This window comes from Dipodomys merriami, unplaced genomic scaffold (assembly GCF_024711535.1).
Source record: "Dipodomys merriami isolate MVZ:Mamm:240054 unplaced genomic scaffold, mDipMer1.0.p SCAF_12, whole genome shotgun sequence".
NCBI classification, from domain to species: Eukaryota; Metazoa; Chordata; class Mammalia; order Rodentia; family Heteromyidae; genus Dipodomys; species Dipodomys merriami.
The window spans coordinates 26730601-26802689 of NW_027202493.1; positions in this window are offsets into that span (position 1 = coordinate 26730601).

The following is a 72089-nucleotide window of genomic DNA, read 5'->3' on the forward strand; positions in this document are numbered from 1 at the left end:
AATTTTCAGGTATTTGTAATATGTTTACGAGACAATGATGACAGAATTTGCAGCATTGTTGGTGACAGTATAAGAGAGACAGCATCAAGAATGATTCTTTGATTTCAGATTTTCATTGCTGCACATGTGGAACTAAGATTCCAAGAGAAGCAATGTCCTGCACTTGGATATTGCTTTTAAATACCCTGAATGATTTGACTTCCTTGCTAGTCTTCACTATCTCAATAGTGGTGGTCAGACTCCATAGCTAATAATATGATTTCTAGCCCTAAAAAAAGAAAAAGAAAAAGAGAAGCAATGTCAGGAAATAATTTAATTTACTGAGTGAAGTAGAGAATCATGCTTTCAATTTTGAACAAATTAAGTTAGAGGTTGTTCACACTTTAGTACAAATTGTTACATAGATATTTGGCTATTTGAGTTTAGAATTTGAAGTGGCTGTAGGCTATTCATGTATATATGTCATTTGAAAACATCAGTAAATGAGCAGACATGACTAAAATGATTATTTAATAAAATAGAATAAAATAGTCCTTCATATGTAATATGTAATGGCTGGATAAAAGAAATAGTCAAAGATAAGGGAATGAAATAGAACAAGTGGAAGAGACATAATAGCAAGAAATATGGGACTGTCCAACATGGTTGAATACTACTAGATCAAGAAAAATGGGGGATAAAAATTCCAATGGACTTGAGAGCATGGAAAATTATAATGATGTTATGAAGAACTATACTTAATGAATATCAACAAAACATTTTTTTCTAAGGATTTATGAGACATTTAAAACATTTTGAACCACTTACTTATTAGTATTTATCTACTGATTATAGTCGTAAGTACCTATGTTAAATAAATATGCATATGTATTTTTATTGACTAATGAAGTCATTTATAATTTCATACTCTTATAGATTGGGTAAAATGACTGCAGGAAAAAAATGAGTCTTTTCTGGAGATAAGACAATCATTACAATAAAATACTACTTAAATATGAATTAAACTGAGATACTATTGAAATATGAATTAAATATGAATTAAACTGAGATACTATTGAACACTAAAAGAGTAAAAGATTTATCCAAAAAACAAAGTAACAACATTGAGAGTGAGATTCAAGTGGAAGAACATTTATTTAGCAAGCATGAGGCTCTGAGTTTAGTTATCCATGCTATAAACTAATATAAAGAAAGGCACAAATAATAATATAAAGATATAGAAATGTCAGAACTACTACAGTGAAATCACTATGAGACAATGAGCCAGATGGCATTGTGAGAGACAGGGGACTTGATTCTTTTTCACTGTCAATGAGCTAAGTGGCTCAAAAAGAGTATTTAACCTGTCTCGTGCTGTAATGCTGGTTGCTCAGGAGCTGATATGTGAGGATCAAAGCTTCAAAGCTTGAAGCTTGCATGGACAGAAAAGTCCAAGAGTCCCAAATAACCAGCAAAATGGGAGGCTGGAGGCATAACTTCAGTGATGCAGATTCAGTCCAAGAGCAAACAAGCTGAAGCAAACAGGAATAATTGAACACAGAATCTTTTAAAAAGCAAAATTTTAGTGATTATGATTTGTTTACAAATCTATGTAAAACGAATATGAAGTTATACACTAACAGTTGACATAATGACAATGACTCAGTTGAGATTCTCTTACAATGCTTCTTTCTCCAACAAGAAAGTTTGTCTGTAGGAGTAACAATGATCAACAAGAAATGTATTCAGTGCCTTACTCAAGTAACTGTAACCCCCTCTGTACAGCATCTTTAAAAGAAAAGAAAAGAAAAGAAAAAGGAAAAAGAAAATTTTCTAATAAACTGTGTGTTTCCATATCTAGTTGTTATTAATTTACTTTGGAATTATTTTCTATCCTGTCAGAGAGCTACAAAAGACCATTGCAAGATTGAGAGATGCTTTTCAGTAATAATCTAAAAAAACTATAGAACTAGAAGAACTACATAGATAGATAGATAGATAGATAGATAGATAGATAGATAGATAGATAGATAGAGTTATATATACCTCTATCTCTATATAGATAGATAGATAGAGATATATATAACTATAAAGAACTATAAATGTACACCTCTCAGCTTTTCCTCACACTACCTCATATAGAGAATAATTTTCTGAGATATATGGCACTACATGGTAAAAATTAATAATACATGTTGTGTTTCAAAATTATTATGAGTTTATTTAAAATATTTCATTATTAAAAATAATAAATGAAGTGATTTAGATGGCAATTAGCTTGATTTAAACATTGTAAATTTTCTAAATGTACAAAAGCATCAAATATAACTCTAAATAAAATGAACATTTTTAATTAAAATGTTTAAAATATTAAAGAAAGGTAAATATTAAAAGTGCACAGATAAAGAAAATGATATATGTAAAAGCAATAAGCTATCAATACATGGCCTATATGCTGACATAAAATGATGTTCATGAATGATTATTATATGTAATTAAGTAATTCTCGTATTCAAATGGGCTTGAAAATATTGGTTTAAATACTTATACTTCACTTGGCTATAAAAATAACATCAGAATTTCAAATATAGGTGAATATTAGTTTATTAACTTATATATTTAAATCAGTTGAATATAGTTTATTAACTTATATATTTAAATGTCTACACTAAAAATTAGTTGATTTTAATCAATAATTACTATATATGCCTGGTTTTTAGTGATTATGTTCATAAATGCATAGGTTACTGATTGCTGTTTGCATGCATTCACTAACATAACCTTGAGCATTGATTATCCACTTCTTGTTGGATATAAATTTTACTCTTACTATCTAGAAAATACTCAAGAGGAGAATCATCTATTTACATTGTCTATGCTATTTAAGAGATGATAAATTCTGATGAAATAAAAACACATACCAAACAACCGGTACACTTTGAGAGTTCAGAATTGAAATGCAAACACAAATAAAGACATGTTTGTCCTCTTTCAAAGGTTTTATATACATGTTTTAGTAAAATGGAAGCACTAACTCCCGTTGCTTGCATAGCATCAAGTGATGTTTTCCTAAAAATGTGCAAATTGCTCAGTGTTCTAAGCAATTTGAAAAAATCCCAAATGGCAAAAAAGTTCATCATTCTATCACCAATTAACTAATAAAATACTACACTACAGGTATAGTTCACCTGGTACTACGTCAGTTATTACCAAAACATCAAGTGAGAGTTTGAGACCATGAGTTTCATGCCCTAATTTTGACACATCAATAAGAAAGTAAACAAATAAGGTAATATGTAAAAGGAAGGAAGGAAAGAAGGGAGGAAGGAAAGAAGAAAGGAAAGAAGGAAGACAAAAGGCAAGTTTTAACAAATGAAAGAAAATTAAAACATCTTCTTGTATGTTGTAAGAATGCAATGATATAAAATTAGATATCAGTAATCAGAGAAACCACAGAATATATTATAGCACAGATACACTATCAGTAGCTCACTGAGGAGCAAAAAGAGGAAATTTTTTTAATCCATAGAAGATAATGAAAATAAAAGTAAATTGAGACAAAAATTGAAAATCAACAAAACAAAAATAAATGTTCTTTGAAAAAATAAACAAGCCTGACAAACCTTTAGTCAAGGTAACAAAAAAAAAGAGGAAGAGAATCAGAATTAATAGAATTAAAGATGAGAAAAGGGTACTCCGCAGAAGGTATCAAAGTCATCTCATGATCATTAGTCAGTAACTTGAAAATATATATTCTAATAAACTGGAAAACCTAAAAAACAAGAATTTCCTCATTAAATAAAATCTTAGGACTACACTTTTGATTTTTACAAGATGTTTAAAGAAGCACAGCAAGATCAGTAGAAGACCCACAGATTGGGAGAGCTTCACTAGCTGTAGAACAGACAAGTGCCTCATATCTAAAATACACTTTGAATTCAAAAAGTTAAATCTCCCAAAAACAAATCATCAAGGAAACAACTACTCCATCAATAAATGGGCTAAAGACTTAAAGAGAGACTTCTCTGAAGAGGAAATAAGAATGGCCAATAGAAACATGAAGAAATATTCAGCATGTCTGGCCATAAAAGAAATGTGGTGTACTCTGATAACCCTATGCAGCAGGTTTACCAGACATGCTTTAATCTACCTTGAGCATTATACTCTAGGTGATTCTGGGGCTGCTCTGTAGCTTGTATATGTGGACATGGTGTTCAGGTTTGTTGTTTGGCCATGTTTCTTGTGTTTCTGTGGTTAGTTCTACCTATTTGAAGACAAGAACCACACTGGTACAATAACATGGTGCTGTGTAGATGTGTAGATCTTGGGGTTTCAGAGTTATAGGTAGTTGTTTTCCTATTTAGCTCTCTTTTTCTTTGCTTGGAGAGGGATATTGTGGTTTCAGGGTGGAGAGTATGTATAGTTGTAATTTTTGAGACAATCTGGGTTTGGCTGATAAGTAGTCTGCTCCTTAGAGTTAACATGATGGACCCCTTATACTCAAAATAGTCAAATGGAACCAATTTTGTAGTCAAATATAAAACCAAATGTATTGAGTTAAGTAAGCCTGGCCCAAAGAAAGATAGGTCCCATGGTTTCCCTTGTTTACAATTACTAGTACATGTCTAGGACAAGCAGAGCAGGTCAAAGGCTTTGTACATATGACCACATGAGATGATGTTAAGCAAAGTGTACCCTAAGATATGGACACAAGTGTTTTTTTTTCTTTCTTGCTAGTGTTTTTAATGTAATTACAATGCACTATGGGATTCTTTTGTTTCTTTTGTATGTTCTTCCCCCATGGTATCACCCTTGTTTTCACTGGATTTGATGCCTGTATTCTGCATCTTGTATATACATTTTTGTAATTTGGGGAGGGGAAGGGATATTGGGGAATGCTTAAATGGGGATGCAGGCTGACCCACTGTGAAGATGAGATATACTGAACACTATGTGGAAAACGAACTTTACAATGTCGGGTTGGGAGGAATTGGGGAGGTGGGGAGGAAGTGATGGCAGGAGGAAAACAAAGGAAGAGGTAACTAAGAAATATACTCATTACCCTACTGATATAACTGTAACCCCTCTGTATAACATTTTTACTATATATATATATATATATATAAAGAAATGTGGTATACACACACACACACACACACACACATATACATTCTATGCCTCCAACAGAGAGAATGATAGTTCCCCATTTGTTAGGAGATGGAAAGACTTGGAAAAATTATATCAAGTAAAGTAAGCCAGACAAAAAAAACATAGATCCCGTGGTTTCCCTTATCTGAAATAACTAGTATATGCCTAGGACAAACAGAAGTCAAAAGCTAGGTATATATGACCATATAACCTGATGTTAAGTGAAATGAACCCTAAGATAGAGACACAAGAGATTTTATCTTTCTTGTTGTTCTTTTTAATGGACTTATAATCTCCTATGTGATTTTTTTTGTTTCTTTTGTATATTCTTCCTCCATGGTACAACCCTTGCTGTCATTGTATTTGATTCTGGTGCCCTGCATCTTGTATATACATTTTTCTAATTTGAGGAGGCTTCAGAAGGGAAATAACAAAATGCTGAACTAAGGATACAGGATGTCCCTTTGTAACAATGAGATGTGCAAGACAGTATGTTGAAAGCAATCTTTACAACATTGCTGGGGGGGGAATTGGGGAGGTGGGAGGAAAGGGATGGTAGAGGAAATATAAAGGAGGGTGTAACAATGCTTCATAGGACATGGATTCATTACCTTGCTCATGTAACTGTAACCCCTGTGAACAGTATCTTTACAATAAAAAAAATTTTTAAAAAAGAAATGCAAATTTAAACAACATAGAGATTCCACCTCACCCCATTAGAATGGCTATAATCAAGAACTCTAATAACAACAGGTGCTGGAGGAGATGTGGCCAAAGGGAATGTTACTACACTGTTGGTGGGAATGTAAATTTTTTCATCCACTGTGAAAAGTGGTATGGAGGTTTCTCAAAAGACTACACATAGTGCTCCCCTATGTGTGCATTTGTGAACATTTATCCCAATGACCACAAACAAGGCCAAAGTAAAATTACCAGCACAACTATGTTTAGTACAGCATTCATTACATAGCTAAGATATGGAACCAACCCAGATGCCCCTCTGCAGATGAATGGATCAAGAAAATGTGACACACACACACAAACACACACACACACACACACACACACACACACAAAATGGAATTCTATGCTTCCATCTGAAAGAATAACACTACACCACTTGTAAAGAAATGGAAGGACTTGGAAAAAATCCTATTATGTGAAGTAAGCCAGACAAAAAGAAACATAGGTCCCATGCTGTCCCTTATTTGTAACAATTAATATACATCTAGGATAATCTTAGCAGATGAGCAGAACAGCTAGCTCAATAGCTATGTACATATGACCATATAAGATGATGCTAAGCAAAATGAACTCCAAACATGGACACAAGAGGCTTTTCTTTGTTGTTTCTGTCCTCACTGTAGTACATGATTTCTTTTTTATTTTGTGTTTTTCCTCTATGTTTTATCCCCTTGTGGTCACTGCATTCAATTTTGGTACCGTGGGTTTTGTATATACATTTATCTGAACTAGGGAAGGGAAAGGGAACAACCAAATATCAAGACAAAGGACAATAGGAGAACCAATGCAACAGTGATACTCACAAGACAATATGTTGGAAATGGTCTGTAAAACTTGCTGGGGGTGGGGGGGAGTGGCGAGGGGAGGGAAAAAGGGAAAAAATGAGGGAAGGTGTAACAAGTTAGACAAGAAATATGATCACTACCTTACTTATGTAACTGTCAACCCTCTGTACAACACCTTGACAATATTTTTTAAGAAGCACAGCAGAGCTTTCTGTTCTATGAAATAGAAAATTTTAAAAAATACTATAAAACTGATTCTTTGAACCACCCTGATCTCAATAAAATAAATACATAAATAAATAAGAACACATCAAAATAAAAAGAAAAAATGGGCAGGTGGCTCAGTAGTAGAGTGCTTGCTTCACATGCATGAGACCCTGGGTTTGATTCCTCAGCACCACATTAACAGAAAAAGCCGGAAGTGGTCCTGTTGCTCAAGTGGTAGCTCTTGAGCTGAAGAGCTGAGGGACAGCGCCTAGGCCCTACAACCGACAAAAAATAAATAAATAAGTAGAAGAAGAAAAAAAATAAAGGGAATTTAAACAAACTTTCCTCAGACTAATCTTAACAATACATTAAGAAAAAGCACACATAATACTTAGGCTGATTTTATTTTAAGGACGCAATGATGTTTCCACATACAAATCAATTAATGTAACATAGCAAACAAAGAGAAAAGGGCAAAAATCAGAATACATGTCAAAGATCTTTGACAGAATTCAACATCCATTCGTAAGAGAAATCTAAGAATAGCAAACTAAGATAGTAAAAGTTATATGTGAAAATCTATAGCCAATAACACCCTAAATGGTGAAAACCTGAAAACATTTTATTTACAACCAGAAGCAAAGCAAGGACACTCACTCTTCTCGGTCTTATTCAACTCAGGGCTAGAATACTTAGCCTGAGAAACAAAACAATATAAAGAAATGAAAAAGTTATAGGAAAAGAACTGATCAAATTATTCCTATTTGTAGACAATATGACCCTATACTGAAAGCACTTGAAAGGGTCTACCACCAAACTTTCGGCTCTGATACAAAATTACATCAAAGTAGCAAAACAAAAAAATTAACATATATTTTTTAATGTTATTAAAAATCAATAGATTTGGGGCTGGGAAGGTGGCTCAGTGGTAGAGCGCTTGCCTTGCGCATGCCTGAGGCCCTGGGTTCGATTCCTCAGCACCCCATAAGCAAAAAGAAAAAAGCCGGAAGTGGCGCTGTGGCTCAAGTGGTAGAGTGCTAGCCTTGAGCTGAAGAGCTGAGGGACAGCGCCCAGGCCCAGAGTTCAGGCCCCACGACCGGACCCCCCAAAAAAAAAATCAATAGATTTTCTATATACCATTATGGACACACTGAATAAAATATCATAAAATTGTCCCATTTTCTTTAGGAAGTTAAGAAGCAAATTGAGAAATAGAAAAATAAATTAAATAAATGATTAACAAAATACCTAACTAAGAGGTAAAAAGTTCCCTAAAATAACATTTATGAAAACTTGAAGAATTAAATCAGATAATAGAAGATGGGACACCTCCTAATTCATAGATTCTCAGGAAACTAATATTGTAAAATTTGATGTGATACTAAAAGCAATCTATAGATTCAATGAAATTTCCATCACATTTATAATGTCCTTCTCCAACGTTATTAGAAAAATAAAATTTATGATCCATTTTGGGGAAAAACAAAACAGATCTAGAATATCCAAATTCATTCTGGATAAAAAGATCCCTTTTGGAGATGTTGCATAGAACCATAGGAACAAAAACAAGTGGTGTTACAAAACCATCAATGGAACAAATAGAATGGAAGTCTCAGAAATAAAACCACATGGCCGGATGCCGGTGGCTCAGGCCTGTAATCCCAGCTATGCAGGAGGCTGAGATGTAAGGATGGTGGTTCAAAGCCAGCCGGGGCAGGAAAGTCCATGAGACTCTTATCTCCAACTAGCTTGCTTCTCTGGCTCAAGTGGTAGAGTGGCAGCCTTGATCTGAAGAGCTCTGAAGGCCCAGAGTTCAAGCCCCATGATCGACCAAAAGAGAAAAGAAAGGAAGAAAAGAAAGAAAGAAAGAAAGAAAGAAAGAAAGAGAGAAAGAGAGAAAGAGAGAAAGAGAGAAAGAGAGAAAGAGAGAGAGAGAGAGAGGGAGGGAGGGAGGGAGGGAAGGAAGGGAAGGAAGGGAAGGAAGGGAAGGAAGGGAAGGAAGGGAGGAAGGAAAGAAAGAAAAGCACACAGTATAGTAAAGATATTCAAATATATGGAAACTATTCAAAATATCTAAATATAGTGAGAATATTTAAAGATACCAAAAAAACATATGATTGGGACTTAGTTTATGCATGTATGGTATTCTGAGTATAGTGACTGCACGCTAATAAAAAATAGTGACTATATATAATGTATTTTTTTGGGGGGGGTCCGGTCATGGGGCCTGAACTCTGAGCCTGGGTGCTGTCCTTCAGCTCTTCAGCTCAAGACTAGCGCTCTACCACTTGAGCCACAGCGCCACTTCTGGCTTCTTTCTTTTTGCTTATGTGGTGCTGAGGAATAGAACCCAGGGCCTGATGCATGCAAGGCAAGCGCTCTACCACTGAGCCACCTTCCTAGCCCATATAATGTGTTTTATATATATATATATATATATATATATATATATATATATTTAACTGTTTTGAACTAAACACTAATGCTCTTAGTAATAAATAGAAAGAGAAATGTTAATTCTGCACTTAAGTAGAATGGAAAGTGTAAATTATACAGTAATATTCTTGAAGACATTATAAATTCACATTTCTTTCAATGTCCTTTAGCATAAACTCATACAATGATAGTAACATAGGTTTGTAGATTACACCTGCACTCCTGATTTCAATCAGTTTGATCCTATGTGAATTTTCTAATTAGTGACACTTATATGGTAAGTTGTCAGGAAACTTTATAATAAGCAGGTCTGAACTAACAAGAATGATTTCTAAGCAAATTATTAGCAGGTATTCTCATGTGAAAATTTGTTGGGCATTGAATAAATTCTCAGAGAAAAACAATCTTTTAACACCGTTAATTAATTACAGAATGCGCTGGTTTATAAGTTGAAGTATCGCTGACATTTTAAAGTTAAATTGGCTTACATTTTATTAGCTTATAATAACTACAAAATAATGGGTTTCCTTTTCATACATACACAGAGGTTACTTTGATCAGAATCAACCACTTTAAAATTTAAAATTATTTATGCTTGATTCAACCAGAAAGTAAAACAAAAAGACATTTGTAAAACTCAGGTTTTTGCCAACTAAAAGTAAAGTTCTGTCTAAGAAACTAAAATAAATGGTTTATAGTTTCATAAAATTAAAAATGTGGTCTATAAATACTGATATTAATATGATTTTGAACATTTAGACATGAGTTATATTGATAGCTATAAAGGTAGCTATTCATATACTGAATTCATGTTTCTGCCAATTTAATGTCATGACTATATATGTATATATATATATATATATATATATATTGCAAAGGATTGATAACTGACTATGATAAAGACAAAATATTACATATGAGGTAACATTTAATATAATATAAATTATTAATTGCAAGATGTTTTCAAATTATTTCTATTAGTGTCTAGATAGGTTATAATCTGACTAATTATGAGGCTTTCTTTCCAACATCACTTTAAAGGGATGGGGTATGTATTTCTCAAGACTCATTCTTCAACAATAAAATATTTCAATCTATATGTCAAGGAGATATTTAAAGTATTTAGTATTTTTACAGGTCTCCTTTTAGCTGCTGTATTAGCAATATTTTGTTTTGACATGAAAAATTAATTTTAGGCAGATAGTACTAACTGACATGACTTTGCTAATTTATTCATTAAGTATTTATTTGGTAAGGTAAAAATTAAGTCATTTGATTTTTTCATGAATGTATTAGCTAAACTGATGAATGCCAGCTACATGTTTACATACATCTTGATGGAATCAGCTGAGGACATTTCCCTTGAGAGTGTGACATTTATTCACTGTCGAGATCAACCACAGAACTTCTTTACTGGACACAATTTGCTGAGGGAACAAAGCCCTTCCTGAACCATCATGGTGGGATTGAGCAAGCTTGGAAGATGATGGCTATATGGTTACTACTGTAACTAAAGCAACTGTTAACCCATGTCATTTGATACTACAAGTATCTTTAGTTATTTCTTATTGTTGGGAACAAATGATAAGGAAACACTTTGTTGGTATCATTCTTCACACAAAAACTTTTTGGTAGTTCAACAGTGCTTTCTTTTTAACAATTACATTTCACTCACCACCAACAATCAGAATCTATAATTACTCTTACCTGTTATCAAAAGATGACTTTGGGCTTACTGGCTCTTTCATTACAGCAAGTCAACTTTCCTGAAAATTCAACCTGATTCTATAATAATGCCAACTTCAGAAAGATATCTTTGCACTTAGACTTCTTGTATAATGATGTTACAATGCTTCACAAATAATCTAAGAATGCTTTATCTATTCATAGACATTTCTGGTGATAAGATTAACATTTAAGCCAATTCATCAAATCATAACATCTGTTTTAAATACTACTTAATCACTGCTTCATTGCTTCATTCAGTATCAAAAACAGTGAATCACCCAGAAAATCATTGCAGTATTATTCTTCATTTCTTATAGTTGAGTTGCATGATCTATGGTATCAGAATTTTATGTCTATTTTTCCCTTGTGTTACAGAATTATCAGTCCTTGTACTGAATTGCCTGGAGTCTAACACTTTCTTCCTATGTTACAATCAATATAAGCAGTAGCACTAATGACAAAAATAAATAAGAATACCTTTATTTTTGCCATCCTACATATCCCTTTCTTCTTTCTTTTTAATTTTTAATAAAAATATTGACTGATATGAATTTTCAATACCACCAAACTAAATTTAGAACTATAGAATCAAAAGATGGCAAATAACAATGATTTTTTTTTTTCTGCGAGAGTTTGCTAAACCAGATGAATAACAACTTCTTTTTTCTAAGGTGAGTTAAGATTCGTTTCTTTATCCATGAAACTTTGTGTATCACCTAGATAAGCACTTTTACTTAGAAAGACAATTCCTCTAAGAACAGATTATTTTCATAACAGAAGCAGGTAGTCAAGTGAAATATTTATTTGTTTGTTTATGTCGGTTTTGGGGCTTGAACTCTGGGCCTGGGCACTGTCTCTGAGCCTTCAGCTCATTGACACTTGAGCCACAGCGCCACTTCTGGTTTTCTGGTGGTTAATTGGAGATAACAGTCTCCCAGATTTTCCTGCCTGGGCTGGCTTTGGACCCCTCTCCTCAAATCTCAGCCTCTTGAGTAGCTAGGATTACAGGCACCCGGCTGGATTTTTATTAAAACAAACAAACAAAAAATCCTGAAAGTATTATTGTACTATAACAGAATGTAAGATGTTATTGACAAAGATCACTTTATTGACACTTGCAACACCAGCAGCTCCAAAGAGGGATTCTGGACCAAACTCTAAACCTGACATTTGATAAGCAATTAGGGCCTATTACAGGTGGGAAAAGCTGTCAGGTGCATGTGGTAAACGTAAATAAACACTTTCCTACGCAATGGTTAAATATGTCATGCATAATGGCACACAAGTCACGGTGCTCTGAATGAGTGGAAGAGTCTTGGTCAAACACAAGGTTGTGAGATTCTGATGAGATCTTACCAGGTTGCATGTTACATGAGCTGCACTTCAGAAGAAAACAGTGTGCTAGAGCAGATGAGGCCATTTTCAGTGATTTGTAACACCATTGCATTGACTTGTAAAACACTGTTAGATAATGCAATTATTATATTATTCATTAAGGGTAAAAATGGATCATCAGTATATGGAGGGGAATAAAATGCCGCCAATTGCCTTGATTTGTTAGAAGGTTTTATACAATTCTCTGAAATAATGCTTTGAAATATATCAAGCAATATAGATGCAAGTTTAGTATATTTGTATTTATTTCATCACAGGTTCTGGAGAAGAAGAAATAATTAACCTGTGTTGACTTCAACACAAAGTTTTCTCTTGGTAGTGTACATATTTGGGAATATCAGCAAACAGCATCATCAAACCATTGGCATAGAATGTTATTTCACACTACGTACTTAGGGGATATAATTTCTGTAACTACTGTATATTGTTCAAAATGAGAAGTACATGTTTAAATTTATGGAGTATCAGAATTTTTTTTCACTTTTCATATACTCCATGTTCAGAGCCATTGTAAATAAGACTTGTATGTCTATATGATGCATTTTGAAGCCTTGAAAAGAACCTTTCTTATAATTCGATTCTTTTGGGCTCTGTCCCTCAGCTCTTCAGCTCAAGGTGAGCGCTCTACTGCTTGAGCCACAGCACCTTCCCTTTCTTATACTTTGGAAAGGAGAAAAATCTATGTAAATTGTCTTATTAAACCTAAAAATAAATCAGTAAATGGACAAGAAGTGTCTATGTTATCCTGATAATCATTCTGACTTTTAAGCTCCATCCAATTTCAAGTATAAACATAAAGGCTTCTTGACAATTATGTAGTGCCACAAGTCGGCTGATAGGGACTTGAATTTAATTTGCTCACAAATCACTGGTCAAACAAATAATTCAGTCTCTAAATCAAACCCACCTACAGATTTAAGAAATGTGGATGATATAATGACTGTCATATTTTGAAACAGTACTTTGACAAACAAGGATCACAAGTACTAATATTTCAAATAAGAATGAACTGGCATTACTGAAAGTTCAACTGCTAGAGAGCAGTGTGAGACACGCAATAAATTCAGGTTTTCTAGAGAGTAATAACAGACTGTCACAAAGCATTACCAAAAGAAGTCTTGCTTTAGGACAGAAGATTTAAATGTACAAAATAAAAAATAAATTCCATCTAGACTTTCTAAAGAATTGGATGTTTTAGAAACATATTTATAAAAGAATGTTCCTTGTGTGGATATAAATTATATATATGCATATTTTATTAGTGAGGATGTATGTATATAATATATACACAACATGTATAAGCATAAACTATATGAGTATAGATATTATATATGTGCATTATATATTTATGAAATTATATGTGATAAGACATTATATATGATAAATATATGTCTTATATAATGCCTATAAACACATTTTCCTCAAAATCAGATCATGAAGTCTATGTGACTACATGTTAGACTTAATTGTATGAGATTTAAATAAATATTTTGCACATCATTTTAATTTACATGTTCAAATGTAAACAAATGTTAAAGAGAAAAACCAGGATGAATAAAGCAAGTCTGTGTGATTTTATACACTCTGTGTGAGTGTTACATAGGTGAAGAGAAGTCACAGGTATTACTATGTACAGTGTTTATATTGTGGAAAGCCACATTTATTATCTTATTGTGATAAGAAAACATTTTAGTCTTATGGTTATTATTTTCAATAAATAATTCAACATTAAATATTATTTGTGATGTAACTAATTTTGGGACAGAGATTTTCACTTTTTAAAGATAGTAGTTATTTTTTACTTTAGAGACAAAATGATATCAATATCTATAGGAAGAATAAGATGAAAAAAATCATCTATACCTTGGTTTTATCCATTGAGATGCTTGGATGTTACAGTGTGCCATTATTTCACAAGATTTTACCACTAAGTAACATTGGGAATTTTATTTCAAAATCAAAAGTTTAAATGAATATATTTTCCCTGTATTTCACTAAATTATGTTGGTACTCCATTATGTTATATCTGAACCTACAATACCTTATTAAAATCTCTTGTACATTTTCCCATGTAAATACACAAATATATCTATAAACTATATGAATGGATGGATTAAAATGTTAATTAGATGGGTAATTTTATAATCTTTAAAATTCTATTAGATAGTCCTAATTCAGGTCTACATTATTAACAAAGTTTATATTCCTTACTTTATTTTCAGAGATGATATTAATAGTCCTGAGTGATTTTTTGGGCCTGTTTTGATATGAAAATGTATACAATTTGTTCATTGCTATTGTCTCAAATATTTGGAAAATGACAAAGTATGTGTTTTAAACTAAGTTTTTAATAAAAAAGTTTTTATCTAGATAGAGAGGATAGTATGAGATTTTTTTCAGCCTTTAGAGAACACCTATTTTACAATAATGACTTGCTTCCACATAGGTAACAGTCTTCATAACATTTTTATTAATGCATCCATTAATAAAATGATTAAGACTTGGCAATACAAGTGACCAAGATTCACTTGTAGGAAAGTTAAGGTTAAATATGCTCTTCAATAACCAGTATCATTACAACCCTCAAAGGATATTCATTCCAGACATTGTTAAATTATCAAGCTGAGAAGCATCTACTTACCAGGTAAGTATATGTTTGATTGCTCTTACTTTCATTTCATATAATATAAACACGGTGTGATTAATATTTGTTTTGGGATTGTTTCTTTGAGTCTATTATTCAACTCTGCATTTTCATAATGTGACAATATTATCACGAATCTTACGGCACATAAAACATGCTCATGAGCCGGGAGACAGTGGCTCACACCTGTAATCCTAGCTACTCAGGAAGCTGAGATCTGAGGATCACGGTTCAAAGCCAGGCCAGGCAGAGAAGTCCTTGAGACTCTGATCTCCAATAACCTACTAGAAAACTGGAAGCGGTGTTGTGGCTGAAGAGGTAGAGCGCTCGCCTGGCTTTGAAGAGCACAGGGACAACGCCCAGGCCCAGAGTTCAAGCCCCATGACCAACCAAAAAAAAAAAATGATCATGGACATATGTTGTGAATGTGTTTTTAGAAATAGAATTTTAGTTCCTGCCAAAGTGCTGCTTTTATTATAGGTTTGTGCTAATCAGTAACCCCACGATTTAGTCGTCTGCAAGAATCTGCAATCATTTCAGGTCACACAGCATGTGGTAATCGTTCATTGAGAACTGATATTTGGAATAAGTTTAGTCAGACACTTTTTAATTTTTTTTACATTAAACCCAAATTATGTGAGATTAGATGCAATATGTTACAGTGCCTTTGAATTACCTGCCATAAATAGCACTTTATTTACGACCATCCATAGTGGATGAATGAATAGGCATGCTAATGAGAATAGTGGTTACCATTTAAAAATTTTCTCCCCTTTCTAAGCAGGTCTTGCTGGGCAAGTGTAAAATTGTCGTTTCTTACCTACTGTTTTAATCGGTACTAGATACAGAAATCAAGGCAATTACAATCACCTTGATTTGGATAGAATTAGATTAACATTATCAGACAATCATCGTCTATGTTTTATTAATTGATTCTTTTCTTTCTTTCTTTCTTTCTTTCTTTCTTTCTTTCTTTCTTTCTTTCTTTCTTTCTTTCTTTCTTTCTTTCTTTCTTTCTTTCTTTCTTTCTTTCTTTCTTTCTTTCTTTCTTTCTTTCTTTCTTTTTTGGGTAGTGGGTCTTGAATTCTTGCCTGGGCACTGTCCCTCAGCTCTTCAGCTCAAGGTGAGTACTTTACCACAGCGTCACTTACCAGTTTTCTGGTTGTTTATTGTAGGTAAGAGTCTCCTGCCTGGGCTGGTTTTGAACCACAATACTCAGACCTCAGCCTCCTGAGCAGCTAGGAGGCATGAGCCACCGACACCCGACTAATTGATTCTTATGTTTTATTAATTGTTTCTGCTTTTATATCATTAGAAACCTTATTTACCTAGATGTTAACACTATATAATATCTATAATCTACTTATATTAAAATCACAAGGGAAAATACTAAGCTCTGGACTTTTTTTTTGTTTGTTTAAATCTTTTATTACCATATAACACCAATAGATGAGTAAACCCAGAATACAGGGTTTAAAATCTGAAAATGTGTGTCAATTGTTCACAAATTTTTGATTAGACAGAATTTGACAAATGAGCTTCAAATTTTTGGATATTTTGGGGAACGGCAGCTTTGATTTAACCCTTAAATTTGAGGCTGAGCTGTACACAACATGCATAACAAATAAAAATTTTCCTCAGAGTGGACAAGGGTAGAGAGAATAGTTAAAAGAGCAAACCTGAGAGGAGAATTATCAATGCAGAGAAGTAAAGCATATATTGAAGAAGATCCTGAATTTGTGACTGATAACTTCCTGGTGCTAAGTAGGGCAGTTTTGCCTGCATTTCAACAAGGACTATATACTACCTGCCTGAAAAATTGATGGGACTTTCTGACAATTCAAGACAGTCTGTTACTGGCTATAAAACTGAAATAAATTGATTATAGAACAGTAATCGGGTTGATAATTATGTAGGGAGGAGGGTAGAGTGTCCTTGGGCTTGAACTCAGGACCTGGGATTTATTCCTGAGATTTTGTGCTCAAGACTAGCACTCTACCACTTGTGCCACAGCTCCATTTCTGGCTTTTTTGTTAGTTTTTTGGAAATAAAAATCTTGTAGATCTTCCAGCCTGGGCTGGCTTTGAACCATAATCCTCCAATCTTAGCCTCCAGAGTAGCTAGGGTTTCATAGGTGTAAGTGATCAGTGCTCTGCTCAGGTTTGGTAAATTTTCAAAGTGAATATTGCCAGCATAATCCATGCAAGAATTAACAATGAAAACAAAGACAACCATTGCAGAGTTGAGTGCCCTGCCTTTGCTCTAAACAGCAAACGCTGTTTCTGTTCTGACTGTGTGTCTGTTGAGACCATGCCATGTTTTACTGAGCTCAGTCCTCACTGAGATGTTCATGAAGCCTGGACTGGGCTGAACTGAGGGCTGAATTCTTTCTCTGTAAAGGAAACATAGGAAAACAAAAAAGATTTTAAAAAATAAAGTTTCCTTAAAAACTAAACAATTGCTATTTTACTTAATTGTTCCATATAATAATGAAAATCATAATAAACTTTATAATGAAAATATATAAAAGTATGACAGCAAACATTTTTGGTATGTAAAAGACCATTTTGTAATGAACAAAAAACCCAAATTTTGCAACCACTCTTGTGTTAGTACACACGATACTAATTTGAAACCTGTTGTTTTCTTCTCAAAAACCACTAAATGTTTGAAGTAGTATACTTAACAATATAATTATTATAGGACAGAGGAAAAGAAGTTTGGGAGCTGTTACATTTCATGGCAACATTGTCTCTCTTAAAATTGTTGCTTGAAAACTGATAGCCTTCAAAATTGTTCCGTAATAATCATTTGACTCGGAAATCTGCAGCATCGTTGCATAAAGGGGGAAAAAACAGTATGTTGAGGACACAAAACAATGCAATTAGGCCATAAGACATTTTTTTAGAAAGTCATGGGATATAGTGAGAATGAAGACCTAAAATCTGGATGATTTGGGAAGGCCCAATGTTTAATTCACACTCAGTGTTGATGGGGTCTTTCTCTTACCTTCAACAACAAAAATAAAGAAAACAAGTGTTCAGACACATTGAAAAACACTAGACATATATCATTTTGTTTTCCTGTTTGCATTTACTTTGTAGAATGAATCATTCATTGCTTTGTTGCTTCATTAAATGTTCAAATATTTATTAAAAATTCTATACTGTACCTACTGACCTTAGGTAACAGAGATAAAATATTGGAATATATATATATATATATATATGTGAGTGTGTGCATTTATGTAGGTATACATATGTATAAACATGTATATAAATATACATATGTGAAAGTAGAGACAACCAAAGAAATATTAACTAATATATTTCAAGGATTTAAATCCAGACACCAGCATATCTGAACTAAGGACATGTATCATTTATCTAGCACTTATCAATCATCCACATTTTAATCATCTTCACAATGCAAACAACTATATAATAACATCAAAACTATGCTTTACAGGATGTCTGAGTATTTGGAAGATTTTTGATAATGTTTTTGAGCAATAATATGTGTTCAATGTGTGTTATTTATATGATCATATTTTTGTCAATATGACTCCTGTTTCATATTTTATGCTATTGTTGATATGAAGGTAATTCTAGAATGGGTAATATCATTGCAGCCTGCAAGAACACATTTAAAACTCAACTAGGATCTGTTTAAGAATTTGAAGTCCATTCACATAGAGCTCCCCTATGACCAGCAATCCCACTTTTGGGCATTTACCCAAATGTTTACAAACAAGACCACACTAAAGCTACCAGCACAACCATGTTTATTGCAGCATTATTTACCATAGCTAAGATATGGAACCAACCCAGATGCCCCTCAGTAGATGAATGGATCAAGAAAATGTGGTATATATACACAATGGAATTCTATGCCTCCATCAGAAAGAATGACATTGCCCCATTTGTTAGGAAATGGAAAAACTTGGAAAAAATTATATTAAGTGAAGTAAGCCAGGCCCAAAGAAACATAGGTCCCATGGTTTCCCTTATTTGTAATATCTAGTATATGTATGAGTCAAGCGGAAAAGGTCAGATAATGTGATGTCAGGAAAATGAACCCTTAGATGTGTATTTTAAGGTTTTTTCTTTCATGCATGTGTTTCTAATACATTTATAAGATTATCTCTTTGTTGCTTTGTATGTCCCTCTCCCACAGTATAACCCCTGCTTTCACTATATTTGATGTCAGTATAACTTGTGGAGGAGATGGGGAAAAACCAGTTGTTTAAGGATACAGGTGGACCTGTTGCAACAATGAGAAGTACAAGTTGTCATGTCCAAAACGAGCTTTACAATGTCGGTGCGGGGGGGGGGGGGGGGGGGGAGAAGGATTGGGATTAGGGGGGAGGGGGGAGGCTGGGAAGAGATGTGAAGGGTAAACAAAGGAGGAGGCTGCAATGCTTCATAAGAAATGTACGCATTATTCTGCCCACGTAATTGTAACTCCTCTGTACAGTATGTTCACAAATAAAATTAAATTAAATTAAAAAAAAGAATTTGAAGTCCAGATATTTCTCTGAAAGTAATATTTATGCACAAGTTGGAATGTTCTTAAGAGTGAATCATGTCTTCATTAAATTATTATTTGTGGCAGAGAGATTTAGCTAGTGCTTTGAATAACCTTCAAGTACTTGTGGAGTAAGAACGTGATAATGAAGAGGACCTAAAATCACCGATCTAGCCAGTGGAGCTGGTTAAATAAAGACTATACATTTAGCTTGGAAAAATTACTAAGAAGTAAAATTAATGAAATATATAAGTCTTCAGGACTTGTGTTTGAGTTCAAATTTGTATAGTATTTTCTCAAGGATAAGGAAAAAGGTTAATAAATGAAAAATGACTATTTAAATAATTTCAACTTGATATATAGTTTTTTGCCTTCGAATTTGTACCATGACATTTCCTCAGATTGAAACAGTAGCTATAACTTACATTGAATGCCTGCTGTTGGTACAAATGAAGGACTAATGCCTTAATTTTGACGTAAGTAAAAAGAAATCTAAATCATTATAGCCATGTGTAGCTGATGCCTACTTTATTGAAGAGAATAGTTCTTAGTTTTAGAAGTTTCTGTCAATATCCCTGAGAAGTTAGCGGCTCCTTGCTTGAAAGTGATCCAAAACCATCCTTGTAAAGGGATTTCCAAATAATACAGCTTACATTTGAAGATAGGAGTTACTCTTGCAGGACTTTCTGTATGAATCTCCAACAGTCCACTACTGGATTTTGTTGGATAATATTTGCCACCCAGATGTAGTAATAGTATATTTTAGGATGCCTAGATTGCAACCTGAAAATATTCATTGCTGTTTGTAGATTCAATTTGTACTCAGATATCTATCTATACTAACTATTGAGTGTTTTGGCTTGGATTAGTTTTGAAATAGCAGCAACTGCTTCTAGGAAAGTGCAGCAATTTTTATTCTTCACTCTTTCTTGACAAGTTAATATTGGAATGTCTAGTCACAGATGTTTCTCATAATAAATATTGTCTAGAATCTTCCTATTGTTATCAATTTGAAAGACTTATTGACAAATGTTAAGTCATTGTACTTTACTTACCACAATAGAAGTGGAACAGATGGAAAATATACTGTAGTATTTGCATGTATTATAATTTGATTTGGAGAAATTGACTAGTGATACCTGTTCCTTAGTGATAAATAATCTGTTACAAGAAATAAATATATTCTATTTTAGTAAAGGTTAGCTTAGATTTGTCTAATGACACATTTTTTTTGGGGGGGAAGGGTCCGGTCGTGGGGCCTGAACTCTGGGCCTGGGCACTGTCCCTCAGCTCTTCAGCTCAAGGCTAGCGCTCTATGACTTGAGCCACAGCACCAATTCTGACTTTTTTCTTTTTGCTTATGTGGTGCTAAGGAATTGAACCCAGGGCCTGATGCATGCAAGGCAAGCGCTCTACCACTGAGCCACCTTCCCAGCCCATGACACATTATTTTATGTGTTCTGTCTCATGTAATTGAGTAATGATAGATTACGTTTGACATTTTCTTTCTGTGTGTCATGCTTTGCTATTTTGGGTATAGGATAAAAAGTGGACACTTTGTTATGTAAAGCTCTGTAAAACAAAATTCTTCTGACAGGCTCATTAGTCACTAGATGAGGAGAAAGCTTCATTTTCATACTTGACATATGAAAGTAAATCAATACTATCCTAAAAGTCATACATGTTCCATTATAAAATATAAGGTATAAAAAATCATGATAGAGACATTAGAAGGTTCAGAGATGGGTGCCCACAGTCTCTCTCTCTTACATACACAAAGGAATGCACACATGCATTAAAATGGAAAATCAGTATCAGTAACTGGATTCCTAAAATGTATAGTAACTACTGATTACACACAAGGCCTTGAATATGTATATCTTTTGTTAATAAAATCTAGGAATGCTCTGCAAAATGTTTTATGTTGTGATGTCTTGAATGAAATGATCACTGAATTGAACTAGAAATATGTACATCACCTTGACAATAAAATTAAAATTTAAATAAAATTTAAATAAAATAAAGAATGACATATAGTTAAGTGCACATAATCTAAACTGTTTATTTTTGGGGGGGATCCAGTCATGGAGCCTGAACTCTGGGCGCTGTCCCTCAGCTCTTCAGCTCAAGGCTAGCACTGTACCACTTGAGCCACAGCGCCACTTCCAGCTTTTTTCTTTTTGCTTATGTGGTGCTGAGGAATCAAACTCAGGGTCTCATGCATGCAAGGCAAGCACTCTACCATTGAGCTACCTTCCCTGCCCCTAAACTGGTTTATTTTTTACTAGAATGAAGAAAAGGTTCACATAAGATTTCTAAGTAGTAATTGTATTAGAAAACATTCCATTTATGTCTGGAAAACTTTTCTTTGAGAATTCTGTAGTAGCATTGAGATCTCGCTGTATCTTCAATCATGAGAACTAAGACAAGGCGATAGGCTGTAGGAGCATATCATTTTCTCAGCTGAAACAATACATGCTAATAATTTGCTTCTTCCATCTATTTCTAGAGCATCATTTAGAAATGTACCTCATGGAGTGAAGCATCTTTTCCCCCAGGTCAAAGCAAGGTCCAAGGAAACAAAACTATTTAAAGAGCTAAAGAGCACAATAAACTTGGAAACATGTCTCTTCCAGATTCATTGTTTCAAACAGATTTCACAGTGGTCTAGAAGATACAGCTAAAGTTGACACAACAGTATAGAATGTATCACATTCATAAAGAGTTTTAGATGGAGAATCATTTTTTTAGTTTTCATTATATACATAAAAATAAGTACCTACACCTGACATATTTGTGTGTGTGTGGTTTTAGAATATTCTCATCAAAATTTTTAAATACTGTTTCTGATTTGTTAGACTACTTTGTCAACACAAACAAATATATAGTAGATATAGTCTCTCAACAAAAGGCAGATTTATTCTTAGTTCTTTAACATCAAAAATACAACAAAACAAAACAAAGATTGTTTTTGGAATGACATATCTTCTTACTAATCCAAAAGACATTTGCAAGGATTAGTATTACAATAAATTTGAAATTTTAATAGGTCACTAGTAACTGCTTAAGTTTGTGTCCTAAGGAAATCAAGAGCTAAGAGCTTCTTTTATCATCTGAGAGGATTAACATGGATTTTAAATCACATAAAAGTCTGAACATTACATACATTGGTGCTATTTTTCAAATTAAAAAAATAAAGGCATCTAGCATATATAAATAATAATAATATGACAGTCTTCATAAACATCCGTCTACATGTAATGCTTAGTAAACAAAATATAGATTTAGTATAGACTTCATAATTTCCTTTTGAGAAATGGAGATGACGAGGATTAGAGAAGCTAAGAAACTTGAGCCAAATTAGCTTTTCTTTTGTTTATTAGCTTGTCTTGTTCCTATCTAGGCTTTCCATATTATATCACTTAGGGATAAAACAGACTATTTTTCTCATGGAAATTGTTCAAGAATGGAATCTGAGCTGCTTATAATTAGACACTCTTTAAGATCCTTACATATTTTAAATCCTCCCACTGTGATAATAGAGTGAATGCAAAGAAATTGTACAAGAAGGGAGTGGTGGAGAAATCTAGCTAGTTATTGCCCAAAAAAATTTTGCTTCTATGATTCTCAGGTTAGAATTAACTGATGTTCTGTCCATTTTTGGTAAATATAATTTTGTCAATATTAAGAACTCTTGAGACACATGAGAAGCTAAACTAAGTTAATGAATTTGTACCACAAATGTCTGTTAACATTCAACAAATGGAAATGCTTATTTTCTGAGACTATTATTATGTACTGGTTGATTTATGGATGACAGCCTAGCCTTGCAATTATTTGAGAGAGAGAGAGAGAGAGAGAGAGAGAGAGAGAGAGAGAGAGAGAGAGAGAGAGAGAGAGAGAGAGAGAGAGAGAGAGAGAGACAGGAGGGGTAGATATAGATGGACATATTTTGACCAATATTTTTGGAAGATTTTGGGTAATCATCCATAATTTTCTTTTGTGGTTATAAGTTCGTCTGGTTCTGCTGCCAGTTTAATATTGATCTTATAAAGTGAATTGGAAACTAAATCTCAGCTTCCTTCTGTTTTGGAAGACCATGTTAGAAATCACAAATGCTTTCATTATTTAATAGACCGTATCATTGAAACCATTTGATTCTCACTTTTCTTACATTACATTCATCTGTAAAGTCAGTAGTGTTTCATTTCTGAACTGGTTGTAGTAAGTTAATTTTCTTTCCATTTCTTCCTGTGTGTGTGTTGGTTGACCCTCACTGTCAAATTTACTTGTCTTTTCAAGTAAACACATTGTATTTTGTTGACCTTCTTTATTATTCATAATTCAATATTCCATATACATTATCTGTTTTTATTTTTTCTTCAGTACTGCCTCATTAAGTTGAACTAGTCTTTTCTTTTCTTGGTTACTGGTTAAGAATTTGTTTATTGTTTTTATTATGTTCCACTAGTTCTATGATGAAGTTTCTAATTTAACAAAGGAGTTTATGAATACCATGTTGGTGTTTCTTTTTTCTTCTTTTTCTTCCTTTTTTTTTTTTTTTGATTTCTGGGCCTTGAAGTCAGGGCCTGGGCATTTTTGTCTAAGGCTCTTTTTTTGCCTAAGGCTAGCACTCTACCACTTGAGCCACAGAGCAACTTTCAGCTTTTTTGAAGTAGATTATTGGAGATAAGAGTCTCACAGACTTTTCTGCATGAGCTGACTCTAAACTGTGATTCTCACTCACATCTCAGCCTCCTGAATAGCTAGGATTACAGGAATGAAACAATAGTGCCCAGGTAGAGTTTCGTTTCTTTTTCTTTCTTTCTTTCTTTCTTTCTTTCTTTCTTTCTTTCTTTCTTTCTTTCTTTCTTTCTTTCTTTCTTTCTTTCTTTCTTTCTTTCTTTCTTTCTTTCTCTTTCTTTCTTTCTCTTTATAAATATTTTATTGTAAAAATACTGTACAGAGGGATTACAGTTACATGACCAAGGTAATGAGTACATTTCTTATCAAGCATTTTTGCCTCCTCCTTTGTTTTTCCCTACCATCCCTTCCTCCCCCCCCCACCCCCCATCCCTGCCTAAATTGTAATGTTCATTTTTCAGCATAGTGTCTTGTACATCTCATTGTTGCAATGGCTCAACCTGTATCCCTATTTAAACAATTCGTTTTTTTTTTCCTTCCCCTCCCCAAATTATACCAACGTCAAATACAGTGAAAACAGGGGTTATACCAGGGGGAGAAACATAAAATCAACAAAAAAATCACATGCACCTTATAAATATGTTAGAAACAATAGCAAGAAAGAAAAAAAAACCCGACTTGTTCCCTATCTTGGGGTTCATTTCCCTTAATATCATCTTATCTGACTTTTCTGCATGATCCAGACATATATTATTATTTCAAATAAGGAAAACCATGGGAGCTATGTTTCTTTGGGCCTGGCTTACTTCACTTAATATAATGTTTTCCAAGTCTTTCCATTTCCTAACAAATGGGGCAATGTCATTCTTTCTGATGGAGGCATAGAATTCCATTGTGTATATATACCACATTTTCTTGATCCATTCATCTATTGAGGGACATCTGGGTTGGTTCCATATCTTAGCTATGGTAAATAATGCTGCAATAAACATAGTTATGCTGGTAGCTTTAGGATGGTCTTGTTGGTGATCATTTGGGTAAATGCCCAAAAGTGGTATTGCTGGGTCATAGGGGAGCTCTATGTGGAGTCTTTTGAGGAACCTTCATACTACTTTCCAAAGTGGTTGAACAAGTTTAAGCTCCCACCAACAATGCAGTAGGGTTCCCTTCTGTCAACATCCCCTCAGCATTTGTTGTTATTAGAGATCTTGATTATAGACATTCTAACTCAATGTTGTTTTGATTTGCATTTCTTTTATGGCTAGAGAGGTTGAGTATATCTTCACGTGTCTATCAGCCATTCTTATTTTCTTTTCAGAGAAATTTCTCTTTAAGTCTTTAGCTAACTTATTTATCAGACAATTATTTTTTTTGAGGATTTGTTTTTGGGGGATTTAATTTTTTTGAGTTCCAACTATATTTTAGATATGAGGCTCTTGTCCATTGTATGGCTAGTGAAGATCTCCCAATCTGTGCGCTTTCTATTGATCTTGTTAGCTATGTCCTTTGCCATGCAGAAGCTCTGCAGCTTCATGCAATCCCATTTGTCCAACATTTCTTTGATTTGTTGTGTTTCTGGTCTCTACTTAGAAAATTTTGGCCTGTGCCAAGGAGATCTAGGCTTTCTCTCATTCTGTCCTGTAAGGTTTTCAGGGTGTCTGCTTTGACTCCAAAGTCTTTGATCCATTTGGAGTTGATTCTGGTACAGGGTGATATGTAAGGATCTAGCTTTAGTTTTCTACAGATGATTAACCAATTTTGCCAGCACCATTTACTGGATGTCTTTCTACCATTCTATTCCTTTTTAGCTTCCTTATCAAAGATTAGGTGACTATAGTCTGTGGGTTCATTTCTGGGTTTTCAGTTCTATTCCATTGGTCCTGAGGTCTGTTCTTGTGCCAGTACCAAGCTATTTTGATTACTATGGTTTTGTGTAGAGCATGAAATTTGGTGTTGATATTCCTCCAGCACTGTTCTTTCTGTTAAGGATTATTTTTGCTATTCGGGGTCTTATATTGTTCCATGTGAATTTTTGGATTGCCTCTTTTCTTTCCTTGAAGAATGAGGTTGGAATATCGATAGGTATCACAATGAATTTGTAGATAGCCTTGGGAAGTATTGCCATTTTCACAATGTTGAGCCTTCCAATCTAGGAACATGGCAAGTTTTTCCTCTTTCTAAGTTCTGCTTTGATTTCCTTTTTCAGGTTTTTAAAGTATTCATCATAGAGGTCCTTCACTTATTTGGTTAAGTTAATTCCTAGGTATTTTATTTTTTGTGGGGCTATTACAAATGGAGTTGCTTTCCTGATTTCAGCCGTGCTCTTCACATTGTTGGCATACAGAAAAGCCATTGATTTTTGAGGATTCATTTTATACCCAGCTACTTTGCCAAAGTTTTGAATCAGCTTGAGTAATTTGGGAGTGGAGTCTGTGGGATCCTTTAAATACAAGATCATGTCATCTGCAAAGAGGGAGAGTTTTACTTCATCTTTCCCTATTTGGATCCCCTTTATGTTTGCATCTTGTCTTATTGCTGTAGCTAGGTCTTCTAATGCTAAATTGAAGAGAAGTGGAGAGAGTGGACATCCTTGTCTTGTACCTGAGTTAAGAGGAAATGGCTTTAGTTTTTCACCATTAAGTATAATGCTGGCTGTAGGTTTGTCATATACAGTCTTTATTGTATTGAGGAATGTTTCTTGGATTCCTAACTTTTCCAGAGCCTTCATCATAAAGGGGATCTTGTCAAATGCTTTTTCTGCATCTATTGGGATAATCATGTGGTTCTTATCTTTGCTCTTGTTGATGTGATGAATTGATTTAATTGATTTGTGTATATTGAACCAGCTTTGCATCACTGAAATGAATCCTGTTTGGTTGTGGTATATGATGTTTTTCATGATTTGTTGAAGTCGATTGACCAAAATTTTTTTGAGAAATTTTGCATCGATGTTCATCAAAGAAATGGGTCTATAGTTCTCTTTCTTTGATGAGTCCCTGCCTGGTTTGGGGATGAAAGTTATGATGGCTTCATAGAAAGAGTCCGGTAGTGAATTTTCTGTTTCAATTTCACTAAAGATTTGGAGGAGGATTAGTGTGAGTTCTGCTTTGAAGGCCTTATAGAATTCTGCTCTAAATTCATCTGATCCTGGGCTTTTCTTAGATGGGAGTTCTGTTATTGCTTTTTCTATTTCAATGCTTGATATGGACCTGTTAAGTTGGTTTAACTCGTCTTGGTTAAATCATCCATTTCTTCGAGGTTCTCAAACATTAACATAAATGTTTGAGAAGCATTCCTTTATAATGTTCTGAATCTTAGCTTTTTCTGTGGTGAGGTTTCCATTCTCATCTCTGAGTTTGTTTATTTGGTTGTGTTTTCTTCTTTTTCTGATAAGATTTGTTAAGGGTCTGTCAATTTTGTTAATTTTTTTCGAAGAACCAACTCTTTGTTTTGTTGATTTTTTCTGTGTTTTTTTTTGGAGGGAGGATTCTAATTTATTTAATTCTGATTTAATTTTAATGATTGCTTTCCATCTACTGGATTGGTGTTTATCTTGCTGCTCTTTTTCAAGGAGGTTCAGATGTCTCATGAAATTGTTGGTTTCATATCTCTCCTATTTGTTGATGTAGGAACTCAGAACTATAAACTTGCCTCTGAGTACTGCCTTTCTGTGTCCCTGAAGAGCTGGTAATTTGTGTGTTATTTTTTGTTGACTATCATGAACATTTGAATTTTCTTTATAATCTCATCAATGACCTACTGGTGATTCAACAGTAGGTTGTTCAGCCTCCATGTGTTACAAGACTTTCTCTGGTGGCTTTTGGTGTTGAGTTCTAATTTTCTTACCTTGTGGTCTGAGAGAATGCAGGATGTTTCTGAATTTGGAAAAGTTTGCTTTGTGACCTGAAATGTTGTCTATTTTGGAAAATGTTCCTTGTGCTACTGAGAAAAATGTGTATTCTGATGCTGCTGGGTGAAATATTCGGTAGATGTCTGTTAATTCTAGTCAATCTATGCAGTTGTTTATTTCTGCAGTTTCATTGTTGAGTTTTGCCGAATTGATCCATCAAGTGGTGATAGAGGTGTGTTAAAGACCCCAACAATTAATGTCTTTTGATCTATGTCAGATTTGAGAAACAGTAGTGTTTCTTGGGTAAATTTGGGTTCTCCGTTGGTTGGTGAATATATATTTAAAATTGTAATATCCTCCTGAAGGAGAGATCCCTTAATTAGTATGTAATAACCTTCTTTATCTCTTCTCAGTAAATGTTGAGAGTTAGGACTGAGAGGTGTTTGGTAGTTCCTGCCATGCTATCCACCTTCTTGGGGGCTGAGACAACTGGGTTCTTCCTATGGTTCTTGGATTCTCAGTTTCTTGGCCTTTATTGTGGTATTGTTGGTTTTCTATGCATAGGACATCTTTCAGTATCTTTTGCAGGGCTGGTTTGGTGGAGGTATATTGTTTCAGGTTTTCTTTGCTATGGAAAGTTTTTATTTGACCTTCAGTTAAGAAGGAATGTTTAGGTGGGTACAGTATTCTTGGTTAATAGTTGTTTGTATTTAGGGCGTGGCATATATCATTCCAGGCTCTTCTTGCTCCGTTTGTCTTTGTTGAGAAAGCTGAGGCTATTCTAATGGGTTTCTCTTTATAGGTGATTGATCTTTTCTCCTTGACAGCTTTAAAGATCCTTTCCTTGGTCTGACTTGATCCTTTGTGGATTATAATGTCTCGGTGGTAGGATGTCCTGTTCTATTTGGGGTTCTAAAAGCTTATTGTATCTGGATAGGCCCATGTTTTTGTATGTTTGGGAAGTTCTCTGCTGGGATCCTATTAAATAAATTTCCTAGACCATTAACTTCTGTCTCTAGGTGCTCCTCTACACCCATTATCCTCAGATGAGGCCTTCTGATGGTGTCTTCCAAATGTTGAATAGATCTATCATATTTCTTGGATTTGTCTTGGATAGTTGTATGTTCTTTCTCTATAATATCTAGGCTGTCTCCAATCCCAGAGCTTTGATCTTCTGCTTGGTCCAATGTACTGTCAAGACTTTCTACTTTTTTTTTTTTAATTTTATTTTATTTGTGAACATACTGTACAGAGGAGTTACAATTACATGGGCAGGATAATGCGTACATTTCTTATCAAGCATTGCAGCCTCCTCCTTTGGTTTACCCTTCACATCCCTTAGCAGCCTCCCCCCTCTTTCTACTTTTTTTAAAAAAAATTTCCTTTCCTTCTAATTGTTCAGCTTTGATGGCTTCAAATTCTTTGTTGGAACTTTGTTTTAGATCTTGTATGGGCTTCTTTACTTCCTTAATTTGTTGTTCAGTATTTATTCTCAAATCACTTAGTTGCTTGGTCATGGTTTTATTGTATTCCCTTTCCTTCCATTCAGCATTCCCCTTGTGGTCTCACTGAATTCCTCTAACTGTCTGTTTATGGATTCCATGAATGCCTCTATTGATATTTGTCTATTCTCATCCCACTCTTGCAATTCCTGTATTACTCTTTGATTAGCTTCCTCACGCTCATGCAATTCCTGTATTTCTCTTTGATTGTTCTCAGACTGCTCACACAATTTCTGTATTTCTTTTAGACTGTTCTCAGCCTGCTCACGAAATTCCTGCACTAATCTTTGATTAGCTTCCTCATGGTCATGAGATTCTTGTGTTAATTTTTAGTTAGCCTCAGCATGCTTGTGAAGTTACTGTATTAATCTTTGATTTGCGGAGTCTCACTCCCTATCATGCTCACACTGAGTCCTTTGCAGGTTTTCAATCTTTTCATTCATCCTGTTTACCAGTAGTGTTTGTAGAGCTTTTTGGGAATTCTACTCTGGATTATTTATCAACTGTTCTGTCACCTGATTATCATGAGTGGGAGTTGAGATATCCGGACTTGCCATTTTTCTTGTGTTTCTCCAGCCTGTTCTGCTCATTTATTATGAAAGTACCATCAGTTTTGTGCTATAACATTATTTTAAGGCAAGCATCAACAAAAGTCCTATAGTTGCACAGTCAAAATGGCTGCAGATACAATCTATTCAATATCAAACAACTATGGATTAATGGGCTAAGAACATCAAAGAGGGATTCAGCAAACCAGAAAATAATAGATTTAGGGAGAGTTGCAGGGGGGAAATAGGATTAGAGGGACATGGAGAGCTAAAAGGAAAAAGTGAATTCAACCAAGTCTTAAACTCAGAGAGGAAAATGGATAGGACAGAATGAAAGGTGAGATAATGAAAACAAGAAAAAACTGAAAAAAATAAATTAAAAATGATATTGAGAGAAGAAAAGGATAGGATGAAGGAGGAGAGAGATAAAAAGGAAAAATGAAAAAAATAAAGAATAAAAACTCTTAAAATTGAAATACTTAAAAATTATATAGGTTTAAAGAATTAACACTACTATTAAGAAGTTAAGCCTAAGAGGATGTGAATTGAATAATAAATTTCTGAATTAAGTATGTACACAATGAGGGGTAAGGTCTAATAATTGATGACAGGTATATATCTGAGGATGAGCAGAACAGCAATTAAGTCTTGCAAAAAAGAAAGAAAGAAAACAAAAGGACCAAAAGGTCAAAAGAGATTTAAACACACACACACACACACACCCCTAACATAAAAATTATGAAATAAAAAATAGTAGAAAACACTTTTTTAATTAAAAATAGGTAGAAAAAAAGAGTTCTTTTTTGTTTTGTTTTGTTTTGTTTTTTTGTGGGGGGAGGAAGTTCTTGTATCTCCCCTGTGTCCATAACCAGTCTCTTGGTGGAGTCTCTGGTCTACTTGTGGTGTTTGGTTTTCTTATTGCTTGATTGGTTTCTTAAGTCTGTTTGTTTGAGCAGGTAGAAAGCTCTGCCTTACCCAGGACTTTGTGATTCTCCTCCCAGGCTAATTCAGTGGGATGGAGATCTGCTTTGAGTATCACAAAAGAGGGAGACAGTTGCTTCCTCTGGTTTGGAGTTGCTGTGATGAAGCTAGGTTCTGGGTCGGGTTGAGGCCTACCAGCAATCAGTAGCTTTTCCCTGAGGGGCTGGCTCCTGAAACACTCACAGAGCCCTGCCTGGAGCCATTCTCAGGGTTTCTGTTTACTGAATTTTAGTTGTTTGTCTTGGCTGCAGTGGGGAGGGGCAGCCTCTGGCTCTGTTTACCCAGTGAAGAAAATCACTCATCTGGGGTCAGAGTTTCCTCTTCCTGGATGGAGTGACTTTCCCCTGGGTGGAGGTGAGCTTGGCAGGTCAGGTCAGGTTCCTGTGACCTGCTAATGGCTCCTATTGTTTTCTTCAAAGGCCTGAGTTGGAGCTAGCTGCTCAGCCAGGCTTTTGTCAGTATAAATGATGGAGATCTCCAGTTGTAGGGGAGGGATTACCTTCCCACCTTGGCTCCTTGAGAAGGAATGAGGATGTCAGGGGTCTACTCACCCCAGACTCTTGGTTCCTGGGCTGTCCCTGGTCTGTGATCAGAAGAATGAAGATTTCTGTTCCTTGTCAGTTCTTGCTGGTGGTGAGTAGAATCCACTCCCATGCCACGTCTGGAGCTTTTGTCCTGGGCTCTCTCTGCTGGTATGGCAGTCATGGCTGCAGCCGCTGCCATAGCCAGGGCTACCAGCAAGTGCTCAGATCTGTGTCCTTGACCAAGCTGCCTGGATTTTCCCTCTCTGGCCAAACTCTCTGTACTGTGATGACACACTTGGTGTGATTTCTAGCCTAGGACTGTTCACTAGAACACTAAAATTGCTTTCTAAGAGAGAACTTGTTTAGCCTCCAGCTTCTCTTCTGCCATCTTCCCCATCTTTTTTGTTTTGAGTTTCTTTTTAATATTTTACCTATCCATTTTTTTTCTCTAGTCACAATCATGTCTACAAAGAAATATTTGGATATTGTGTGGTTTTTGTTTACACTGTTTCAAAATATTTTTTATTTCTTTTACACATTACTTATTAATTTCTATATATTCTCCTTTCTTCTAAATTGATTTCTGTTTCATTCATTTGGTTTTATTTTGCTTTGATTATAGAAAACACTTTCTGTAATTGTGTTTTTCATTCCCAAATATCAATCTATGATTATGGTTCATGAGAACCATGTTTATAGTAATGACTAGGATGGAGGACTACATGCAATCTCATATTTGATGTAACTTCCTAATGGACTGACACATTTATTATTTTGGAATACAGATTTTTGTTTACTAATAGTAATTTGTGTTTTAAGATCTATTCTGTCTAATCGTTATTAGGCAATCATCCCATTTTTGTCATTGTTTGCATATTGTATGTTTTGCCAAGTTTATACTTTCAACTTATTTAGGTCCTTAATAGTATGCATGTCTGTAGAATGTATATAGAGTCATGAATCACTCGACAGTGGGAGGGCACGCTGCAAGATGCATTGCTAGTTAATTGTGTTCTAGTAACTTTATGGTATGCTATGTTTATGGAAGCAATATTATATATGTATTTCAACTTTAACCAAAACAACCTGACAAATTTAGAGAATATGTATGGACCCATATATTTAAAAGTAATTACACAGGAAAACACAATGTACCAATGCACAATACAATATTTGCAAGCATACACATCTATGTATTTTATCATACTGACTTATAATTTACTTTTTTTCTTAGACTACATGTTCCCATTATATATTCTATTTCCTAGTATGGCCGCAGAAGGCATTCAGTTAATGTCTTGTAGGAATGAATTAATGATACCATAACATCAATGGGGTGTGTAACTACTTTAACATTCTAATATTAATAGATTAATTCAACAGCTAGTCAAAACAGAACACTGGTATTAACTCATGCGTAATTTCACTATAAAATTAAATACCAAAGAAGAAATTCATGACCTGGTTGTTTTCTATGTACTATCTGTGATTTTCTTTCTTTCCAATGATTTCTCTAAGGACTAGAAAGATTTCAACAAAATATGGATAATCAATCTCTTATCCTTGTTGGGCCCAGTGTTTTTGGATTTTTAACACTGCTGTAGGATTAGGAGACCAAAAAAGCTGGATGGAATTTTAAATAAGCTCACCCATAAATTCAGGAGACCTTGGTGTTTGCTTGCCCTGTTTTATTTATGAACAGGCTGAACTGTTCACAGGAAACTTCCTCCATGACAACCAACAGATAAATGTATATTTTGTAGTTGCAAGTTCTCTAAACTCTTTTATTTATGCATAATTAAAAGTTGTGCCAAATGAATGAGATTTTTAGACACGTTTGGTGTTTATTTTAATAGTGAGAAAACTTCTCTCTTAGGCACAGGCTTTTCCCTTCCTAAAAGAAGCACTTTGTTATGAATTGATTCCTTTTGGATTAAGTGCACATCTGAGCTGTTTGTAGAAAATTACCTCCATTTTTGGCTGACATCCCAGGGGTATTGGCATACTGAAAACTGTAATGACATTGTTGTACAGAGACTACCCATATTTTTCCATGATCAACAATTCTGGCATCTATTTAAATGTCTTTAATATCCAAATGTCTTATTTTACCCTTACCTTACAGAAAAAAAATGGTTTTACAACCTCCAAAATTTATTATATATATTTCCTATTTTCTCACACAACTTCCATAGTCTAGTCAACTATTTTTTTTCTTTCTCTTCTTTTTATTTTATTTTATTTTATATTATATTTTGATTAGTCATGAAGATTGAACTCATGGCCTACATTCTTTCCCTGAGTTTTTTGCTCAAGAATAGTGCTCTACCACTTTGAACCACAGGACCATTTCTGTTTTTTCTGGTGGTTAACTGGAAATAACTTTCCTGCCCAGGATGGCTTTAATCCATACTCCTCAGATATCAGCCTCCTGAGTAGCTAATATTACAGGCATGAACAACCAGTGCCAGTCTAAATGTTCTTATTCTATATAAGCATTTTTCCATCAACAATTTAGGTTACAAATTTTCCATATTTTATTTTAAAAATTGATTTAGTATATAATTCTCTTCTAATGACTTTTTTCAGGTATATCTTATTGTTGGTTTTAAACATACATGATAATCAAGTTCTCAGGTGATAGTGATTGTTACAATCATTTAAAAGATGTTTTAAATAAAATAACCACAAGCCTAAACAGGAATCATATTCCCCCTGGTTGCACAATTTCATGGAAGGTATGTTATCCAGATAATTATTGAATATAGTCTGAAATGCAACATACAATACATACAATCAAGTTTCCTAACTTTTGTTACTTAAATGTGACCTAAATAATCTTGTGGAAAATAATTATTCTTATTGATTGTACCCTGAGGTATGTTTTGTAATTTAGGAGTTATCAGCTAATTCTTATAGAGGAAATATAGTAACTTGATTCTGTTTTTGTCAGTCATGGAGCTTGAACTCTGGGCCAGGGCATTGTCCCTCAGCTCTTACAGCTCAAGGCTATCACTTGAGACACAGTGCCACTTGCGGTTTTCTGGTAGTTTATTGTAGATAAGAGTTTCACGGCCTAGCCGGGCGCTGGTGGCTCACGCCTGTAATCCTAGCTACTCAGGAGGCTGAGATCTGAGGATCGCGGTTCAAAGCCAGCCCGTGCAGGAGAGACCGTGAGACTCCTATCTCCAATAAACCACCAGAAAACCGGAAGTGGCGCTGTAGCTCAAGTGGTAGAGCGCTCGCCTTGAGCTGAAGAGCTGAGGGACAGCGCCCAGGCCCAGAGTTCAAGCCCCACGGCCGACAAAAAAAAAAAAAAAAAAAGAGTTTCACGGCCTTTCCTGTTCAGGCTGGTTTTGAACTGCGATCCTCAGATCTCAGCCTCCTGAGTAGCTAGGTTTAGAGGTGTGAGCCACCGGCACCCTGTAGTAACTTGACTCTTATTTCTGGGAAATTCAATTCATTTCTAACTTAGTTCTTACAAGTTTTCCCCTCCCCCAACCCGAAATCTTGTCTTTTGCTTTTAAATCTGCATGTACTCTCAGCTATATAATTTAATTTATATTTAATTCATGAATGCAAGTCAAGGAATGTTTTTAGAGTTAGCCTTAAAACCTTCTTTATCACTTTTCTGTTTTTTGCTTGACTAACTTATGGCAATATTTGTTGAGTAAAGATTCATCTACCCTTTACTGGAAGGGAAAATGATAACAAATGGTAACCTCCAGAAGAAAATCATATTACAGTTAGCATTCTTGCCATTTACAGTTTAAGAGCCACATTGGATTCAGTTTGTCACTTGTCCCATTTTTTTTTGGAGGTTAAAAATAAGTCAACATATAAGCATAGGACTATTCTGAGTTAAAGTTGAGAGGAGTGTCACTGATACACCAAGAAAGTCTTAATGTTGTCTTTGTTTCTATTTCTCTGAGGAAAAAGTTAATTTTCATATACAAGTATAAGTAATATGATAATATATTATAACATTAAATTATTGTATTAATTTGTGGAAATAAGCATATAACTATGTTGTCTCAAATGACAGGCTTTTCATCTTGTAAAAGATGAATTGATGGGTGCTTGTGGCTCACACCTGTTATCCTAGCTACTCAGGAGGCTCAGATCTGAGGATCACAGTTCAAAGCCATCCTGGGCAGCAAAGTCCCAGAGACTCTTATCTCCAATTAACCACCAGAAATCCAGAAATGGTGCTGAGGCTCAAGTTGTGGAGTGTCCGCCTTGAGCTGAAGAGCTGAGGCACAGTGCCCAGGCCCAGAGTTCAAGCCACATGACCAACCAAAAAAAAAATTGAAATATAAGGTCTGAAGTGACTGAAGTTCTCCTGCATCATGTCAAAAGCCTCTCTATAGAGTAGCGTTGTCTGCTTCAAATCATGAGCATTAAAGTTTTTATACTATTTCCTACTAGCGTATAGATGAACACACAAAAAAACTTTCATCATATTGTCAAGCTTTAACTTATTTATACTTTACTCAATACAAATCACTTTTATAATTCCAGCAGAAGGTTGAGATATGCAACTGTAAGACAAATAACATCTATGAAACCCACATAAAAATTTCCACTACAGGATAAACACTTCCATAATGTACTCTATAGCTGTATATGAGAAGGTCATATTTAAGGTATTAAACAGATTCAAGCATAGGAAATACATAATTAGATATAATCTAGAGAGCTACATTCTAGAGACCTATAGGCATTAAGAAATACAATAATGAATGACAGAACTGGTCAGAGGAACTAGCTGAACATAATTAATCAAGTACTTGTTAATCATTTTCTCAAGAAACTTAAGTGATCAAGTAAACTAAATAAGTTATCACCTTCGCAAGAGGGTTTAGATACACAAGCACCAAGAAATGGCATGTTGTTTTCAATTTTTCTAAACTTGGCAGATAATTCTCAGACTCTTTTCTCATATATTTAATAATTTATAAAGATAATTCACTTATGTAAGAAATGTCTTCAGGCTACTTTTAAGTTGTCTACAATAATTAATAAAAATGTCTACAAAGATAACCCATAAAAATCTTTAGTTCATACATTGCACAAAATAATGTTGCCAATGTAATTTATCCTTGAAAAAAAGAGTATAGACCAGCAATAATAATCTACCAAATATATTCTTGATAGATCAGTATATTTCTCAGCCTATTTTGCTGTAGTAAGCCTTGTTCTACAAAATCATGAAAAGATGTTCTCCTAAATTTATTTCAGCTATTAAAATCATTAATTATGATTTATCTACTGATTTTCTACAAGCTTGAATTTTTAGGTTAATATAAAACTGAATTAAATAAATTTTATGTTGCAAAGGTGTCTTATCATTAAAATGTGTTGATTCTTTTGCTTTAAAGTATTATAAAAGGCAACCAAAATTAGAATTGTATTTGATTTAGAATTTGTATCTTATAAGATTTAGTGGAATGAAATCAGTTTATACAATTATTATTTTCTACCACGAAAGTAAAAGTAAATACACTCCTTGGTCATATTCTTTCCTCTATAATTTCATGTCATGAATGATCAGCTCAATGCCATTCTGCTTTGCTGAATTTTCTCACTGGCAGTTAGGGATTCTTTGATCTTCAAGGCTGCTGTTTTATAATTGATCAAAGGTTTTGAACCTGAAGGTAAAGCATAAGAGATGGAGCTCCAAAATGTCAGTCTCTCCACTATCACTTTAACTAAGGAAGTTAGTTTCAAGTAAGATTATTACATTTTTTAAGAAGAAAGGAACACTTTTTGCTCAATAAAATATTATTGAACATATACATACAAATAATTTAATTGTCCATCACAAAAGACAGGTTATAAATATGTCTTGGGATATCCTAAAATACAGTCTTTATTGAAATTCCCTGGCAATGTTCCTATAATTTATTGTGTTTCCTTTTTTTATTTAAATTGGTAGCAATGCTCAAATTGTCATACCAATTTTAAGGCAGTGGTCTAAATTCAATCATGCTTGTTGAATTTTGAAGATTTTGAGCATTATGAATAATACATAATATTTTATGCCAGAAGAATTCTGACACAGGTCATTCCAAAACCTTGGGAATTCAATGTTAGTCTTCACTCTGTACATGCTGATAGTAACTCTAAAAAAAAATGTGAACTTGCAAAGCAAATGTCATTCTAACCTCCAAATACTCTTGCTTCAAGTGTGTTTGAAGATACAGCAGTGAGCGCAACCAAGGATAGGAATGATGTATGCCTCATGCTACTCCCAAGGGAGCACTGAGCTCATTGCACCCATCAACCTTAATTAAGTTGTAATGAAAACCCTTGTTGAATTCATTATACTGGATACTTCCAAAACTTCATTGACCAGGAGCTAGAACACTTGTTCCAAGTGAGTAGGACAGGAATATAATATTGTTTACTGTACCTTAATTCATTTTCTTCCATTTCCTTATATACCATAAATTCAACAGCTCTTGCTTTTCCAGGAGGATTTTGAAGATTAAATCGGTGTTGTTGTTGAAGTGTGAAAGCAATCACCAAGCTCTGATAGCATTTAATGTGTTGGCAAAAGGGCTTTCTGGGTTTTTTTCTATTTGTAGAGATATCAAAATAACATGGAGTAGATATTTCCATTTAATGGAAAATATATATTGACACAGGAAATGCAATCATTCTGCTCTAAAATAAAATTGAATTTTCTCATACTTTCCAAGAAATCTTCTCCAAGATATTTATTATATACATATTATCCTAAGACACTTATAGTAGAGATGTAGCCATGCAAGGGTAATATTTTTAAAATATGTTATCTTAGTAAAAAGGATAACAGTTAACACTCATCTACTGAGATTTCCAAATTCATGTTATTAAAAACAAAATGAAGGTGAGGTGATTTTTGGTTCCATTTCCTTAAAAAGATTAAATATACATTATTGAACTGATGTTTTCTCTGTCTCTCTCTCTGTCTCTGTCTCTTCCTCCCCTCCCCCCAGCTCACACTTCCTCTACCGTTCATACTCTTTCTCTTTCTCTCTCTGTTTAATTTGCTATTTTTACTTATCTATAATTTGCTTCTTTTCTATGACAACAGATTTTTTTTTACCACTTTTATGTATCATATTTGTAATATAAAAAGCAGTTGGAAGAAAAGTCAAAGTCATAATAAAAAAAACTGAGCTATTATTTCGAATGCCATTTGATTCATATGCAGGCATTCAGAACAATTTAGACTTCATCATTCATTTAGTTTTGTTATGCAGAGCTGACACCATGTTATTATGCAACACAGGGATCTTTCACAAATCCAAAAATAAGTCCTGACTTGGTGACGAACCTACTCCATATTTTCAAAACCTTCTCAATAATTACCATCACAGGGTTCATACATGCTACATAGTAACTGTCTGAAAATAATACTAGTTAAATGTACATTCTGTTTTTGTGTTTTCAGTAGTATTTATTTCTTAACACTCACTATATCACGCTATTTACTGAGTTTTTCCAATGGTCAAAGTTCTTAAATCTCTCTCTCTCTCTCTCTCTCTCTCTCTCTCTCTCTCTCTCTCTCTCATTGCTTTCTTTAAGTAAGAAGGAGAATTCACCTTTCTTTCGTAATATTAAGTAACTTTTATCTTCTCAAAATCAATAATAGTTGTCTAAAATATTTACTGGTAAATATTTTTACAAATGTACATTTCAAAATTTTAACTTCTTGTGATTTGCTTTTAGGAAAAATATAAAGAAAATATAGGCACTATAGTTTACTAATATGCTTACAACATACCACCACCTTCCCACTAAGTTGCTGGTGAAATATTAAATAACATGGAGTAAGAAAAACAATTCTTGGATCATAGGGTATTTGTATTTTTTATTATTTGAGCAATCTCAAGGGTTAGTACTCTTGGACATTTACCCAAAATACTAGTCAGGATCCAGCAAAGAAAATATAATCTTATTTTTTATTTGTGTACTATTCAACACAGTCAAGTTCTGGGAACATGCCTGGTGCTTAATAACAGATAAATGGATCGAGAAAGGATGATATATAAAATGTAATGTATTTTCCTATCAGGAATAATATATGTAGTAAAATGGGTGAATCTGAACAACAACAACAACAACAAAAATAGAATGAGTGAAATGAGTCAGACTCAGAGACAGAGAGCCATCTTTGCACATGAGGGGCGGAGAGGAATGAAAGAGGAAGAGAAGTAAACGCAGTCATACTAATCAATGTACATATGTGCAAATGGAACCTAGTGATTTGAGAGGATGGGTGCATTTGGGATAGACGTGAGAGAGAATGACATTGAGAGAGATGACATTGATTAAGACATTAAGATGCATTGCTAAAGTGGAATGTTAGATTGAAACTCTGTAGTACAACTACTTAAAGTTAATTTTATTTTAAAGGTTAAACAAAGTAAAATGATCCCTGAAACTTGTAGATATTTGGCTTCTTTACTATTGTGTTGGCAGAACTTTTGACTTTTTTTTCTTTTTCAAATGACACTTTGAAGGTAAATAAATTGTAACTTATATTTACAGCATTACACAATATTTCTAGTTAGCGTCTTTAGTCTTATAATAATTTGCATATGTAAATAACATCTATATAGTATTTAAACGATTGTGTAAAAATTAATGAACTCAGCCAGGCTCAGATGGCACATGCGTATAATACTAGCTACTCAGAAGGCTGAGATCTGAGGATCACAGTTCAAAACCTGCCTGAAGCAGGAATGTCTGTGAAACCCTTATCTCCAATTAATCACCAGAAAACTGAAACTGGCACTGTGGCTCAAATGGAAGAGTGCATGCCTTGAGTTGAAGAGCTCAGGGACAGTGCCCAGGCCCAGAGTTAAGCCCCACAACCAAATAAATAAATAAATAAATAAAATGATAATAAACTCTAAGTAAATTAATGGACTAAATTTTTTAGGGATTGTGTCTACCACTATCAAAGCTTCTAGATTGCTATGATATGTATTAAATGGTTTTGTATAGATTTGAAGCAAAATGTCTTCCTCAGGTATATTCCATACAACATTCTCTGCTTATGACTTTGGGAGAAGGACAGGTATATCCTAGTTTGTTGGTCCCTTTTCTTTCTTATTTAAAGGAATGGCATTGGGTTTTCAGCATGCCCTACAAAATCATTTATTTTATTAAATATTTTTATATTCTTTGTTCTCAATACATAGGAAGTATATATTTTTTTCATTTGTTTTAGAATGGATGAAGTCCAGATTACCCTTACTTAGGTTAGTTCATAAAGAAAAGTCTTCTTTCAATTTCAATATATAGTAATAAAATGTAATATTATCCAAGCTCACTACTCATTCACTCTTTTAGCAAATATCCCTGAACACTTAATATGTGTCAGTCACTGTTCTGAGCGCTCATGATTCATTATCACATAAAACATCATAGTTTGTACTCAAAGCATCACCAGAAATAAAGAAAACAAGTCAGTAGCTGCACCAGTATAATAAGCATTAAGACATTTATTTAGGAAAACTGAGAGGAAGGTCTACATTTGGACTTTTATTCATATTTGTTTTAGTAGCTAAAGCTATCTTCTAAACCATCAAAAGGATTCTGGGATTAAACTACGCTGGTGTGTGTGTGTGTGTGTGTGTGTGTGTGTGTGTGTGTGTGTGTGTGTGTGTGAGAGAGAGAGAGAGAGAGAGAGAGAGAGAGACAGAGAGAGAGAGACAGAGAGAGAGAGATTAAAGTAGTTTCATAGATCATCTGGTAACACAGTTAAAAAAATGATAAAGCAGTAGAATGTGAAGGTTTCTTGTGCATCTAACATAGGGACTGGTCAGGGAAGAATGCCATAGGGAATGCTGTATCAAAGATATCTCGAGTATACATAACCATACTGTATGTTTGCTTAGATTACTTCCTGTGTATCTTGTTCTTGTGTACAGCTCCAACAAGAACATTTATTCTTCAATGAAAAGAGAGAATGAAATCTTGCCAGTACATAAAGTAGAAGAGCTGTTTACACAGTGCAATCGGCTTTCTACCCTGTGCTGGAAAGAGCTGTGACCTTTCCTTGCAGCTATACGGAGGTCTTTATTAGATCATTGTGCAGTTAGTGGCTCATCAATCTGTGGCAAGGCAAGGGTGACATTAACACAGGTAGGTCACCAGCCAATGGTCTATTCAGAGAAAAGAGACTGTTGCATCATCAGTGTGTTTCATGCAAGAAAGCAATTATTTTTTTTAAACTTGGTCTCAATAAAATGCAAAGCATGGAAACAATTTTGGATATAGCTCAGAAAAGGCATAAACATCTCAGCATAAAGATATCAGCCAAAAATACAATGAAACAATCACTGACCTAAGAATTCTTTTCAGTTTGTAATTGCAGTCACAGAAATCTTGTCCATCTAATGTGTTAGTGGTAAATTCAGAGTAGACACATTTCCTGGTGTCCAATAACTGCAAATTTCAGTGCCATAAATGAACTCCTGCAGACAGAATCCTGGCAACTTTACAGAAAAATAAAAAACACATAAGCCACCAAGCAGAAATAGAGGAAAATTTGAACTCTTTATTTAATATCAAAATGTGAAACAAGCCTTCTGGTTATCTCTGTTTAAAAACAAGTTTGATTAATCAGGAAACACTGTCTTTTCTACATGCTGCTAAATTGAATTTTGGCAACAAAATTCTAATGAGAGTTTATTTCCTATACAAATGGTCTCAAAGGAAAAAGTTAAAAGAATTGAGAGTCCAACATTTTCTTCAGATTTTTCTTTGAGTTCTATTCCTTTAGATTGTTCAACCTAAGGCCATGTGTAATTTTAAACTTCATAATAATACCAACATGGAAACAAATGGCTTGACAGATTACAAAAGAATTAAAAGCTGGACCCCCAAGGAACTTCATATCCTATACCATCTTCTCCTTGAAAGTTAAGTTCTTCAAGAGTTTTTAACCTGAATTTGATAAAGAAAACCAAGTTGTGGAAGAAATGCATCAAAACAAAATGCCTAGGTGGAAAGCCATTGCCTGCTTTTCATTTGTTTGTTTCATTTAACCCTGACCTGGTGTTTTTGGTATTTAATTTTGCTTAAAAATTAATTTGCATATGAATTTCAAATGGTGGCCCAGTGATTCCCAGTTCTATTATTTACTGCCTGTGATCTCTCTGTACAAAGTACCATACAAAATATTTCAACATATCTTTCTAGTACTCACAGAAATACTGCAAAATATTTATCCCTATTCAAAGTTAGAAAAACTGAGTTTCCTCAAAGTTTGAGATCTGCTGTTGTTAAGAAAGGTCAGAATTTCAGAATCAAACTCCAAAGGCCAGAAAGTTTGTACCAACACTTCCTTTCATATACCAAAGCCTGAGCCTAATGCTTTTTTATAGAGAGTTTGCTTGAGTGCTTGGTAAGTTTGGTAAGGTGGGTTCTAATGTGTCCTTTACAGCTGATAAAACTGAGGCCAAAGGACCAAAGCTGTATTCAAGTATTGAACCACAATGGTTGGTAAGCCAATAAAAGCCTATATTTATGCTAATATATTCTATGTTGTCTCAAAATAAGTATGAAGCAAACAGCTTCATAGGAACATTTTCAGATATGATATATTCATTCACAGGAACATTTTCAGATATGATATATTTAAGTGGAATGAGGACTTATTTTCCTTTTTATTTCTCAGGAACCTACTCATGAGGAAAGAACAGGTGTGTATTCGTCCAGCTAATAGCTGGATTATTTGAACTGTGCATCAGAAAATATCTCCTATAACCAGGCAATGGCTGTATGATAGTTATTGGCTGTTCCCTTAACATAGGAAGGCCTTGGGCACTTCCCAAGGAAGCAGGGTTAAAATGTAAAAGCATTCAGCATGTATTTTCTTGAAGATTCTCAAGTAACAAGAAAAAACAACAACAACAAAAAACACTGACTTTCTAATTGAATGTAACTAAGGTAGCATACTGTTTTTAAATAAGGTGTTCACCTATGCTTAAGGAAAAAAAAAGTCATATGTAATACAAGTGCTACTAGTAGACAGCTACAACATGACAGTTGCTTCATGATAAGACTCCTAATGACTGGTGAAAGAAATCTCCACATTAGCCAAACATTTGAATAATGTGCCTATAAATTAATTTGGCTTTGGACCTGGAATTGCCAATTATATCCTGACTCCTGAGTTGTATATATGGGTTGCTAGGAAGGAACAAGACTAAAAAATCAGAGCCAAAGAAGTTCATAGGGTTTTTGTTAGGTATGGGAGTCCACTCTTGAAATCCCAGCACAGAGATGACTGAGAGAGGAACTTGTCAATTGAGTGAGATCTGCTTGGACCATATAAGGAGATCACTTTTAAAGCATATAGATAAAATTCTATATGTAGGAAAATCTGAATATACATATTGCATATGAAATGCTCAGCAGGTAGTCATAAGCAGAGGACAATTTTAGTGAAATGGGTAAGACGGTTGTGTGTGTTTGTGTTTTTGTGTTAGTGTGTGTGTGTGTGTGTGTTTGTGCGTGTGTGTGTTTGCTTACTGAGGCTTGAATACAGGGCCTTGAATCTAGTGCATCATGTTCTTGTTTGGTGCTTTTCTTTTTAACTGAAAGCTTATATACTATTTCATCTATTGTTCCATTTCCACTAATTAATTGGAGATAAATGTCTCACAGATATTTCTACCGAGACTAGCTATGAATAGTTATCCTCACATTTCAGTCTCCTGAGTAACTAAGATTACAAGTATAAACCACCATAAATAAATAATTTTTTTATTTTTGTCAGTTGTGAGGCTTGAACTCTGGCCCTTACAGCTGTCCCTCAGCTCTTCAGCTCAAGGCTAGTGCTCTACCACATGGGCCATAGCCCCACTTCTGATTTTCTTGTAGTTTATTGGAGATAAGAGTTTCACAGCTTTTCCTGCCCAGGCTGGCTTTGAATCGTGACCCTCAGATTGCAGCCTCCTGAGTAGCTAGGATTACAGGGTGAGCCCCCTGCGCCTGCCAATAATTCATTCTTTAGTTACTAATATCTAGTCATCTAGCCAGGCAAATCTGAGAAGCCCAGTTCGCAGCTAGATAGGGCAGAAAAATACACGAGACTCTTCTCTTATCTCCAGTTAACCACCAAATGCTGGACGTGGAACTGTGGGACAAATGGTAAAGCACTAGATTTGAGCACAAAGGCTAAAGATCAGCCCCCAGTTTCTGAGTTCAAGACCCAGGACAAATACACACACACACACACACACACACACACACACACACACACACACACACACACACACACACACACACACACACACTACGAATTCAGTTTAAAAGTCAATGAAATATTGATATAATACAAGGTTCTAGAAAATTAAAATGGAAAAGACAGTGGTACTTGAATTTATCATTTTAAAAAGGAAACATTTGTTCTGTTAATTCTGTTTTTCTGTTATCAGAACATTAGCATTTAGATCCTCAGAAATATGATTAGCTACTTTTAGGATTGTGATTATTCTCCAGATAATAATAATATTTTGAAGCTTTCAGACTGACTGTGGTTTTTCATAATATAAATTCGAGTTACATTTTTTTTGACCTAGCTATTTTCTTAAAGACAGTTTTTACTTTTCATGTAAATGTGAACTTTGGTTTATTTTCTTGGTTATTCTTTACACGATGATATGTTCTCTGAGTTCTATAGGCTGCAAGATAATACTTATGAATATATATATATATATATATATATATATTGGATTGTACTCTTGGCTTTACTTTTGACTTATAAATTATTCACTAACATTTCTGTTCCAAGTCAGTCTTTGAAGGTGCTACACTGTGAATAACTAAGTTGAAATTTTATGGTGGCTAGAATGATTTTCTATCCTATGCATTTGATATAGAAAACTTTAAAGGTGTGGTTTTATCCTTTCAAAATTCACTTTGACCTAAGGTCACGGAGAAGAGACTTATGAAGACATAGATGTTGTGATACAACTCTCCTTGGAAGTTACTCTCTTTTGTTTTACTTTTTTTCATTTGGTATAAATAATAGAAGTCATTTTCAAAATAAAATGATAGCTTTGTAATCCAAAGAATAGTTATCTATTTTTGTATTTCTATCATAACATATTTTCATAGCTTGTTAAAATATCATTTCAAAATTTATCAGTTGATTATGTATGCAAAAGATTAGAAGCATTGCTACTGAGCTACATTTTCACATGAGACTTTTAAATTTAATTATTTATTCTTAAGATTGATCCTGAAGTATATGTTATAACATGGGTTTCAAGGTTTCTTGTTTTAATCCATATTACCAGAGTACTCTTATAATTTCTTTGAACATTATTTAGTGGGTATATATTATCTTACTTAAATAGCTTATGTGGTTAAACACAGGCAACATTAACTTATAATGTCTCAATGGCATGGAAATACCATATAATCTTTTCCAATTTTCCTTTCTTCTTATAAATATCCAGTCAGTTTAAAGTATTTTTTTTAGTTTTACAGTTATATACATTAATTGATATGCTCAAGTATATAGCAATAAATCATATTACACATGCATATTAATCACTTTTATGCTTTGTGCATATATACATTGAAAAAAGGGGCAAAAGTTGATTAACAGAATGTGTTACAGCCATATTTTGAAGAAAATGAACTAAAAAGTATATGGGCTTTTTTGATGGAGGTAAGGCCAGACACAGACAACAAAATATAGATAATTAGTAGGCATGAATATGATACAAAGCTTTATATCAGATAACAAAAATTAAATGCAGAAGTATCTGAGATTTTACTCAGGCAATGGGTACAACTAGCTGTCAGTGTGACTTGACCGGACACAAAGAAATTGCACAAAGAGTCACCAAGGACTCGAATTTAACCTGAAGAAGGTTGGACAAGAAGGAAGAGCCTGCAGGGTGTATGCTAAGTTTGTCTTTTGCCTCCGGTAGTCCCCAATTATGTATGCTACAAATGCAAGCCGGTCTCTTTGCTAAAGGATAAGGTGAAAGGGCTCCAGGATCATCTTTTTATGAGATGAGGTTTCCAAGAGGCCAAAAGGTGAGATTATATCAAGAAAGAATATACAAAACAATTCAGAAAGGAAAAAGAATGCCAAGGGGAAAGAAAAAACAGCAATGGAAATAACTGGAAAGGGAGATTACGCCTTTGAATTCATAAACAATCCAAGACTTTCTAATATAGTGTAACTTGAGAATATTAGAAGAAAGAAACTTTTTATTTTCTTTACAATGATGATGACATAAATAAATGCAAGTTCACAGGATCTTTTGTCTAACTAATATTCCTGCAGATATATTCCATTATCCCATGTACCCTGATTGTCACAAAGTTTTAAAGCATGCAGCTGAAGAAGATGTGCTTGACATTAATGCAAGATCTGACAAATGGCAAGTTTTTTCACTAGGAAATAACTGAAACATGTAAGAGAGCCAACTCTCACAAGTAATGAGTATCATCTGTGCATTGACATTAGCATACATCACCATCAAATAATTTTATTTGGCAGTAAACAACATTTTAACTTCATTGTTTTGCCTGGACTTGGATTTGAACTCAAGAACTCATGGTTGTTGGTATTTCTTGTTTGGTGGACATACTACCAGTTGAGCCATGCCTCAACCACAGCTTTTTGCTGGTTATATGGAGATGGAGTCTAGCAGACTTTTCTACCTCATCTGGCTTCAAACAACAATCCTCCCAATATCAATCTCCTGAGTAGCTAGGATTAGAGAGAGTCATGAATTATAGACCACAAGCTTTATTTTTATCCTTTTAGAAACATCAATGATCACACTTTTATTTCTATATGCAGAACTACTTTGATATTTTCACTGGATTAGTTGATAATTAACTTGGCATCTTTATGTAATTAATTTTCTCTTAACTGAAAATAAATCTTGTATACATCACAAAATTGGTAGAAGATATTAATTTGCTTAATGTCTTGTAACACAACATAAAATTTGATATATATTTAGTCATTCCTTATTTTTATACTATTATGAAAGTTATTACACCAAATATTTTCAGTCAAAGCATCAAAGTTACATGATACTAAAAATTAACATAGACAATAGTTCCCTTAACTTTTCAAATTTGTAAAATCAGTTAAGCAACTAGAAAACTGGATTGGGATCATTCAGAACTCTACAAGTTAACCAAAAACTTCCAGAGAAATGAGGAATATTCTTTTTTTTTTTTCACTAAAACTGGCACAGTCCTGGTAAATCATTCAATCAATCAATCAATCAAATTAAATAATAAATAATAAATAAATAAATGTGTGGTGCTTTACTTTCTTCTATGCATTCCTTCATCTTGAGCATCACAGAAGACATGCAAATGAGTAGCCTATATTTATGATCAATATTAGAAACTGGGGAAGACCAGGCAGAAAATGAGGTTGTAATTCCTTTAGAGACTCTCCAAGACATCTTTTGGAAACAATAAAGAGCAAATGTTTAACTAGGTGCGCATCTGAGCCAGTCACTAAAAGCTGAAGCAACTAACTCATCAGCTAAGAAAATGCATGAAGAAAAGCATGAAGTACCAAAGGGCTTTGAGAGGTCGTGAAACTTCAGTGACCACCTACAACAAAATGTAGACTTTACAACTAGCCCAGGAAAGTGAGTTAAAACAACCCAAATTCACAAACAACAACAGAAAATGCAAGCCACTACAACAGTAAAAATATCAGAAGAGAGTTGCTACATTATACCATGTATAAAGATTACATTATCAACAGTAGAAAGAAGAAAAAAATTACTTGGTATTCAAAGAAGCTGGAAGTGTGTGTGTGTTCCTTAAATTATCATGGTGATATAAGGAGGGGTTATAGTTACTTATGTAAGGTAATAAGTACATTTCTTGTCAAACTTGTTCCCCCTTCCCTCATTTTTCTCTTGCTTCCCCAACTCCCATCCCAGATCATTTGTACAGATCACTTCCAATATACTGTCTTGAGAGTATCACTGCTGCATTGGTTTCCCTCTTGGCCTTTGTCTCGCCATTCTGTTGTTCCCCTTCTCTTCCTTAATTCAAATAAATGGGGAGAAATATCATATTAATAGAAGCTGGAAATGTTTAATCTGTACAAAGCTACTATTAGAAACTACTTTTGAGGGGTCTTTCGTGATGAACTTACAAAAAAGACTTAAATCTGCTATTATTAAAAAAATAAATCACTGGATGCTTGTGCCTATAATCATAGCTATCAAGAGGATGAGATATAATATCAGTTCAAAGCTGGCAAACCCATCAGATATTTCTCTTCAGTAAACTAGCAAAAAAAACCTAAGTGGAACTGTGGCTGAAGGAGTCGACGGCTAGACTTGAGCCGAAAAGATCAGGGAGATTCCTCAAGCTCTGAGTTCTAGGACTATAATAAATAAAAATAATGGTTAATGATAATAATGGTAATTTGAACAAAAAAGAAAAAAACATCTATTCAAAAGCAAAATATTTCAAGATAATGCAAATGCTATGCCACAGCTCCCGTACTGAACAACAATGTCTATAACAAATTGACCTAGAAAGCAATCCAGAACTAACTTTAAAACATACTCTTTATAACCTAAAATCTATTTTCAGCTTTTCAGCTGGAACTCAAGTTTTATTCTCAATACTCTGTGCTTAGACAAAAATGTTTCGGCTGTTAACGGGCTTCTGTAATGTATTTGGATGGTGTTGTGACAGCTTACAATTTGATTGAATGGTTAGAATAGACCTTTAGGTTAAGTGGACAGCCTGCTTAACACATCAAGGGCATGGCCCTTTCTGGAGAGTGTTTCTCTTCCAACAAGATTCAAACACAACCAGCAGCCATATTTCTCATTTCTTTGTGAAACTCCACTAGCCAATCTCAATTGTAAGGAAAAGCTTTGAATTCTAGACTGCAATTTTCAACCTGTCAAAGAAGTCAACTGTAGTGGCATGCAGGATTATAGTAAAAAAAAATAGGCTGTACTGCTTGCAAATTGTCTTAACATCACACCCCCCCACACACACACACCTCTCTCTCTCTCTCTTTTTTTTTTTTTTTTTTTGCAAGGACCAGTCCCAAGGGTAGAGCTGATGTCCTGGACACATGTACCTGAGGGTTTTTCTTTTTGTTTGTTTGTTTTATCTTGTTTTGTTTCCCCTCAAGGATAGTATTCTACTGCTTTTCACTTGTGCATAGTTAATTGGAAATTAGTGTATCTAGAAGTCTACTCTAAGCTGGCTTTGAATTGCAGTACTCAGATTTCAGCCTCCTATATAGCTAAATTTATAAGCAGGAGGCACAAGCATCTGTCTTACCATCTTCATTTGTATTTGTGAAATAAATACAAAAGTAACACAAAAACAAAACCGTAGGTAAAAATACTGAATATATATGAATAGTCACAATATAATAACCACCAGGGATTCATTATATGAGTAAGGTCTCAAAATTTATTGTGTATTCAAATGCTATTACTTCATCAATTTACACTCAAGATTAGTACCCAAATTGATAGTACAGCTTGAACATAATCATTTTCACTCTCCTTGGGAAGTGCATAACAAAATATCAGAAATCCTACATTATGATGGGCTTGTATCCTCCCAATCACAAATGCTTTAATTTTGCAAATTATCTACTAGCCATTCCTTCATAAACAGAATGCAAAATTAAAATGTAATTTCAAACAGTCAGAGTGATTTCTGAATAAACATAAGGAAATAAAGACCTAACTTCATTCAGGTGAGCTTAAAGAAAATAGTTACTTTGGTTATCTAATTTTGGTGTTCATGGCAACAAATCAGATGAAGATCTGTCAGTCTTTTGTGATAATTGCACATAAACAAATGATCATACATGTATAAACAATCCAAGGAAATTCTCAGATATAAGATTGCACTGGGTTATCATCTGTCTTTCACGTTGACACCTTATTCCTCATTGTGTATTTGTATAAAAATAATGTTTAGAACACAGGTAACTGAGCAACCCTGAATATAGAACTTTCTCATGATTGGTTTCTTGTCTAAGCATGTTCATTAAACAGATCTCCTTCAATTTAATAGCTATCGGCTTAACAACCAAAGAGGTGTTACATGACTGCACCTTAGTAGCATAAAGAATAAATTTGTGAAAGCTGTTTTGCTTGATGTATATACAAAGCTCCAGGTAAAGAAAAGATGAAAAGTCAGTACATTGCAATGGATTTTAGTACTTTCTAAACCTTCTACTGAATAGTCAACTGTGCCAAGAGAGTCACAGAATACTCCTTCTGCATGCCAATGCTTATGGGCCAGCCATTCATCTAAGTATCTAAGTATGTTTCCTCCTTCAGTGAACCACAAGATTATAACACTCTCAGGTTATCTCTTATAGATTAGTAATGGGAGGCAGTGAATAGTGATTATGTAAACCATGGAAGGCAATAAATTAAACACTTTCTAGGAGAATTCTGAGCTGATTACATTGGCTCCCATTATTAAGAATTCCAATGGATTTCTAGAGAATATGTAGAAATCATATAGATAGATAGATAGATAGATAGATAGATAGATAGATAGATAGATAGATAGATAGATAGATGGATAGATGGATAGATAGATAGATAGATAGATAGATAGATAGATAGATAGATAGATAGATAGATAGATAGATAGATAGATAGATAGATAGATAGAAAGATAGAAAGATAAATAGATAAGTAGACATATGCCCTATTCCTATATGGTTGGTGGACATAGAATTTGACAATTGATGTCAAGTAGACAAAAGTTCATCCACAAAATAGAATGAAGTCACAAACAGGATGAGTATAGGAGAATTTCAGTCTGACTTCAACAAGAAATTATGAAGAGGAGAAAGAAGCAGGGAAAGAATATGCGGGAAGGGCTCCCAATAGCCTTCCCTGCTTTTGTACTTAATGATGGTCTAGTCTCTGTACAGTGTCAAAGCATCCTTATAAATGATAGCTCTGATCACAGCACTTCTTTGCTCCTACACTTTAATAATAGCTTGCCCTTTGCTCAGAGTAAAAGTCAAAATGACCAGGATGGTCTGCCAGGCCATCATAGCCCACAGCAGTCATTAACATTCTGAACTGTGGCTGCCTTGTCTTCCTGGATGTTCCTTCAGTGTGCTGGCTGAATTTGACATGAGCGCCTTTTTCTCAGCTTTCCTTCTGTTGGCTGAAAATTAAACTACTTCCACTTGCTCAAATCTTTGCTCAATTCTCATGTCCTCATAATAGTCTCTCCTAACCTCTCCATTTAATGGTGTAACCTTCCTCCCATCCCTTACCCTGCAGCATGTGAAGGTTGCTTTTTTTGGGGGTGGGGGTCCGGTCGTGGGGCCTGAATTCTGGGCCTGAGCACTGACCCTCAGCTCTTCATCAAGGCGAGCGCTCTACCACTTGAGCCACAGCTCCACTTCTGGTCTTTTTCTTTTTGCTTATGTGGTGCTGAGGAATCGAACCCAGGGCTTCAGGCATGCAAGGCAAGCGCTCTACCACTGAGCCACTTTCCCAGTCCATGAAGGTTGCTTTTATCTTTATCTTTTCATTGCACTCATCATCCCATTAAGATACAGGATTTGCAATTTGTGATATTTAGTGTCTCTTCCCACATAAATGAGCTGTTTTTGTGCAACATCAGCTTAGGTACCTTGACGTCTTTCTCATCAAATAGTCATGAATTGGTATTCTTTGGGACACATTTAATTCACGTTCTAGTCAAGATTTGATTCCCATAGAATGTGTGATAGGGTGATAATCTAGCAAAGGCAAATTATAAAAAATAGTTGAAATGCTATGTAATCTGGAGTTGGAGTTTAATTTGCACAATTTTCTATTTATTTTCTAGAAATACAATTGTATGCCTTACTCATTTTTGTATCTATAACAATATGCCCTATTCCCATATGGTAGCAAAAATATATTTTACTATAAAATTAGGCCAGCATTATTGTCTTAGGTTATGTGATCTCTTCAGAGATCACATTTATGACCTAACTAGAAAAATGACAGTCTATCCCCTAAACACATTACACACGCACACACACACACACACACACACACACACACACACATACACACACACAACAATTGATGTTATACCAGCCTCCAACCTCCTCAGCTGGTTAGTACATACAGTTTTTCATTTATTTTATCTCTATAGTGACCTTTGACAAAATAACCATTTTATTTATTTATACTTTATGTGTTTCTGGGGAAAGAATTTTTAGTGTCTTTCCTGATAATTCAATGAATTCTGATTATGTAGGCATTTGGTTTTTTAAACCAAATATTAACTAAATTAACTAACTAACTAAGCTAAATATTAACTAAATATTAACTAAATCAATCATTCATTACATATAGCATGTTACTTTGTAAAGATCAGTGCAAGTTTCATACAAATGTGGTACAAATGTCCTGTATCTTTGCATGTACATTTCAATGAATCTGAGCAAATTTTTGCATAGATTCTAAAGTCCTGCAAAATATGTGCATGAGCACTATCACATGTTGAAAAACTATACTTGTATTTAGGAGTCACTGTTCTAGACTTTTGTTAATTGGCTGCTTTGAGTACAATGACTGGGATATGTAGGTTTATCTTGGGATATCCCAGGTTTATTTTGATTTATTAAGCCTTTTTCTGCATGTAAGGTCCACGGAGCTGCATGGCAAATGAACTCTGGTGGTAATTTAGACAGTCTACTGAAAGGGATTTGGGTGAGCATATTTAAGGATAATCCATGTTGGTGAGAGAAATGAAATTATTTTAAAATATTTGACTTGCATGAATGAATATTTGTAGGTAAAATTTCAGAGTGAAACACTAGGATACTTCCAATTCCTACATGCATTCAGACATATCTTTAAAACAAAACAACAAAAATGCACAACTTATTCTTCATGTGTTTATTTTTTTCTGGCTGCTTTTCATAAATAGCCTGATGCCAATTAAGGTGAAACTGTTTAAAAACCCAAAATGTGTTAATGTAATTCAGTTATTCCTTCTGATTTCTAAGTGTGAGTTGTATTTCTTTGTGTTTTATTTTAGGCACTCTAAAATGAACGAAAAGACTTTCAAAAATGTTATAATTCTATCCAAACAGCATTATATACAAAAAATAACAAGCCAGACTCAAAAATGTTTCTGTAATGCAAATAATTTTTTCCAAGTAGAGCCCTTTCTGAATTCTTTCTTTACAAATTTCACACCGATATTATATTTCACATACATACACATACATGCATATAAATATATATATTATCCTCAAACTCACTAGGTGGATCAACTGTCTTCCTTATCAATAATTCCAAGATGTCTAAGCTAGCAACTGTGAACAAAATAATTTGGTAATTAAGATGTAATAGATACGTTGTTTAAGCTTGGCTGGTGTTATACCTATAAGCGTACTTTCTCAGGATGCTTATCCTCTTTATTTTAATAGTAGTCAAATGAGTATCCTTATTTCTTCAATTTTTCTAATTTGTATAAAGTTACAATGGTGTATTAATTAACATTTTTTAGGTCTTATATTCTGTTGTTGTAAAATCAAAATATCACTAATACTTTAAAGGAATGACATTGAGGGGAGGGAATGTTGCTTTATAGTAGAGTGCTTGCTTAGCATGCGGGAGGCCTTGGGTTTGATTCCTTGATACTAAAGAACAAAATAATATTAATGATAATAAAATTAATAAAATTAAAAAAGGAAAAAATAACCTTCAAAGTAATATTAAAAAGTCTTTCTAAAATGGAGAAAAGGTGGATTAAAGGAGTACATAACATGTTAACTCCACAGCAATGTCTCCCCAAGAAAACAAGCAATATCCCAAACAAAAGCAAAGTGTGAAATACTGCATAGTCCTTTAATCTCTGTAGTTCTACACAGTATGAACACTCACATTTTATCAAACTAAATACTTGTGGTTTGTGTTTTTATGTATTAGTGCTATGTTTCACAAATTAACTGTATACTTTTAATATTAATCAAAGTGACTCATTAATAGTAACTTTCTCAAATGGAAAGTTACTTTGCTGATAATAATTATGCAAATCTTATATTGTATATAAGAGGAATCAATGTGCTATTTTTAAAAAGAAATAAGCTAGTAATGTTGTTCTAAAATAGTTTAATCTATAATTGTATATATTAACATCCTTTTTCATTTATTTTTATTTAATTTAGAAATACTTTATCATTCTGAATGAAGCATACGTGTGTGTGTGTGTGTGTGTGTGTGTGTGTGTGTGTGTGTGTGTAGTGGAAAGTGGAAACAGTCATTATCTTATTTTCACATTAAAATAGTGTTGGGTTGACACTAGTTAAAAATGAAACAAAATTAAACTTGTTTGCTAGTTTTCTTCCAATAAGTTGACATATGCTAAAAATTTACTTCGTTTATTCTGCATATGTTCTGAGTTATTTTGTTTCCAGTCATCTTTTTCCTTTTGATCTAACTGACAAATGTCATTTTTCACTTCAGAAAAAACTACTAGATAATAGAATGTTAAGTTTTTGTGCTACAGGATTAGGCACAATTTTATTCAAGATTAATTGCAGTTATTGTCATCAAATATCACATCTGACAGCTCTTAGGACTGGCTCTAAGTTTAATGAGGATACTGTTCTTTGTTTTTTGTCTTTTTTCAAGTACTCTAGCTCTTTCTGAAATTATGCTGCCATTGTCATTGTTTTGCTGGGACTGGGTAGGGTGGTATGGAGAATTCTCATAATGATACAAATCTCTTCTGCAAAATAAAAGTGTCTAAAGGTAAATAATTTCTAGCTGTGTATTTACAATATAAAATGTAACCCAATCTTAATGTTCATTTCACTTAGCATCATCTTATATGGTCATATGTACAAAGCTTTTGATCATTTCTGCTTATCCTAGACATACACTAGTTATCACAAATAAGAGAAACCATAGGACCTATGTTTTGGGGGCCTGGCTTAGTTCATTTAATATAATTTTTTCCAAGTCTTTCCATTCCTAACAAATGGGGCAATGTCATTCTTTCTGATGGAGGCATAGAATTCCATTATATATAAATATACCACATTTTGATAGGGACAGAAGTGGTTTTATTTCTTGCTGTTGTTTATAATGTGATTTTTTTGTATTTGATTTTGATGCCCTGCATCTTGTTTATACAGTTTTCTAATTTGGGGAGGGGAAGGGAAATTTTTTAAAAATGCTGAAATAAGGATACAGGTTGACTCATTGTAACAATGAGATGTACAAGACACTATGTTGAAAAGGAACTTTACAGTATGGGTGGGGTGGGGGAAGGAAGAAGTTGGGGAGTTGGGGAGGGAAGGTAAGGTAGGGAATAAACAAAGAAGGAGGTAACAATGTTGCATAGGAAATGTACTCATTACTCATGTAACTCTAACACCTCTGTACAGTATTTTCACTATGTAGGTAGATAGATAGATAGATAGACAGACAGACAGACAGACAGACAGACAGACAGACAGACAGCTAGATAGATAGATAGATAGATAGATAGATAGATAGATAGATAGATAGATAGATAGATAGATAGATAGATAGATAGATAGATAGATAGATAGATAAAAATACATACTACTAAGAGTTCAGACTTGAAAAATTAAAATAAAATGTAACCCAAGCAGAAATCATCTGAAGGCATCTCTCTACAGGAGATATTTTTGTTTTGTTTTGGTTTGGGTTTTTTTGAGGAAGAATGTTACATGCCAGAGGGAATGAGTTCTGTTCCAATCATGGCAGGAATTAACCCTCAGGAACCTTGCAGGCATCAGGATAGTTCAGAACAGTTTAGTGTGTGTGTGTGTGTGTGTGTGTGTGTGTGTGTGTGTGTGTGTGTTTTCTGTATATTTTCCCAAGTGGAAAGAAAAAACAATATTTCCTTGCCCACAGGTCTATAGTTTTCTGAATCAACTCAGCTCTAGTGGTAGTGATGAAATGTATATTTTCTTCAAGGCAAATATTTACTTAAATTATGAGAAATCTCCAGTAAGAGTCATTATAGAATTATATGCTGACCAAACCTATTGTTTTTAAGGACATTGCAGGTGTTTTATATTTTTTTATTCAGACAACACTAAAAATATTTATATCTAAATCTACAACAGCAAAATACAAAAGTTTGATTCCAGATATTTTTAATCTCTGGGGATTATTATTTGAAGAGAGAAATGAGAATGAAATAATTAAACCTAAGTTAAGCAGGTAAGGATGTACAGTGTATTGGATCGTTCATAACCTAGCCCAGAACATGCCTGCTGTATTTAAATGAACTAGAAAAAGCTTATTGGCTATTTATGATAAAGTTGTTTTAAAATAATCACAAAGATATTGCATTGATGGGAGTCAGAACTATTTGACTGAATGAGTTTCACTGAGACAAAACCAAGGTTTGAGGTGTGTTCTTTCTTGAAAGATAGAAGATAATCTATTCCCTACCATTTATGTAATACAGACCCTTTCACATCCTCTTCCAACTTTAAAGACACTACTGGCCACTTATCATTTTTCTCACTTCCCATTGCTTTGCATCTAAATTTTCTTTTTTGCCTATACTTAAAGTAATCTGTGTTTACATTCATTAGAAACCCAGATAATTTCTAATAATATTCATCTCCAGGCTAGATGATAATGACATTATCAATTATCAAGTGTAATTCATTCATAACTTTAATCCCTTCCTGTTTCACAAAATATATTCATAGGTTACTGAAATTGAGCAACTAACATCTCCAAAAACATTCTATGACAAAATTATTTTCTTCTAAAAGTAGTTTTATCTCTATATTAATTTACATGCTGCTCATAATAAATTTACTACAATTAAGATTGGAGCTTAAACTTAGTCAAGTTGTGTATGACTATGCGTTTAATATGTCCTTCAATAATATACATTTTTTTCTCATAGGAATTAAAAATTCTGCCACATGAGCAATGGAGATTCATTACTGGAAAATAGTGAGGGGACTCTTTAAGGCTACTATAGTTACCTTGACAATATGCCACTCCCAAACCAAAGAAATTGAACTTCTTTATTTACCTTACCTCTTGTTTTCACATTATCACGGGAACTTACTACTGAAATGTAAATTTGATTGTGCGACATCTTAATTTTTTTCCCCTAAGACTTGACAATTTAACAGCACTTTCACGTTTTGGGCATACTCTCAAGTTCTAAGCTACATTATTTGTGTTCCCTAAATAAATGTCATCATTTCCCAGGCTTTTCTGAGTTTGTATTTGTTTTGGATTTTGCAATATACATTTTATTCAGAGTTTGTTGTCTTTCCTATGGAGTACATAGAAACAAGATAATAAAAAAAAGTGTACTTAAAGAGTTACTTTATTCTGGTCTTTGTAAAAAGAAATAAAGTCAATTCTAACATTTTTAACTATATCTAAACCTAATTACCAGTCCATAAAGATGTGAGTGGGAGCATCTTATTTAATGTTGTCTATTAATATGATAGAAATCAATTACTTGAGCATAGATAACTAGGGCTACAACGTCCATATATCAGCATCACATTATGTCTTCCCATCAGAAAATGCTCAGTTACTACATTTAACACTCAAGGATAAGTTTTGTTGTTATTATTAAGGTTACCATTTTATGAGTCAGGTAATGAGTATAATTTTTGGACAATGTCATCCCCTTTTTTTATTTTCCTTCCAGTTTCCTCCTATCATCCTTGCCCACAGTTACATAGTTCATATTCCACATGGCATATATTGAATACCATGACTTTTTCAAACACCAGAGTTTTGCTGAAGGATATAGAGAGACTCTTAAGAGAGACTCTTAAAATATTTTCTTTCAAAAATACCAGGTAGCCATTTTAGGAACCAAAGTTCTTTCATTTAGAATTTTCTTAAGTTATATGTTAAAATCTAGCACTTCTAGTCATTTGAAAAGTTATATTATTTTTAGCTGGGCATTGGTGGCTCACTCCTAGCTACTCAGGAGGCTGAGATCTGGGGATCAGGGTTCAAAGCCAGCCCAGGCAGGAAAGTCCATGATACTCTTATCTCCAGTTAACCACCAGAAAACTGGAAATGGTCTTGTGGCTCAAGTGATAGAGTGCTAGCCTTGATCTGAAGAGCTTGAGGGACAGCGCCCAGGCCCAGAGTTGAAGCCCATGACTGAGAGAAAAAAAAAAAAAAAAGATATTTCTATGTTAGGTCACTTTCAGTATAATTTTTAATTATGTTACCCTATTTAATAGCTTGTTTTCCCACATTTAGCAATAATTTCTCCACCTTATGTTAAAAAAGTGATCCTATAGCAATTTGCAGAATAAATGACTATTTCTTATGTCTTAAAATAAATACAGAAAATATTGTTGATCACTGTAAAAAAGAAATGTTTCTCTTTTGTTACTTTTGTTAATGTAACAGTGAAAATCTTTTCTTTACTGGGATATAATTTAATTATTAACTACTGGGAAATTTAAAATTATTTGAAAGGTCAATGAGAAGCTGATAATGCTTTTGAGCACAAAATAATACCTCATTAGTCATTTTATGGAAACAATATGATCAAACTTTATAAAGAGACAGGCATATTTTAATGAGGTAAATGAGGATTTGTTTCATAAATGCATATCCAGAACTCTAAATATAAAGAATTTGATTAAAAAGAGAACTTTTCATTATGAAATATTATTATATTTCTGAAATATATGTTCAGAAATGAAATATTGGGTATTACTTTGCTAGAAATTGAGTATTTCCATATCAAAAATTGATTACAAAGATATTTTTTTGGGGGTGGGGGGTCCGGTCGTGGGGCCTGAACTCTGGGCCTGGGCGCTGTCCCTCAGCTCTTCAGCTCAAGGCTAGCGCTCTACTACTTGAGCCACAGCGCGACTCCCGGCTGTTTTCTTTTGCTTACGTGATGCTGAGGAATTGAACTCAGGGCCTCATGCATGCATGGCAAGCGCTCTACCACTGAGCCACCTTCCCAATCCCCTACAAAGATACTTTCTAAACAGTAATTTTTCTGTATCTGAATATATGATCTTGTATAAATGAAGATGTTATAGGAAAATGAGGATTGTCTAAAAAGAAACCTGAATGTTCTTCAAGTGTTTAGGATTCTAGGTCAGTTCCTCTTAATACTATTTCTTTCCCTGACTAATCTGGTACAATCTTTTAGTTACCATTCTGTGACAAGATACAAAGCTGTGATAATAATAAATTGCTTCTATCATAAGCCTATCTCTAGTAGATTGTGATAGAAAAGTCTGTCACAATAATCCTTTTCTATCACAATATTAATTTTTAATGTAATCTTCCCAATTCCCTATCTATCATCAACTTATCTTTCATTTATCATCTGTACATCTGCTTATAATTATCTCTTTTTATCTAGCTATCAGTATCATTAAAACATTCAATATTAACCACAAAATATGAACTAAAATCAGTTTTTAGGATGCCAAGAAGATTTAATGAACTGTTTTAATGCTCTATTTATTCCACTTTTGTGTTCATGTCATATGTATTTAAGTTCATGTTGAAATGTCATGACTGTAATTAGCATTTCCAAAAGTTATAAAGAAGTGTAAGACAGTGAAATAAAATTGTGTAACCTTCATAACTTATAATATCTGTACTTAGATCTTTAAATTTAAACAATTTGATATGGAAAAACGAGATATCTCAAATTAAACAATAAAAGTATTATACAATCAAAGTATTATTGCTTCAAAGCATTGAGTAGTCAGCCACTAGTGGATTATGCCTGTAATCCTAGCTATTCAGGAGCCTGAGATGTGAGAACTGCAATTTGAGGTAAGCCTAGGAAGAAACATCTGTGAGACTCATCTCCAATCAACTCCAAACAACAACCACAACAACAACAACAATGTGCCCCAAATGGAGTGGTTGCAAAAAAAACAAAAGCTGAAGGAAAGTGTCCAGTCTCTGACTTCAAACACCAGGACTGGGGGTGGGGGGCGGGAAGGAAAGGGGAGGGGGAGGAAAGTGGAATAATATAGGATTCAACATTAACTTTCTAACATGTTAGTGTTCTCTTTTCTAATTCCTATTTCATTACCATTTGAATTAATTCTTTGGGCTATCTGTGTTGAATATTTTTAGTTAGATCTCCCAGCTTCTGTTCCTTTCTCAAAACACACACACACACACACACACACACACACACACACACACACACACACACACACACACACACAGAGTATAGTTTTCTGGGTATAAATTTTTGTACCATTTGGAAAGTATACATTATTTGATATTCTCCCTCATTATAGTTCCTAAAAGCTTTGTGTCACACTTGGCAACAGTTCAATCCTCACATCATAAAGTTCATGACCCCCCCAGGGCAGACTCATGCATCTCACTCAGACTTTGTCTCCATTCTTCTCCATATGGACTACAATCTGTCTGACTTGTTTCCATCCCAGTCATTGCCTTACTTGCTGATCTTTGGGAAAATATTCATCTAATGTTGCATGACTTAGTCCTCTGAATACTTGGTTGTTGCTTCAAATGTCATCTTCAATTACTGTAATTTCCTATTTTACTATTCAATAGCTCAATTTTATTTGCATTGGAGTTTAAATTATGTGACATTATCTTATCTATAAGATTAGCATTTTATATATGTATATAAATATTGCCTTCAAGTTATAAACATATATATATATATATATATATCCTACAAAGATTTCAAGATCTGTGGGATCAATGCCCCTTGAGCAATACCAGCACAAAGGAGTACTCAAGAAATTAATTTTCAAATTAATGAGTGAATGAGAGAGTGGCTCACTAAAGCTGATAATGGATTTCAGAATCCACAACCCTGAATTTAACTATTTTCCAAGGTATAATTATGATAAATGGGAGCATACCTCTTTCCACAGATTTTAAAATTAAAATCTCATTTGCATTGAGATTCTTGCATAAGCCATATGATGTGATCATTATTCTTCAACATTGGATACATCAATAGAAATGTCAAGGTGAAATTTCCTTGCATAACTAATTGATGCAAATAAAATATATACAAAATTAAAAGTTGATAGTTTTTACCATTTGTGTAACACTGTGTAAGTAGGAATGAGCATTTAAACTTATAATGCTTTCTTAGCAATAACTAAATAAATCAGGCAAGCTCACAATAGGACCAAGTGCACTTCTGGTGAACACATACAGCACTTTGCTATTTTTTACAAAAAATGGGCCACTCCAAAACAAACTTACCCATCCATTGATTGAAATAATTTTGCCTTTTTTTTTAGATTATCCTGATCTACCAATGAAATAATAAAGGAATGTCAATTTGTTTATGGGGCTAGATATTTAGCATTATTTGATGTTGTAAATATGAATCTAATGTAAAATAGATTGAAATTTAATATTGACATTACTAGTACCAATACTCACTTGTGGGACAATGTAGGTTTGCTTTTGCATTGCTAAGGTAAGGTTTGTTTTGGTTTGGGGCTTTTGATGTCACTCACAAGCTCATGTCTGCCAGTGGCGCTGTTAGAGGTTAGAATATTTTTGACCTTACTGGAGACAGTGGGGTCATGGAGCGCCCTTGAAGAGACTATTGGAGCCCTGGCCCCTTCCTGACTGCTTTCTGATCAGTGTGAGGTGGGCAACATTGTTCTAACCCACATTTTTTAGTATAGTATTCTCGCTGCAGTTCCAGAGACAGGACTAAACAACCACTGATGGACACCTTGGAAACTGTGAGCTAAATAAAGGATTTTCCCTTCATGTTTTCATCTCAGGAATTTTATTCACAGCCATGGACATCTGATTAACACAAGATATTTCCTAGAAACCATATACTTGTGACAAGATCTATTTATTGAGTAGTGAAAACCATGATGAGTGACAAAAGCATTACCTGTAGATTTTCTTGGGACAGATTGTGTATAATTTCCTTCCCAACTGTCAGACTGTGGGAATGGCATTTTGAAAACAAATAGGCCTTTTTCAGGTAGGAAATGAAGCACCACCAAACATGAGGCAGACTCTGTTCCCTATTGACAGAAAGCACAAGCTCAGGTTTAAATTTGTCCCATGACTGTGAGTGAAAGCAAAGGTCACAGAAACCTCACATCCATAATCATTAGGGAAAATGTAATCTTTTCCCTGGAAGCTATTGAGAAGCTATATCTTCACTTATATGTGTAATTAAAACAATTATAAGGCAAATGATTTCTTCATGGTGGCAAAATTCAAGAGAATCTTAACAGAAATGAATGTTTAATAGGTATTTATTGTCATGAATATTTTCAAAAGTCACAGCAATGCGGCTTCCTCACGGTGCCTAGTCCCCTGCTGATGTGTAAGTAGATTCCCCCCTCCCCAGGATTCATTATCACCCTTACCTTTCTCTCAGAGAGCATCAGAACCTGTTATTACTCTCTTCAAAGTGCCCTTTTCTATAGATTTATGTCAACAATGATACTTTGCAAAATGATTTACGAGCAATTTGTGTTATTCATTTCATCATGACTCAGAGACTGAAATTAGTAACTAAGTCCTTCATTTTCATACATTTTAAGCATTGGCAAAGAATTGCTTGAAAAACTAAGAATGAATTGTGTGCCACTTGAAATAGATGAATAGTTAGTACTAACTTTCAAAGGATAATGATAATTGAAAACATTTAAAAATTGTTTTATGACTATGTTCATAAGATGTACATTCAAATCAAACTGCAAGAACATTACAGATAATGGATACCAAAAAATTCTGAGAAAATATCAGGAACACACACTTTATGGTAAGTTGGAATAGACACCAACAGGAATGCTTCATACTCCTTCAATATTCTCCCAATATTTAGATATCATCATACATATTATGCATATTCATACATGAGTATACAAGATACATGCATAGGCATGTTCAAATACTTTACATATTTAATTTTCATTAAGAGACAAATAGTCTGATTGAACTGTTAAGATTCTATGATCAGAAATTGTGGTAAAGATGCAATCCACATGGCTTCTCCCTAATTATGCTCATATTATCTCCATAACTGCTGGAAGAGTTCATCATTTCTGGTGAAAGTCAGTGACATTTAAACTATACGGCTTAGAAAAAAACTAATCCCATTATGATCCAGTCCTATTGTACTTCTGGAAACTATATCAGTAGATTTATTAATCCAACTGCAAAACAAAACCTCTACAAGTAAATACACAACATGTTTCACACCCTATTCTACATATTAAATTTATTCAGAAAGCCTTAAATACATGAGCTATATTTGGACTGAACAACGTACTGAAGTTTTTCTCTTAGTAAACAATGTGTGTTTTATAAATTCCCCTAATTTTCTAAAATCAAAATGTTTTTAATGACTCTCTGTTTTCTGCACTACACACAGTCAATATAATTTCTACCTACAAGCATATCAGTTCAACACACACACACACACACACACACACACACACTCATAAACACACAATACTGACAATTCAAAATACTTGGAGCTGGTGTTGATATAATTTTCTTTACTCTTGAATTTGCCATTAGATATTTGATTGTAATACTTATAGATATGTTTGCTATTAAAAGTCAGCCTTTTTGGCATTATGGCTTTAATAATGTTTAGGACTTTTAACTTTAAAATGCATATATCATAAATATGCTAGGTGCCATTTCTCACACCTTTATTCCTGGCTATCCAGGAGGCTGAGACTCCGAGGACTGAGGTTCAAATCCGGATTGGACAGAAAAGATTTTGAGACTCTATCTCATATTCAACAATAAAATGTCAGACAATAAAACAATAAAATGTCAGGTTGTGACTCAAATTGTAGAGTACGAGCACAATGTCTGTATGCTTTTATTTACTTCCTACACTAACATATGACTCAAATTATGTTCATACTTGACTATATTTAGTTGATATTTTGTTATTTTTTCCTTTAACCATGACGCATCTTTAACACATTAAAACATTTTACATATAATTTCTAAATACTCCTTTTAAAAGATATTACTAGGCAGAATAGTGATGCTATTTTGACTTTGTATTGATGTTAGATGATCTGAATATTTAAAATTTCATGTATAACATTTGTATTACATAAAAATCTGCTAAGTATCAGATCTCAAATGAAATGTAATTTCACCAACGTGATTTTTCTTTTCTTCTTCTTGTATATATTCATAGATGTATGTGTGTATTTAGGCAGGATCATGCTTAAGCTTTACAAGTAAGCTTGAGGCTTGTGCTGTTAATGGCTCAGCTTCCTTAGCATAGTCATGTTATATAAGCTAACGTATAGCTGCTATATAACTTTGAATACTTGTTCTGGGAAGGCAGAAGTAGCTAGTGTCAGTAAGTACAGTGAACAACATTATGAACTTTCAAAATCTTCACGTATGTAACATAATGTCTGGGATGGGGTTCAGTCAGGAAAGCATATCTGCAATGATTCTTCAATATAAAATAGATATACAATGATATGTGTGTAAACATACACATAAACTTATAAAAGATAGAAGTGGGAATGGTTTTCCAAAATAATATCAGAGAAAGTAAAAACAAAAACAGAGACAAGCATAAATACAGCAAAGCTAAGAGAATTAAGAAAGAAACTGAAGTAAAAAATGAATTCAATTAAGAGTACTATAGAATTTTGACTAGAGAAAATGAGATAAGTATTTGGTTTGGTATGTTATAAAAATAAATTTCAAAAGCTCATGACATAAAGATTTTATTTTTTGTGATGTCAGGAAAATGAACCCTTAGATGTGTATTTTAAGGTTTTTTTCTTTCATGAATGTGTTTCTAACGCATTTATAAGATTATCTCTTTGTTGCTTTGTATGTCCCTCCCCCACAGTATAACCCCTGCTTTCACTATATTTGATGTCAGTATAACTTGTGAAGGAGATGGGGAAAAACCAGTTGTTTAGGGATACAGGTGGACCTGTTGCAACAATGAGAAGTACAAGTTGTCATGTGCAAAACGAGCTTTACAATGTCGGTGGGGGGGGGAAGGAGAAGGATTGGGATGGGGGGTGGGGGAGGCTGGGAAGGGATGTGAAGGGTAAACACAGGAGGAGGCTGCAATGCTTGGTAAGAAATGTACGCATTATCCTCCCCATGTAATTGTAACTCCTCTGTACAGTATGTTCACAAATTAAATTAAATTTAATTTAAAAAAATTATTTTTATTTATTTATTTATTGCCAGTCCTGGGGCTTGAACTCAGGGCCTGGGTCTGTGCCTCAGCTTCTTTTCCTCAAGACTAGCAGTTTACCACTTGATCCATAGCTGTACTACTAGCCTTTTCTGAGTATTTTATTGAAGATGAGAGTCTTTCCTGCCCAGACTGGCTTTAAACAGCTCTCCTCAGATCTCAGCCTCCAGGCTCGAAGCACCTGCAGCAGGCTATGAAGAAAGTTTTGAGGTAAAACAGAATCAAGGATAGCGATAGTGGAGGGAAAGAGAGACAACAGTGATGGAAGAGATGAAGGAAGAACTAAGAGATAAAATAACCAGGTACTCTGTATTCCTTGATAGTGCTACATATATATATATATATATATATATATTTGTATATATATGTATATATGTATATGTGTAATTATGTATATGTATATATGTATATATATATATGTAAAAGTTGGTAAGGTAAAGACAGCAAGAAGAATAAATGAAATATAATAAGACTATATAAAACTTTAGAAAACAGACAATAAAAACAACAGATATGAGACAGACATAAATTATGACTAAATTTGCGTGGAACTCATTTCCCAATTTCCCAATTTGAAGACACAGCTTCTAAAATTTGAGTATGAATATGAACTATAAATTACTAAATGTAGCTGCCTGTTTGAACAAAAATATAATTAGATGAAATCAGAAGTTAAGACTCACCTCTCTAGCCATAAAAGTAATGCAAATCAAAACAACATTGAGATTCCACCTCACCCCAGTTAGAATGGCTATAATCAAGAACTCTAATAACAACAGATGCTGAAGGGGTTGTGGACAGAAGGGAACCCTACTGCATTGTTGGTGGGAGTGTAAATTTGTTCAACCACTTTGGAAAGTAGTATGAAGGTTTCTCAAAAGATTCCACATAGAGCTCCCCTAAGACCCAGAAAATCCCACATCTGGGCATTTACCCAAGTGTAAACAAACAATACCATACTAAAGCTACCAGCACAACTATGCTTATTGCAGCATTATTTACCATAGCTAAGCTATAGAACCAACCCAGATGCACCTCAGTAGATATGATACAGTGGAATTCTAAGCCTCCAACAGAAAGAATGGCATTTCCCCATTTGTTAAGAAATGGAAAGATTTGGAAAAAATTATATTAAGTGAAGTAAGCCAGGCCCAAAGAAACATAGGTCCCATAGTTTCCCTTATTTGCAATAACTAGTACATGTCTGGAACAAGCAGAAAAGGCCAAAAGCTATGTACATATGATGTTAAGCTAAATGAACCCCAAGATAGGGACACACGTGATTTTTTCTTTCTTGATATTGCTTCTAATGCATTTATAATGTACTGTGTAAATTTTTTGTTTCTTTGTTTGTTCCTCCCTGACAGTATAACCCCTGTTTTGTCCTGCATCTCGTATATACACTTCTCTAATTTGGGGAGGGGAAGGGAAAAAACAAAATGCTTAAATAGGGATACAGGTTGACCCATTGTAACAATGAGATGTACAAGACACTATGTTGAAAAATGAACTTTAAATTTTAGGCAGGGCAGTGGCGGGGGAGGGAGTGTAGTTGTGGAAGTGGGAAGGAAGGGATAGTAGGGGAAAAACAAAGGAGAAGCCAACAATATTTGATAGGAAAGGTACTCATTATCTTGCTCATGTAACTGTAACCCCTCTGTACAGCATTTTTACAATAAAACATGTTAAAATAAAAAAAAACTGATAAAGTAGCCAAAATATAAAAAAATAAAACATGCATATGTGTTTAAAGATGTAGTATTTCATTTCAGGTTATGTATTGATTTTTTTTTTTGCCATAGAACAAAACAGTTTATGTTCATGTACAATGCATCTTGATCTGTGTCACTGCTTTAACATTTAAAATTGAGATAAGTAAGGGAAGATGTAGGCTGTGAGGGGTGAGTGAGAATGTTGAAAGCAGTGATATTAATTCAGTGTTATTAATTCAGGTATACTGTATTCACAAACTGCTTCTGGAACTGTTAACTCCTTCGTACAAATACTTAAACATATATAATTTTTAGAAAGGATTAACTTAAAAACACTTCATCACATAAAAACATTGGTTTATGTTTTCAAAAGAGATGTCTGATAAAGATGTTCTAATAAAATTTCTTCATAATAAAACCCTATAAAGAGAATACATTAATTTGTGTACATGAACCTTTAAAACAAGAATATTTTTTAAATTGGGTTATAATTTATATTTTTTTGTCTTATTATTTTTTAAAGTAGATTAGCCTTTTAAACTATTAGAGTATGATTATTTATTATTATTATTATTATTATTATTATTATTATTATTATTATTATTATAAAGGGGTTACAGATACATAAGTCAGGTAATGAGTACTTTTCTTCTTGAGTGATGTCACCTCTTCACTCATTTTCTCCCAGTTATTTCCTTTCTGTCCCTCTTCCCTGACAAGATCTGTAGTTCATTTTTAACCTAATGTCACTAGAGTACCACTGCTGAATTTGTTCACCCTTTGTCCCACCATTTCTGTAGAGAGCACAGTTCTTCAAAATCATTTCCAGAGATGTCTCTGGAAATTCTTTCCTTAAAATTTTCTTCAGTTATTTACATACTCGCTCTAGTTCTTCCACTAGGGAGCTTCCAAAAATTGTCTTGGTTTCACCTTTCATTTCAGCAACAGGGAGCCCTATACCTCCTTGACTGTAGAGAAGCTCGTTTGTGATAATTTGTTTTACAATAATATTTCTTTCTTCCACGCTTATCACTTCCAGAGGGAAACAAAAAGTTCAATTCAGGAAATCTTCTGGCACTTGTCATTATGCCAGGGTAAAGATTATTGTGTAAACACGCAGGCAAACAGTAAGACTTGGTCCTCAACAAGCACTGAGATTCTCCATCACAGCACAGCAGCCAGGAAAGCAAATAGAATTTCACACCATGAAACTGAAAAGCAGCTACTTTCCAAAAGCTGAATTTCAGCAGTAAAATATGGAGCTTGTCATGGTAGTTACAACTGGGGGTTCTCTAAGCACTTTGCTCTTCTGTCATTAGGCTCTGAGAGTCTTCACTCACTTGAAATCTCTGCCAAACACTTTAAAAAAATGTACATAATTATGTACAGCAAAAGATGCACCTGAGATTTGTTGCTTGTAAGAGAAGAGATGATGGTTCTCTAAGAAACATTACATCCTCCAAAGAAATCTTTGTAATTAGAGCTGGATCTAATAACATGGTGATTTTTAAATTTCACTGACAGTGTCTATTATTTTAGTTTGTATGCTTTGCCACAGAGTCAGTTCAGCTTATTTTTGTAATGCTGAATGTGACAATCTACCATGTAAGAGATATTTTGTCTTTAAGAAAAGAGCTATCCATTTATACTGAGGCATCCCATAGGAAAGTATTGGGAAAACAAGCAAAGAAAGAATATGAAAAGTGACTCTCTTGGGAGAATACAGGAAACTGCAGGTAGAGGGCATAAATAAAAACCATGCACAAGCCAAGTGTCCAAAGGTGTGTTCACCCATTGTTGGTGAAAGTAGAGAGAGTCTATAAAGAAAGCCAATTAGTTTTTTTTTTCTTTTTCTTTTTTTAAATGTAATGAGGGCAGACCTGCTTGGGAAATAGAGCATGATGATTGAGGTGGCATATTAAAATTCTTGTTACCTTCAGATGAGTTCTCACCGTACACATGCTGGATTTGGGTTCAGCATTCTGAAAGCAAATTAGTGTTATTACATTTATTATGCCTAAAATTCCAATGCATAAATTCCAGGAAGGAGCGAAAATAAAGCTATAGATAGTTCCTTAGTGCCCTTAGTGATTTTTGTGATTTTGTTTTGTTTTTCAAAATGCAACCTATGCCCAAGTAAATTTCCAACAGTTCTATTTGTTCAACAGTTGAATGCATAAATTTAATAGAAGCTTATGACTGTTCAAAGATGGTGTCACATTTCCCTAGAGAATTCCTGCTGTGATTATTATTTTCTGGGTAATGGACTTTGCAGTCTGAGCAAAGGTGGATGCTCTACAAACTAAGTCATACCTCCAGTTCACATTTTTGTTAGATAATTAGAGATGGAGTCTAGAGATCTTGCCTTCCCAGACTGGATTCGAAAATACTACCCTCTGGGCCTCATCATCATGAGGAGCTAAGATTAGAGGCATGAATCACCAGTGTGCAGATTCAATGTACATCCTAAATTCACTGCAGCACAAAATATGGCAGGAAGAAAACCAAAGGAGTAGTTATTTTAAATATAAATCTTTATGTGCCTTTATCTTTGAAATTCATCATCTAAACATTAATAGTAATTGTTTCATTCACTAGGTAATAGATTTTTTTGTTTTACTTTTTTAAAAATTTAATTCCAGAAGTAGAAGCAGGAGGAAAATACTGAAACAAACAAACAAACATATATATATATATATATATATATATATATATATATATATATATGCTTTTCTTTACTTCTATCAGACATTTATTTCTTTGAAATTTATACATACTCCTTGTAGTAATCCCTATCATGCAAGGTTTGTGTGTCCATAGTATATGCACATCTTGCCTGGATGTGTGAGAACTCCAGGTTTTACTCATTGTGTTTGCTAGCAAAGAATGTAAGCATTTAAGAATTTCTTAGGATTAAACAAAAATGTTGTTTAGTCATAGTGGAAAAACTAAATGATCATTCTATAAATGATGGAAAAAAGAATTGGTTATAGCACACTTGTATTTACAAAACATTTTCTCAGAATACACTTAACCTTCACCTTGGAAAGGACCAATGAGGCTTGTACTATCTAGAACAAAATATGATTTATACTCCATCTTAACAAGCAGTATGGTGTTTTACATTGGTAATCCTGGCTGTGTGGGAAGAAGATTATTATCCAGTATATTGATTTTCTTGAAAATTTGTAAGCTGTGGTTGTTGATTTTATATAATACTTTCATTTTTATTGCAGTAGAATAGATGAATCAGTACAGAGTGACTTTGATTTTCATTAAATTCAAGACATTCTGATAGTCTTCTTTAATCCCTTTTTTCATATCTGTTTATATGTTATCTTTTAATGTGAACCTGGGTATTTCTCTATTACTTTTGTTAAATCTAATATGATTCAGTCAAAGAACATTCTTTGTTTCACATGAATCTCTGTAACTTTATTGAATTTTTTTGTGTGTGTTAGCTACCACATCATTTATCTTGATAATTATTCTGTGTGCACTTGGAAAGAAATCATAATCCATGTTATTTGCTTGTGTCATGAATGTCATTTAGGCAAAATTTTGTCATACTCTTCCATTCTGTTATAATCCTGATGATAGATTTACTCCATCAATTTTGTAGAAAATGATAATGGAATTTCCAGCTGTAATTTTGAATTTGTCCATTTTCTCTCTTGTAGTTCTAGCAGACTTTACTCCCAGTATTTTGAAGCTCTGTTATTAGTTGCTTAAACATTCAGCATATTATGTCTTCTTGATGAATTATCTCCTTTATCATTGTCAGATGAGATTATCTGTCCTTGATAATATACTTTGCCCTGAAACATATATGTGTGCTGATAAATCAGAAGAATTACAGTAAGTACAGACAAAAGAGATATCCTCTGCTTATGTAGAAACATTTTATCTCTTTCTTTCCCACAAAGTTTGGAGACATATTAAAGTTGAAAATAAAGATTAATTGCATCCATCAGAGATAGAGAAAGAAATGTATGAGACAGTTTTGTAATGTGTAAGGCTGACACATAGTGTTAGACATGGTAACAACTGTAGAATAGAAAGTTACACCAATATATGAGTTCTTTATTAATAATTTAGATCTAATTTCCACATAGTAGAGAAAACATGAATCCCTTGGCTCTCTGAGCTTGACTTCATTTACCGTTATTTTTTTCCAGGTCAACCATTTCCCAAATCATTTTTACTTATCAAGATCTCTTTTGTTTCTAGTAGACAAATTATCTCAATAATTCCTAATAAAGCTATCTAGTCACCTATTATTTAATTGTTTTGTAAAAGCAAAGATAGGAACAGGTACTTGCCTGTAATCTTAGCTACTCTGGAGTTAGAGGCAAGATTATTATTATCTCAAAAGAACCAAAGACTAAGAAATGGCTCAAGTTGTAGAGTTGCTGAGTTACTTTGATTGGCATTTTTAAACCTAAGAAGGGCAAAACAGATTAATATTAATTAATTAACAAGTGGAAATTTTAGGTTAG